General features: G+C 36.7%; 4 protein-coding genes across 4 annotated transcripts; 1 reads left to right on the plus strand and 3 right to left on the minus strand.

The window, feature by feature from the left end:
- Positions 1-9,100: 9,100 nt before the first annotated feature.
- LOC114268796 (phytosulfokines 5) lies at positions 9,101-9,645 on the plus strand. The gene is made up of 2 exons (XM_028210032.2): positions 9,101-9,292; positions 9,396-9,645. Exons 1-2 carry the CDS (start codon positions 9,188-9,190, stop codon positions 9,522-9,524), a joined length of 234 nt encoding a protein of 77 aa, XP_028065833.1. The 5' UTR covers positions 9,101-9,187; the 3' UTR covers positions 9,525-9,645.
- Positions 9,646-15,193: 5,548 nt separating this feature from the next.
- On the minus strand, positions 15,194-16,801 carry LOC114268795 (protein PHLOEM PROTEIN 2-LIKE A10). Its single transcript, XM_028210023.2, has one exon. The coding sequence runs from the start codon at positions 16,543-16,545 to the stop codon at positions 15,262-15,264; it is 1,284 nt and encodes a 427-aa protein (XP_028065824.2). The 5' UTR covers positions 16,546-16,801; the 3' UTR covers positions 15,194-15,261.
- A 2,840-nt stretch (positions 16,802-19,641) lies between these two features.
- LOC114268794 (uncharacterized) lies at positions 19,642-25,177 on the minus strand. The gene is made up of 3 exons (XM_028210021.2): positions 24,478-25,177; positions 21,517-21,704; positions 19,642-20,654 (listed from the first exon to the last, which is right to left on the minus strand). Exons 1-3 carry the CDS (start codon positions 25,061-25,063, stop codon positions 20,124-20,126), a joined length of 1,305 nt encoding a protein of 434 aa, XP_028065822.2. The 5' UTR covers positions 25,064-25,177; the 3' UTR covers positions 19,642-20,123.
- Positions 25,178-33,724: 8,547 nt separating this feature from the next.
- LOC114268793 (U-box domain-containing protein 30) lies at positions 33,725-36,330 on the minus strand. The gene has a single exon (XM_028210020.2). The coding sequence runs from the start codon at positions 35,602-35,604 to the stop codon at positions 34,291-34,293; it is 1,314 nt and encodes a 437-aa protein (XP_028065821.2). The 5' UTR covers positions 35,605-36,330; the 3' UTR covers positions 33,725-34,290.
- Between the last annotated feature and the right edge of the window lie 35,759 nt (positions 36,331-72,089).

Genomic DNA, 72,089 nt, shown 5'->3' on the forward strand with positions numbered 1-72,089 from the left:
AATGAAAAATGACCTTGTGTAAAACTAGAAAGATCAAAATGAAATTTAAAACAAATTACAAAGATATCGGTGTAATATATTCATTAAATAGGTAATTTTTATAATTTATTTTAAATTTAACTTTGATTCCCCTACTTTTATACGTGATTTTTTTTTTTTTAGTTTAAAATCTTAATAATGCATGATAAAAGGGTCACCTTAAAATAAAATTGAAAATATAAAAATTAAATTATTTATATTAAAATTATAAAGACTAAAATAAAATTTTGCAGACGTAATTTACCCCTTTTTTTTTAATAGGGATATTTTCTTTTATATATATATATATATATATATATTTTTTTTTTTTTTGTTACAGGGAAATCATTCCTACTCTCTCGCAGGTCCAAGGCAGCGCCTCTTTGTAGAGATCACCAAGGTGTCCTGTTAGCCGTTTCGAGCGAGGAAACTATAAGTTGGAAACTTGCCCCGACCTCCCAAGACAAGCTCCGCTTAAATCAAGACTCGCACAGCGGGGAGCATTGAATCCACACTAAGTGCTGGTTAAATAACTTGAAATCCAATTTCCTAACTAACTGTGCTACACCTAAAAAATTGACTCAAAAAAAATTTAAACTCATAACTTAAGAACTTAATCCCCATATTCTTACCACAAGGCGACCCGCCCCCGCGTTATTTTCTTCCTCTTATATATTGTGGCAGCCTATGTGCAAGTCCCGTGAACAAATACAACTGGATGTTTGGTGACGACAGCATTACAAAAACGCGTCCAAGGCTGACGTTGAATAGTGCATCACTGGAGTGAGATCAACACGTTTGTCTAATTTTTTATTTTTTTATTTAATTTAAAAACGCTTTTTTTTTTTTTTTTTTTTACTTTGAACAGCATATAAATATTAGTATGTTGCTAGAGGACTACATTATTAATTTGAAGTAATTTATCAAAAATTTTAAAAAATATTAAAAGTCAAGCCTTCTCTTCTAAATTACAACGTCTAATATGTATATTAAAAAAAAATACTGAGAGGGAGATTTATGAACTGAATTGGGCCGTGGTAATGGCCGGACAAATTGTGGGCCGAGCACAATTGGGCCGTGATAGCTTGGGCCTGTTCGGAAGGATTTTGCTTGGTTAAGGCACAGGGCATGTGGGACCGAGCTACTTGGCTTGTTGGTGCGGAAGCCGGTCTACTGGGAGTTTGGCTGAGATGTTTACCTATCTCCACAGGTTCCACGGTTCACGCGTTAGCTCGGCAGGAAGACCGACGACTAACCGGCTCGACCTACCTCGAGCTTGATTTGCCGGAATGCAGCCGAGTTCGGTTGTACAGGAGCTCGGCGAATGGTTCATTAAGGTATGCCGCGCAGCGCGGTCAGGAGAAACCTAGGAGGTTCCACCGGTCTGCCGAGCTCCGCCGAGGTATCCTAACAGTTTGGTTAGGTGGTGGTTGCTGGATTTGTACTGACAGATGGGATAGCAGCACCACGTGTCGAGAGACTAATGAGAGTAGATTTGGGGCGCAGAAGGTATATAAGCGAGTCTGCACCCCCTCATACCTGGACAGATGAACATTTGGTGAGATTTACACTAAACACTCAATCCTCTCTCTCTCTCTCTCTCTCTTTCTCTCTATCCCTGTGTGTGTCTAACTTGATCGTTGGAGGGGTATTTCGGCCACACACCGCCGGGTAGCTCACCGCCATTGTGCTCGCAGGTTGATCGGACAGGCAGGAGCTTGAAAGAAAGGAGTACGAGCTTGCCGGAATATTTGCTCCCCGTACAATTGGCGCCGTCTGTGGGAACTTTGAAAGACAAAACCTTGTCTTCTAGGCTCATCTAATCGCTGTCCATGGCGAACAACGACGAGATTCCGTTGTCTACCATCGACGGAGTTACCCCGGAGTCAGGCAGACGGAGAGAAGGACATCCCGCTATTCCTCCTATAGCGGACTTGGAAACTTCTCCAGAAGGACATTCAAGAGACGCGCAGGATAAGCGCGAAAGAAGCTTTGGACATTTACGGAGTCCAGACGGTCACCGGCGGCAGAGAGAATCGCATGCCCGGCGACTGGAACACAAGCTAAGGGACCAAGACGCCGTCATCCGGAGAATGACGGCGGAAATGGAGGATCTCAAGCGACATGTCAAAGGGAAGGGTGTAGCTGGAGTGGGAGACCACAGTGAGCGCACCCAACCCCGCCGTTCATGCAGTCAGAGCCAGCGACGTACTTCGTCTATCTTAATCACCAGAAGTTACAAGGTTGGAGATTCCGACGTGCAAGTAGAGAAGTCCAGCGCACAAGATAGCACCTATCAACCCTCATGTCCGGCAACGACGTCGAGGTATTCTTATTCTGCTCGTTCAGAGGATTTACGGGTAATCTTGAAGGAACGGGCTTGCCGGCGGGAGGCTTAGAGGGTGCCGGCGTTCCAGCGGCTATCCTATGGGGTTCACGCAAGTGAAGAGGTTGCAATGCCTCCACATCGCCTAGTTGCGCCTCTCCTTCTAGACACAGACTTGGCAAGGCTGAGCGCCACCCCTTTCTCCGTGGAGATAGAAACAACACCGCTTCCCACGGGCTTCCACCAGCCTAAGTTCACGCTCTACGACGGAAAAACCGATCCCTATATACATGTAAGCCACTTCCGACAGGTCATGGCTGAACATAGGCGGAATGACGCTCTTATGTGCCTTATCTTCCCGTCAAGTTTGGGCGAGCTGGGCTTGAAATGGTTTGAGAGGCTGCCGGAGGGGAGCATAGAAAGGTGGCAGCAGTTGGCCGAAGCCTTTGTGACGCACTTCAAAACCAACACCAAAACGCCAAAGGAAGTTGACCACCTTCTCAGTGTCAAGATGGAGCCGAACGACACACTGAAGGCATACAACTCCAGATATTGGGAAACCTTCAACGAGATCTTGGATTGCCCGGTCAACCTGGCAATCACCCAATACAAGCGCGGTCTCCCGGTCAGACATAGGCTGAGGGACTCGCTTACAATGAACCAGCCGCCATCTGTGGGACAACTAATGCAGCGCATTAATGAGCACGTCCGAGTAGAAGATGATGCAGCGGCGCCCACCGCGAAGACAACCTCGGTGGCAACAGACAAAAAGGCCTTACAAGATAACTGGTCTGGCGGGTAAGGGGGCATACCACTTAGAAGATTTGGATGGCAAAGGCGTACCCCCGCTATGGAATGCGGCTAACCTCAAACTATTATATTCTTATCGTTTTTAAGTAATTTTTTGAGGAAGAACTTATTTCCCCTACACTTCTGTGATACTCTCTTGGTCAATGTAATAGAAGTGAATTACTTGCTGAAGAACTTTTCTGATTCAGCCGAGATGATGTACTCTGGCCAAATGAGTTGATGATTTGATCAACTCTGAAGTTTCAGCCGAGATGATGTACTCCGGCCAAATGAGTTGATGATTTGCTCAACTCTCAGCCGAGATGATGCACTCTGGCCAAATGAGTTGATGATTTGCTCAACTCTTAAGTTTCAGTCGAGATGATTTATTCCGGTCAAATGAGTTGATGATTTGCTCAACTCTGAAGTTTCAGCCGAGATGATTTACTCCGGCCAAATGAGTAGATGATTTGCTCAACTCTGGAGTTTCAACCGAGATGATTTACTCCGGCCAAATGAGTTGATGATTTGTTCAACTCTGAAGTTTCAGCCGAGATGATTTAGTCCGGCCAAATGAGTTGATGATTTGCTCAACTCTGAAGTTTCAGCCGAGATGGTTTACTCCGACAAAAAGAGTTGATGTTTTGCTCAACTCAAGGCTCTAGCCGAGATGCTTTATCCCGGCGGGAAGCTCAGAGGATGGCGGTGCGAACAACCGTGGAAGAGATCTAGGGAGTTTGGTTTTGAAAGACGCCAGTTAGAAGGTCGAGGAAAATGGGCAATTGACAATCATTTTGGTGGAAAGACCAGAGTTCCTTGCTGAGCTGATCTTGCTTGCCAAGCAGGAAGTTGCGGATTGCCGAGCTGATGTTGCTCGCTAAGAAGGAAGTCGCGGAGCGGACCTTGCTCGCTTTCTTTGGAGTTCCTTGCCGAGCTGATGTTTCTCGCCAAGAAGGAAGTCGCGGAGCAGACCTTGCTCGCCTTCTTTGAAGTTCCTTGCCGAGCTGATATTGCTCGCCAAGAAGAAAGTCGCGGAGCGGACCTTGCTCGCCTTCTTTGTAGTTCCTTGCCGAGCTAACCTTGCTCGCCAAGAAGGAAGTCGCGGAGTGGACCTTGCTCTCCTTCTTTGGAGTTCTTTGCCGAGTTGATTTTGCCCACCAGGAAGGCAAGTTGAGACTTTAGCCAAGCAAGCCAAGAAACTGAGCAAGAGGAATAGCGCGGTTGATGTCTTGCAAACTAATGACCGAAGAAGAGTCTACCCCAGTCAGATCATGTAATCCCAGTCACGCTTGCGCGGACGAAATTAAGGGGCAATTGAGAGGGAGATTTATAAGCTGAATTGGGCCGTGGTAATGGCTGGGAAAATTGTGGGCCGAGCACAATTGGGCCGTGGTAGTTTGGGCCTGTCCGGAAGGGTTTTGCTTGGTTAAGGCACAGGGCATGTGGGACCGAGCTACTTGGCTTATTGGTGCGGAAGCCGGTCTACTGGGAGTTCAGCCGAGATGTCTGTCTATCTCCACGAGTTCCACGGTTTATGCGTTAGCTCGGCAGGAAGACCGACGGCTAACCGGCTCGACCTACCTCGAGTTTGGCTTGCCAGAATGTAGCCGAGTTCGGTTGTACAGGAGCTCAGCGAATGGTTCATTAAGGTATGCCGCGCAGCGGGGTCAGGAGAAACCGAGGAGGTTCCGCCGGTCTGCCGAGCTCCGCCGAGATATCCTAACAGTTTGGTTAGGTGGTGGTTGCTGGATTTGTGCTGACAGATAGGATAGCAGCACCACGTGTCGAGAGACTAATGGGAGTAGATTTGGGGCGCAGAAGGTATATAAGCGAGTCTGCACCCCCCATGCCTGGACAGATGAACATTTGGTGAGATTTACACTAAACACTCAATCCTCTCTCTCTCTCTCTCTATCCCTGTGTGTGTCTAACTTGATCGTTGAAGGGGTATTCCGGCCACACACCGCCGAGTAGCTCACCGCCGTTGTGCTCGCAAGTTGATCGGACAGGCAGGAGCTTGGAAGAAAGGAGTACGGGCTTGCCGGAATATTTGCTCCCCGTACAAATACTAACAATTATAACATACAATTATATTTATCCATAATTTTTTTTTAAAATCTCTTGAGTAAATTACACTGATATTCTATGAGATTTGATTCAATTACATTTCATCTCCTGACATTTTGATAGTTAATAGTCTCATTTCACAACCCATTACTTATATAAAAGGTAACAATTCCTAGTAGAACATCAGAACAAATTATATTTAAAAAAAAAAGTAAAACAAGGGAAAAAAAGAAAGAAAAAAAAGAAGGAAGAAAGTAAAGCAAGAAAAGAGAGAGTACATGAGTTCAATATTTTTATCCCGTATAAATAATTACAATAATTTTTTTAAAATCAAGGAATGATATGTGTTAAATTCATATCTCATGAGATGTAAGTATAATTTATCTAAATTTCTTTCATTCAACACTTTTTATTAACAATTTTATTAATGCATTTACAAATATTAATGAGACCATCATCACTTAAGTTATTGTATGTCTACGCAGCAAAGAGCGTTGTGTTGTTTGATAAGGTTCATTCTGGATTCACTCTCTAATATGAACCAAGTCATTCTATAAGATTTAATAGAAAAATTATTTGCAAAAAAATTAATTTGATTGAAAATTAATATCCATATAATGGGATTGTCGGCCCCCATTTTAAAGCTCATAATGTGAAAAATGAATATGGCAACATTTCATTTAGAAATTAGATTTTGTCTAGTTGTGGATTGAACCATATTGTTTGAATTTGTGAGATTTATCACAAGTTTCACCTCAATAATTTAAATTGTTCATTTTTAAATCACAACATGTAAATAATCTATGAAAAAATTAAATAAATCTAGTAACTATAATTATGTTAGTTTATTGTATTTATCTTCTAAAAAATAAATAGTCTAACTTTCAAATAATAATTATCATATATTTTTTTTGAAAAAAAAATGATAAGCTAACATTTTTTTTTGATCGGCACAAAAAAAAAAAAAAAAAAAAAAAAAAAAACTTACCTACAAATGTTACGTTGATATAATTTTTCATATAAATAATTTATATATTATTATTTAAAAAATAAATGATTCGAATAATTAAAAAGAAAATGTTTGGGACCTCCTTTTGGAGAGACTCCCACCACCTCCACAGTGATGTGGACCAATGATGTGTTTATTTTTTATTTATTTTTTTATTTTTTTTGGTCTTTCTCTTTCTTATATGGACCAATCACAAATGAGTGGGGATTGTAGAAGTGATATTTTGTGGAGGTCTGAATTATGGGTAATGTTAGAGATACTAAATTTTCTACCAAATAAATGACCAAATGTCTCATATGGGTGTGGATCCGCAATTTTGTGGACCCCTGTGAGACATTTGGTCATTTATTTGGCAGAAAATTTGGGACCTCTAGCATTTTCCTTTTTGGATAATGTTAGGGATACTAAATTTTCTACCAAATAAATGACCAAATGTCTCACATGGGTGTGGGTCCGCAATTTTGTGGACACCACACCCATGTGAGACATTTGGTCATTTATTTGGTAGAAAATTTGGGACCTCTAGCATTTTCCTTTTTGGGTAATGTTAGGGATACTAAAAGATGGACAGCTGTCATGTCTGAACCCGCGAGTACATAATGGAGTGTAAAACTGAACTAGAATCTGGAGAAGTTACTGTTAATCTTAGAGCACAATTAGGTGGTGTTTCAACGATATTGTAATTAATAAAAGAAGGATTAATGATTCAGGCCTTGAATTTGAGGCTCGAATTTGCCTCGAAATCTTTTTTTTTTTTTTCTTCGCAGAACCAGAGGGGAGGGGAAAAAGAGAGAGAGGAAGGGGAGGGGAGGGGAGGGGGTCCGGATTCGCCGAAGACTCACCGTCGCAGCTTGTCGAGCTCGCCAGCCGTCCGATCGTCGCCCGATCCAGCTCGTCACAGCAGCTGCACCGCCGTCGCCTCCGCCTCCGCCTCCAGCCCGCCTCCGCCTCCTCCTCCTCCTCCTCCTCCCCCGGTGATTATGGTCCCCTCCAGTCCGGCCCACCGGCGGCTCCCTCTTCTTCTCCCTTCCTCTCTCTCTTCTTCCCCTCCCCTCCCCTCTGGTTCTGTTCGAACGAGGAAGAAGAAAAGAAAAAAAAATCAAAAAAATCAAAAAAACCCCAAAACGATGTCGTTTTGGGGGCTGCTGGGATTCGAGCCAAATTCAAGGCCTCGAATTCGAGACCTCTATCATGACTCTAAAAGAAGTGAGGCTTATGATTTAAAATTACGTGATTAGAAAATGTGAGAAAATATAAAAACTTCTAATGGGTGAAAACTACAATTACATGACATTCTAGAACCAACTAATAATATTTCTAGAATCAGAGCATTCATGAAGATAATATTTATATATACGTATTTATTATGTACAGTAATAATTCAAGGAAAATGTTAGAGGTTCCAAATTTTCTACCAAATAAATGACTAAATGTCTCATATGGGTGAGGGGTCCACAAAATTGCGGACCCACACCTATGTGAGACATTTGATCATTTATTTGGTAGAAAATTTAGTATCCCTAACATTACCCTTTAAAAAATCAAAAATCTGTGAGACTACTAAAAAGAAGAACATTAATTTTAAAGTGGTGTGGGTCCCGGGATGTTTTGCTCTTGTTTTTTTTTTTCTTTTTTTCTTTTGAATTTTTACCTCATTAATGGTTAATTAGTACTCCTAAATTAGTGGAATGAATTATTGTTGTTAAAAAAAATTTATAGACAAAGAAGCAGAAAATACACATGTCAAAGATATAGTGGCCCAAATCAGTAACAAGACAAAAGAGAGAAAAATTAGAGACATCATCTGTTTGGTTTTTTTTTTTTTAAAAAAATTGAATAATATTTTGGCTTCGTTTGAAAGAATGGGTTGGGATGGGTTTGAAGCTATTTTAGCTATAAAAAAATAAAATAGATTTTTTAATTTAATAAAATAAAATATCACATTTAATTCATAATTATTATATTTTTTCTTTCATAAAAAGTCAAAAAAGTCAAAAAGTTCTTTGCAAACGAAATTTTTTAACTCCAAATTAAAATAGTCAAAAAGTCAAGAAGTTAACCCCCTCTCCAAACAAACCGTTTAAAACATAAGTTATTGAAAAGAGTTTGAAAATTAAAAAAAAAATTGGTTATGAATTTTGAAATAATTTGTAATTTATATATATTTTATAATTGAATAAATGGATAGGAGAGAAAATTTGATTGATTGATGTGTTAAATGTGTGATAACGAGAGAGGAGAGGAGGAAAAAAAAATAATTGATTGATTTATTAATAAATAAAAAAAGAGAGAGGAGAAAAAAAATCAAAAATTTATTAACCAAACATATTTTTTAATTTTTTGATCCAATTGTTAATTTAAAAACTAAACCAAACAATATAGATTTTTTTTTTTGGAAGATATGCTTCTTTATTCGTCCCTAAAAATTTAAAATGATGTATGTATAAGGAATGCATTTCATAATATTACAAAATTTTGTAATAAAAATTATAAAATGATATAACTTTCCTTATAATTATAATACACATTAAATAAGTCAAACTTTATTTGTCCACTACTTAACAAAAATAAATCCTAATATATCATCAGAATTTTTTTTTATTACATAAATAATTTAAAATATCACGTAAATAGTGTACATGATATTTCGATGAGTAATGATAGATATCAAGAAAAATATGTCATGAAAATGATCATGAAAGATTCTCCATCGTTAGATTACACGTATAAAAAAATACCATAGACTAATCAAATGATAAAAAAATATCATAAAATATTTTATGATATTTTTTTCATGATCCATAGTATTATTCTATTCCGATACTACTCAACAATTAGCCCTTGGGCCTCCACCCTTGCCACTACTATAAATTCACCCACCATGCCTTCATTCTGTGTCTCTCTTAATTTTCCAGTGAACCAAACAAGGAGAACAATCTGGTGAAGAAACACCCCTATATAAATATATATATCAAACAATGTCAAAATTCACCACCCTCCTCCTCATGATAGCCCTCCTTCTCTCCCCCATGCTAACCTATGCATCTGCTGCTCGTCCAGAGCCTGTGAAAACCCAACACATGGTAGGTTGATCATTTAATTAATTACTTGTTATATAACTATTTTCTTGATCAAATCTTTTAGTCTTTCTTATGGGTTTTTCTTTTTTGCTTTCAATAAATATAGGGTTCTTCAGAGATGGTTGATAATGAAGAAACTAATTGTGAAGGAGTGAAGGAGGAAGAGTGCTTGATGAGGAGGACACTGGTTGCTCATATTGATTATATATATACCCAGAAGCAGCACAAGCCCTGAATGAATCTCTCTCTCTTTGTTTGTCTCTTAATTAGAATCACTGGCTAGGATTCTAATATTTGTGTTTATATATCAGTTAGTATAGCATAATAATAAAGAATAAAACATGTTTCCTGTGTTTTCTTTGTTTTTGTTGTTGTTGTTGTTGTTGTGGGTATTTTAGTTCATTTGTTACTGTTTTTGATTGAATATCTTTAGATTTTTCTCAAATTTCTAAAAGATGTAACCTCAGATCAAATATTGGGTTTCTTGAAAAACAACCAGTAAAATCTTTAACTGAAATTGGATAGATGGATAATATTTTTCAAAAGTCAATTTGACTAACAAATCAGGTAAATTATTTATATATATTTTGTGATTGATTTATGTGTTATCTCTAGACCTATTAAGGTGCGGTAAGAAAAAAAAAAAAAAAATTTGAATGCTAACCAAGTGTTTGACAAATTGATGCTGTGAAATCCACTATGAAGATGGTAGATTGTCTTGCGGTTACTAAAATAACAGCATGAAGATTTGTCAACACAATTTTCCTTCAAATAGGGATACCACTATCATTTCTCTCATTTCTATCATTTCCTTGTATTCCAAGTGCATCGTCCATTATTACAGAAAAAAAAAAAAATTATTAGATTGAATGAATTTTTTTTATGAATAGTATATATTACATCTCTCATAAAATAAACGATTCGAATTATTGAAACAAGATCCATGCTAGGCCTCATGATTCTCTCAAAGTTTTTTCAAATTCACATTGAAATGTAAACTTAATGTAATCTTAAGAAAAACCAATCCTATATAATATATGAATCCCCTCTCTTTCTCTGTCGGGTTGGTGAGAGTGCTTTGGGGTTGGTGGCAAGAGATGCCTATTTTTATACCTTTTCAGCTTACAAGATTTACTAAAACAATTATTTACATAAATAATCAAGTTAATCAAATATTGACAGAAACGTTACACCATTTAAAGAGTATACATTATATGTATCTTATAATTAAAATGAAAAATGATATAATTTTAATTTTCTGAGTTATAATTAAAAAAAAAAAAAGGTTATAACTAAACACAAGATGGATATAATTAAAGCACTCAAAAATCATAACTACAATAATGTTACAATTAAAGAAGAAAATTGATCATAACTAAAGAAAAAAATGAGATAACTAAGAATGCATATAGTATACCTTTTTTAAAGGGGTGTATATTAAAATTTCCCGACATTGATAATCAAATTATCGAATCATTTTTTTATTAAAAAAACAAAAAGAAAGTAATTTTCTAGAATGAATTGTTAATTTTTTAAAAACCAATGTGATCTATTCATTCATATGGTTATAGATATTAAATTAATTAATTTTTTACATCAATTCAGCGCACTGTACAAAAACAATTCATATCATGAAAATGAATCACGACAAAGATATCATCAGAAATTTCAACAAACCAAGGCCTAATCCGTAAGAAAATTCTTCTATTTGTATATAAACCAATCACATAACCAAACACTGTTACTACACATTTTTTGAAAGAAAATGTATGACTCTCATCAAAAGTTTAAAAAAAAAAAAAAAAAGAAAGTGAAGTAGTCATAGTCAATTTCCAATCAAAGTTCAATTAAGTGGAGGAAACTACAGATGCCTCACTTTGGACGGGTTAGGGCCGCTGATGGTGAAGTTTTACATCCTGAAACTGAAAATATGGAAATCAGTATATATATACAGATACAGATATTCAAAGTTGATTGTAACTACTAAAAAACACACCATAATTTCCCTGTCAGCCAATCACATCACCACCTTGGTCCACCCCTTACCATTCACTTTTCTCCGAAAGAATATCCATTTACTGCACAGAAGAAAAAAAAGAGTCAAACACGGCTTTTGGTAATTTGTCATATAGTGTAACATACAAGTGTTAGCCTTATCAATGAGCTATTGAATAAAGATGGTGTTAATGTCATGAGAATAGACTCTGCTAGAAAATATTTGACATTGTGACCAGAAAATAAAAAAAAAAAACAACAACTCTCCAGTTGCCAAAATCTGCTGGATTTACAGTCGACGATCCAACAGCACGAACATATGATCCTGTGCACTGAGAATAGAATCCATATCGCGATCCAACTGCACAAGCACAAAATCTTGAACACGGACAGTACAATCTATACCGAATGAACAATGCAGCCCCCGTTAGCACTATCAACAGTAACAAGACAAAAGCGATATCACTAGCCCTACCTTCTTCGTGGGGTATTCAACCCGTAATCAACAAGGCATAGTGCAGAAAATCTTATAGTGGAAAGTTGACTGGGAAAATATAAATTAAATAAATAAAAGTCTTTTACGGTGACTCCTCCAATCCAATCACGAGTTCCACATCTGGACTGCACAATGAAAGTCATGATTACTTATTAGACGAGTCACCTTCTCTTCCTTGGCAGTCATGCAACCAACTACTTTTTCATTCCAGCAATGATGCAGATTGAAGCTCTGTACTTCTTAAGCAGCACCTGAATGTGGATGATCACAATATTAGTGGGATATGTTTGGTTTACATCCAACAAAAAAATTCCGTACTGTCATTATAACAATTACCAATGTTTTATTAGGCTCCAAAAGAGGAGTTTCTTATTACTTCTAATTATAGTCTAATCACCTACCTAGATATAGTAAATCAGTATGCATATTATCCTTCTAAGCACAGCTGTTATTCAATCAATTTTCACCATTATTATATAATAAATCACAGTGAAATTAATATTTAATGATGGAACGATGGGAGTAGAGAAGTGGCCTTCCTGTCTTATCTAATTGTTTTTGTTGTAATTGATGTCATCTGTCAAAGTTAGCAAAAAATCTACAGGAGGAGTTTTTTAGCCTGTTAAATAACATCAATCATACCTTGCTTCACAATTCACCTGTTCTCAATTGGAAAATCTCCCATGTAGGAATCGAGTTGCTTTCTGTCAGGATGATGAACTGTGATGTGATCATATCACTGGATTCCACTAAGTCATCCATAAATAACAAAAACGAATGTAAAGGAATATATGATATACTCTAAACTTCTCACTTTTAGATACCATGCTACAATCTTTACCATGTGTAACAGCAGCTCTGGCAAAGGAAACAGAAAAAAAAATTGATAAGAAAGAGGAACTATCTTCTGTAACATAAAAACAAACTTCAAGGCGAATTATATTTTATAAGCATTCATTAAAACCATAGGCAACAAACAACTCGTTACTTTGCCTAGTTTTCCTATAACTCTTTGGACACATTCCAATGCATTTTCCTGTGAAGGAATTATGACACAACAATGAGAAGATGTTTGTCTATATAACTTGATGCTACTTCCAGCGAGCGCCATTATCTTCAATCAATTACATAAATTACCTTGTGATAGGATCTAAGGTGCCGCATAACCAGCATTGCTTAACTCCGGGAATCCAGAAGGTCAAACCTCCCAAACTTGAATCTAATCAATATTCTAAACAACTTGATTGAAAACATTTTAATACTGTAGTCCATTTCAAACTGAACAAACAAAAGCTCAAGAAATACTTGTTTCTTGACCCCAAGGGCTCACTATCCAAAAGCAGGCTGTCAAATAGTTTGAGTAGAGAACCTTCCCAGAACATCCTAAAATCTTGAACAGAACAGGTCACATTATACAAAGTAGTGAAAGCACACACCGTGATTGTCATCCCCTTCAGTAACAGCACAGGTAGTCATCTCACTGAAATGAATTCATAGAATCATTAGTGCAGGCAACATTTAACTTTAAAAGACACTACTACTATCTTCTTTGATCAACATCAATCTTATAGAATAGAACAGCTAGTAAAAAGTACATAACGCCCTGAATGATTAAATTCTGGTCTATAAAAGCAGCATTTTTGAAATTAACTGGTTAATCAAACTACATCAGGTCTTTCCCAGCATGGATCCACCTACAACCAATATGTCTAACCAAATGATTCAAATCACTTCAAAACAAAAATTTTAATTTAAAAAAATAACTAGAAAATGCCATGTGATGATGACTACCCATCCTCGTATCACTCACTCCTATGAAAAGATGGTAAGGTTTGCAATCTAGCATAGAGTCCCAATTCAACTATAAAAATTAAATAATAATAAATAAATACATGAATAAGAAACTAGCTAGAAAGATCACTTTGATATATTGTGAGGACAAAAATACAATTTCATTGCGAACGACATAGCATTGTATGAATCTTCAATTTAGCATGATGGACATGATATAGATTAATTTAAATTTTAAAGAAAAAAATGCACTTGAAAATTCCCAACTTTTTAGTGTTAATGAGGCACTAGCACAGATATTCAGAAGTTTCTTAAGCGAATTATACTATTTAAGAATAGCATGAGTTGAAAAACATGTAGCATACGTTATCATGTCTTGGCAACGAGTGACAGTGCTGAGCATAGCCATACACTTCTGATCCAAAATCTTCAGGACTAGAAATCGAAAGACACAAGAAATCATGAAACAGGGTTATACTTAAAGATTCTTATGAGAATATCATATGTGATATTCAACAAAAGACAAAAAGGGATAAGAGAAAAACTTCACATATTTTGCAAGAACAATCCAAAAGTCAGCCGTAGAGCAATAGAAACTACAGCCTCAAAGGAGACCAAAAGTAAACAGTCACTCTCAGCTTCAAGGCTGCCAAAATGAGCTGTGTGCTGCAAGAATTTGTCTTAAAAGCGTAAAGCTTTATAATTTGCACGCTCTATCTAAGATAATATCTGAGAAATTCAAAATAAATGGAGAAAATAACCGGTAAACTAATATGGTCTAAGGCTCTAACAATTGAGACATCAAATACAGCTTTCCAAAAGCTTCCAGAAAGTAATTCATTTAGGCCACAAAGGTGAATCCCATACATAAATGAAAGACAAAACACACCCCAAATTATGTTCTGGTTATATACACTTTTACAACACTGGAAAAATGACAACTAACATTCATGACTGTGATCTAAGTAAAGGCAGCCAACAAAATTTCCCTGCTTACATCCCTTATTGTGCAATTCGAAAAACAGAGAATTTCATCCTTCCCCAACGCCCAAAAAGAAAATAAAAGAAGGCTCCAAAGAACTCACTCCCATTCCAATCCAGAACTGAGTGGATCATTTCTGTTGTGCAACTGAGACCACATATGCTTTGCTTAGAACATTTTGGACAAAATCATTACTGCTCCAGGAGGCTAGATGTTGTTTGTTGCTTCTTTTTCACAGTGAACATTTTCCACTTCATCTTCTCAATGAAGGCCAATAAATCGGGGCATACCATAATTCCCATTTGCAGAAGATTTTCAGGTTCAAATGATTCCTTAAATGTCCACTAAGGTTTGAAAGTCATCTTTAAGCATCTTTTTCATACTTCCCGTGAAACTAAAGGGATGCATTTCCATATTTCACACCAAGCAAACAAAATTTGCTCTTTCCTTCTCAATAAAGTTTTTCATATTAAATGCCATGAACATTACAAACTGAAAACTGTCAATTTAACGCATTAAACAGATGAGGAAGCTGAGTATTTCCAGAACCTAAAACTTTTGTCATTCAAAATACAAGTAAATGTCACAATATTCCATGCTCATAAGATAAAGATATAAATAAGCATCTTTACACTAAAAATGGTGTCAATAAGATTTCTTTATACCATCATCTATGAATATTTTTTTGCATGGAAGCCAACAATGAATTTAAGCAGGCAACAAAGCCCTAGTACCACCGTGGATATGTAAATACAAAGCAAGACATATGGTAACAATAACAGAAGACTTAGCACCAACATATCTGATGACTTGTAGCCCCCTTTCCACCACCTCTTCATGACTTCTTTTCAACACATCTGAGAGCTTCCAAAAGAAAAACTCCAAGAGAGATCTAATTGTTTCAAATGTCACCCTCCCAGTCACATCAAGCACAAACCTCCTATTGCTTGGGACCGCCAATGTGGATGAAACACTACTCACCCAACCACTATTCTGAATCCCATTGGCAGAACTTTTCTCTTTCAGTTTCGTGGAAGACGATACGTGCTGAGGAAACTCCTCACTTATTCTACTTGGATTAGTGCTATGATCAACAATGGAGTGTGGATTGGATTTTGGGGTGGTCAACACTTGGTGAGATGTTTTCACAAGTGTCTCCACTGCACCACTGCAAATAGAAACAAGAAAGTCTTTCACTTTGGTTTCGTGCTTAGGATTGGTCAACCCAGAGAACAATTCATCATAGACATCAATATCCATTGTTTTGTCCAGATAAACAGCAACGGCCGTGCTCACAAACGTCTGGATGCAATCAGCTATGAGATCTTTACACTTGTCGCCCGAAACAACATTTAACCACATGGGAAAGGATTCAGAATTGGACCCAGCATTGGATGCAAGAACTACTCCGTCCCCATTCGATCCTTCACGGGATTGATTGTTAGAGTAAAAACCCAAAACCAAATTGCGCGCGAAGCTACCAACAACAACAGAAACAAATCCAGTCCCAGCTGTAGAAATAAGTTTATCCAAAACCCGATCAGAAAACCCCAAATTCGAATTCAAATTCGAATTCGAATTCGAATTCGACCCTTGTTCAATCTCATTCTTCGACTCAAACTGATACCCACGCAAAACCCCAACTGTCAAAGCCTCAGTAACCCTAACCACAGACTTGGAAAACTCCTCCGACCTTGCAATTTTGGACAATTGCTTCAAACTATTGGGAATCTGATCGGAATCAGTCTGAAGAAAGTCCTTCAAGTCCTTGGAGACAACAGCGACTGTCTCAGCAGAATCGGAAACCATTTCGGCCACAGAAATCAAAGCTCCGAAGAGCTTAGAAAGCCTCTTTCTCTTCCTAGCCAGAGAGGGCAGGTGATAGACCTGGTAAGCACCATAACTCGAAACACCAAACAGAGCAAGAGCGATAAGCCACTTCTTCTTTCTACGAGAGAAATTCAAACCCTTTGTTACCAGCTGAAGATCCATACACGTAATATAAAGTTCGAATTGCGAGGACTCCAACTTTGGGGAAAATTTGGGAGCGAGAGAGAAAGATGGAGAGCGATTAGGGATTCCGAACGACAATGAATGGCGAGATTGAGAAGTCCAAATCAAAGATTGAGAAATTAAACGCGTGAGAATTGAATGCTCTGCGAGGGACGAACCTGTGTGAATATGATGACGATTATCATATACAGAGAGAGAGAGAGAGAGAGAGTCGCCCCTGCAAGTTCTGAAGTTGTTTGAGTTTTCTGGTTAAATTTTTTGAAAATTAATTTTTTTTTATTTTCGTAATTTTTTATTTTTAATGAATATTTTTTAAATTTTAAATATTTTTTTTATTTTTTTAGATGCACCTTACTTAGATGTATTTAAAAAATAAAAATTTTATAAAAAAATATTTTAAAAAATTAATAAATACATAAAAATATAAAAAAATGTATTGAATTCTTGTATTTTTTTTGTATTTTTGGTATTTAGTGAATTTTTAAAAGATTTTTTTACTTTTTAGGTGTATTTATGTTAGGTGTGTCTAAAAAGTAAAAAAATTGCTTAAAATATAAAAAAATCAGTAAAAATAAAAAAATACAGAAAATAAAAAAATAAAATTTTCTAAAAAGTATTTTTTGAAAAGTGGAAACATGCAATGTGATTAGTTATGGTCTTGTTTTGTTTGCTTGTTTGTTTGTTAGGTTTTTTTTTTTTTTTTTTGGAGATATCGTAGACTCGTAGAGCATGTTTGTTTTGAGGGATAAGGATATGAGATTGGACTATTAGTCTCACCGGACTAATAGTCCATTGTTTGTTTGAAAAATTTTATTTCGGACTATTAGTCCCACAAACATGGGACTATCCTATTCTATGGGGGGATAGGGGAGCTTCTATTTACACACACAATATACGCTTTCTACACATCCCCTCACTACACTTTTTACACACTCCCTTCATTAAGTATGTGTATAAAGGGGGTTTAGTGTGTGTAAATAGAAGCTCCCGTGGGATAAAAACTATGGAATTGGTATCCCATAGGATTATTTTATGAAATATCTATTTTACCCTCCATGCTATTACTTAGTAAACAATTAGAAAAGGTAAAATAGTCTTTTGAATATTTATAAATTATTTTTTTAGTGTTGTTAATTTAAAATTATATATTAAATAAAAAATTTAAATTATAAATTATAAATTTAATTTAATTAAAAATAATAAATTATAAATTATGGCCTTATAAATTAAATTTTTTTAGTGTTGTTGAAAATTTAATTTATTTATTAAATAAAATTATTTTTTTATTGTCGTTAATTTAAAATTATATATTAAATAAAAAATATAAATTATAAATTTAATTTAATTGAAAATAATAAATTAAAAAATATGGCCTTATAAATTAAATTTTTTTAGTGTTGTTAAATTATAGATTACAAATTTAAAATTATATATTAAATAAAAATTATAAATTACAATGATAAAATAATCTTTTAAATATTTATCATTCTCCATAATATCTCAAACAAACATGGGATTCAATAAAATAGTCCAATCCAGACCTTTAATCCCATGACTAAACAAACATAGGATACAAATTTAGTCCAAGCAAATAGTCCCGGGACAATGTATCCCAAGACTAATAGTCCGATGGATTACAATCTCCCCTTATCCAGTCCGTCCAAACAAACGCACCCGTAGTTATTTGGTTTTGTTGGTTCGTTTATTACTGTCCAGAGAAAAAACAAAAAAAAAAACAAAAAAAAAAAAACAAAAAAATTAAGAATAATGATACATATATTAATTAGTATATTAATTGATGATATAATATAATTTTAAAAAAATTTAGTATTTATAATTTGTATAATAAGTGAGATCAATAATAATATCATAACTAGTGTTGGTACACTAGTTAGTAAACTAATTGGTGCATGTAGCACCACCGCAAAAATAAAAAGAATAATGTTATATCCATTAATTAGTATACTAACTAGTGTACCAATTGATGATGTGACATAATTTAAGAGATTTTTAGTATGTGTGATATGATTAATGAGTTGGGTCAATAATGTCATAATTAGTGTTGGTATACTTGTTAGTATATTAATTGATGCATGTAACACCACCGAAAATAAAAATTAAGTGTTTAATTTGATTGGTGGATATGTGTTGGGAGTTGGTCCTCATTAAGCACGTGCTAATCCATAACAATAATACTATATGCATTAATTAGTATATCAATTGATGAAGTGACATAATTTAAGATATTTTTTATATTTATAATTTGTATAATAAGGGATGTCAATAATAAAAAAAAATGTTATGAACTCCAAATAATCTACTCCCAAATTTTTTACCAAATCTCTCATATGGATGTAGGATTCACAAACCCACATGTGCGTGAATTCCACACCCATGTGAGAGGTTTGGTAAAACATTTAGTAAATTATTTGAAGTCCCTAACATTACTCCAATAATAATTTCATAACTAATGTTAATACACTATTTAGTACTTATAACACCATTGAATAAAAAAATCTTTTTTTAAAACCCCCTCCATTCAAAACAATTTTTTTTATTATTAAGAATTGATTTTTTTTTATTTTTTATAAAAAAAAATGTAATAGTTAATTTTATAATAATTTTATAATTTTTAAGTTAAAATAGTTAATTGTCAAAATAAGCCTCCAATCCGAACACAACACTCACTTTGAAATAAATGATTAAATGTCTCACATAGATATGAGACTCCCACCTATCTGACACATTTGGTCATTTATTTAGACATTACCCAAAATCTTCAGTATGGGAATGCGAAACGAGTGAGTCAATGAATTAAATATAAAAATGATTCTTGATTACTTAAGTACCTAAGGATGTGTTTGGATAAGAAATTTGAAAAAAAAAAAATAGAAAAAGGAAAACAAAAAAAAAAAATTGTAAAACTAAATAAAATATAAATATATTTTATTTACATTTTACTTATTTTTTTTATTTATTTTTTAATTTATAAATCTCTTCCTAAACTCCTGCTGACAAAAAGTCAATTTCTAAACAAATCTTAAAATTCACGTAATCCCAACTTTACACATGATATAAACAATCTGAGAAAGGAGCCAAGCAAAATATACCCCCCTAACCCTTTGGATTATCAAATCGTTTGTGATCGATAAAGCACAATCCTCACTATAGAGAATATTCATTCATTTCACTAAAAACAATTGAAGTAAAAATAAAAAATAAAAAATAAAAAATCAATATATCAATCTTCTACTAATTATACTCCTGACTTCTAGGAAACTTTCACACTCTTTACAATAAAGGTTTCCTGAATGACCCAAGTCATGAAGTGCTCTATCTCCACAATGAAGTCACAACAATACCTTGCAAAACCAATCAAGACAATATTGTTCAGTGGAAACTTGACTGCCGATCCATCACGAAACAGAGCTCGTGACCACGCAAGGTTGGTAGGCAAGCATTTGAACCCTTGGTCCGAATATTGTCTTTCAGACGATCAAGTTGAACCATCCTTGGATAAATAATGGTGCGTGCTTATGGTCACCTCAAGCTATTCCTCATGAGGTTTCAGTTGTCGTGACTATCTTGGATTTTATAGGCATTGTACAATCATCATCATCTTCAAGATCACTGAATGACACATCATCATTGTTTCCAAAAAAAATGGCAGTTCCATTGCACCCGATTAATTCTGAATCATCTTTAAGCCAATCATCATCATCGTCGTCTTCATCATAATTCTGAACTGGCACTTTAAACGATGGACCAGCCACAAAATCCTTATCCTTCGTCTTCATCACCGGCTCCTCTTCAATAACAGACTTGTCAACAATTTGCATATCTGTACTTACAACAGGATGCTTCAGAGTCTCAAATTCTGTGGTCACAGAGTAAGCTGTTGCAGGTTCAAAAGCTAATGTTCGGGGCGACATGTTTCCAGGAGCATCATCGGATGGCACATGATCAAAAGACTCCTGCCATGTATTAGCACTCTCTCTAACATATGAAGTGCCTCTTCCAAACCAATCTGTTTCTGCCTTTGTTCGCTTTTGTAGCTCTTTCATCCACATAGCTCTTGCTTCCACAATCTGCAACGAAAATAGGTAGTTGGATCCATAATCACGCAAAGGTTCAAAATATATATCACAGTTTACACGTGCCTTCAAAAACGATCACTCACCACCATACTAAAATGTCTATCAACCATATGTAATATTTTTCCATTTGACTGCTATACTATGCAGCCCAGTAATGTGAGGAAAAAGTAAAACATAACCGGGGACATGACATGGGTGCACATATTATTTTTAGACAAAATTTCTGGACCATTCCAAATAGTTAAATTTGTACATTAATTTAAATTTAAAACTTAAAGGTTCACCATAGAAGAAGTGTTCCAGCCCTTCCTTTTATATGCAAAACACAGTGGTGCTAAAGTAATCTCAGATAAGGCACAGCATCCACAAAGCATTGGCTATATGGATAACTTCTTAAAGAGATTTATGGAGTTCAACAACTTAATTCCAGTATAGCAACAGCCAAAACCTACCAAGACAAATTTCAAGTGACATTTACAAACAGGATTTTGATATCCAACTAAAAGAGGGAGATTGAAACAGTTCCTAAAGCCCTAAGACGACGGCCTCTGGGCAGTACGAATTTGTAATTTTCAATCTTGAACTTCAACCTCTTGAGGGTGTTGTACAAGATAAGCTTCACATTCAGGGTTACACAATGAACCCAACTTTGCTTTACATAGTACAGAATAAATTTTGGCAGACATCTTGCGATAAACTCATGCATTGAATGAAATTGAACACCGACTTGGGGAAAGAGGAAAAAAATGATATCGACATCGAAATCAATAAACTAATGGAGTGTTAAAATTTTCAAATTATCTTTATAATACCAGAAGGAGAAACACAGTGACACCAAATGAGATTAACTTACCTGGGTTGTAGACAAAAGTTTAGCATCACGTGTATTGAGCCTGGAATGCAAAAGAACAAAATAGACCTTCCAAAAGTAACCCTCACTCATGTGGGCTGGGCAAAGTTCAATTCTGAGAGCAGCTAACCTATGTGCTAGACGTTGAATTGCCAATACATGCTCCACTTGAGCATTAGACATATCAAAATCTGCAAAAAAAGGATTGTGACATGAATCATACATGCAGGCACCCTGGACAGACCACTTAAGAATATTTAAAGAAAGCAACTAAGGTGTCTACAGAAAGTCAGGCCATAAATACTGACTCGCATCATAGCAAGTACAGTGCCATGCATTGTTAAAGGTATCATCATGTAAACAAAAGATGTTTTATGGATATTTAGCTATGCAACTTGCTAATACAACATTTTCATTAGAAAAAATAAAACAAATGGAGAGTTAACCACTGTTTCATGTAAATTGGAGTCAACCGTGCCATTTTGTTATGACCTTCAAGAACCACATATATGCCAGTTACAGGTTAAGACAAAACATAGATGCAGGGGTCCAGGTTTTTCTGAGTTCAAATAGGGCAAAGGGATTTTCCACAAGTTGACACAATATTCCATTGATGATTGCAGAAAATGATAACATAAAAAGTGCAATCACAAAGGATGAGTGATGGCTTGAGTCCTTTTTTTCCATGGTAATATTTTCAAATCAAAAGGCATGATATGAGGAATAACATGTAACTACTAATATAGAAAACAAAAGAAGGTTGGCATCTACCTGAAGGTGAATAGTCACGCCTAGAATGTTCTGGGGACAAAACAATGTTCAGGCCTCAATGATGACACTTGAAAAAAAAGTACTGGAGTAAAGGATTTGAGAAGAAATCAAGGGACAAATACATAAAAGAGTTAAGGTCTAAAGAGATCACATACGCAAGGGTGGGCTGTGATCTACGAAATTCTAGATTAAAATATGTAGAGGCTGAGTTGCACATCGCACAAAATAGCCATCAATCTTTGATCACCTTCAGCATCCTCCAATCAAAGCAATACATGGCTATACACATATTATCATGGCTAGCAACCTCTACTCAGAAGCTTTCATGGTCATGACTAGGGCTACAAATAAACCGAGCTATTCATGAACAAGCTCGGCTCGGCTCGGTTCATTTAGTAAACGAGCCGAACTCGAGCTTGATTATTAGGCTTGTTTAGTAAACGAGCCGAGCTCGCGTCAGCTCAGCTCGTTTATCTTTATTTAAATTATCTAATAAATATATTATTTATATATTAAATAATATAAATAATAATTTTTATTTAAATATTTTTAAATAAATAATATTAAAAAAAATTATCGAGCCGAGCTCGAACTTCATTAATGTTAACGAGCCGAGCCGAGCTCGAGCCTAGTTTCTTATCGAGCTAAGCTCGAGCTCAAAAAACGAGCTCAATAAGCAAACGAGCTGAACTCGAGCTCAGCAAAACTCAGCTCGACTCGGTTCGTTTGCAGCCCTAGTTATGACATCTATGTCAGAGTTGCTCTCTTCAACAGATCTTTAGACGTGTGGAAAAAACAAAGGATGGAATTGCTAGCTGATTCAATTCAGTTATGAACAAAATATACAACAGCAGAGCAGAGGCTAGGGCATGCATGCTTCACAGAACAATTCCAGTTCTAGAACTCTGCAACTTTTTCCAAATGATAGATCCGACAAAGGGATTGCACGAACAAAAACTCATCTACCATATGGCTGACCATATCCGCTATAAACATACTACAAGTTACAGCAAACTCATATTTAAAATTTACAGCACCCTCATTAATGATAAGATAAAAATCAAAACAAGTACTCCACAAGTGAAGTGGATTAAAAATAAAATAAAATCCAAAGCTGGAACAAAACTGTACTGCAGAGAATTGAAAATCATGAGATAATATTCCATGACTTCACTGGTGATCCATTCATTGCAGAAATAAATCAAATCTGAAAAGCATCACTTTCTTTTATCAGAGAGTTATCAGACTGGTAAAGGTTTCATAATCAACATTTTTTCCCCAAGCAAAGCACTTGGTTTATCATTTCTTAAATGAAAATGAACACTTAAACCAGCAATTTTCTAGGATAAAAACTCTGATTAAAAAAAATTAGTAGCATGGTAAAGTTACTACAACTCAGAAAGAACAGTTAAGAGTTATTCTTTCCATCAACTAAAGATAACAATTTTCTAGTATGTAAAAATATTGTGATCTCTACAATAAAGAAAAAAATATAAGCTCATTTACTAGGGAATAGTGATAACAGGGCCAAAATTTAATCACAGCTTGAAAAGAAAAAAAAAAGAAGGGCAAAACCTTCAAAGAAGACGTGGAGAACACTAAAAACAACGTCCCAATTGGATTCTATGAAGTAATCCCACCAGTTTCTAAAATTTTCCTCGTGTAAGTTTGCTATTTCTTGAATTTCCCTTGAAGTGCACATTTCATAATTGGTAGTGAAGGAAATAACTTCAATAATTTTGCAAGGAACCAAATGCCTTGGTGACAGAGTTTGATAGGTTAGACTATCTTCAATGCTATGTTGTCCTCCATATCAAAATTAAAATTTGGCAATAACTCTTTAAAATTTATCTCCATGTGGATGCTATCTTTTATGCCAAATTATACCGGTGGCAAAATGCCTATATTGACCTTTTGTTAATAGAATAACGACAATTTCATCGTTGGAGCAACCTTACCAAACTATGACATTTTAACACTGTAACATGTCAAATTTGGGTTTTGGCATTGTCATTTTGACACCAAACATTGCAGAGGCTCTTATTAACAAGAATGCTTGAATAAAAACAGATGATTTGAAGTGTTCAATATAACTTAAATATGCAGAACTGCTTTTCGATCATTGAAACAAACCCCAAAAGCTTTACTAGACACCAAAGTTTTCAGCAATTGAAATACAAGCAGGACACATACCATCAACGTCGTCTTCTTCCTCCAAAGGAAAATCCAACCACGTCTCCGGATGATGCGCGATATTCATCGCGAAAGCCAACACCTCCTCAGTAATACCAACGGCGTCCCCAATTGGATCCTCCTGCTCATACGCCACAAAATTCGAATCCATCTTCCAAATCTCCGATTCCACTCGATTCCTCGACCGATCAGGTAATCCATTGATAAATTCATCGTGACTTCCCGAAATTCCAACCGAACCTGTGCCTTCCTCATCGGAATCGTCGCCGGAACCAGAGTGGCAGGGCGGCTCCCACCGGTCCCGATCGGAGACTGATCGATCAATGCGGTGGAAATACGGCGGCGGAGGCGGAGGCGGAGGAGGAGGAGGAGCGAGAAAAGAGGCGACGCCCCACAATTGGCGAGTTAGGGTTTCTGTGAATTCGGAGAGGTCTTCTCTGACGCCACGAGCCGATCGATTTTCTTCATTTTCATCATCGTGTTCGGATTGAGGGGGTTTAGGGATTGGTGTGGCGCTGTTCTCTTCTTCTTCTTCGTCGTCGTCGATTCGGAGAGAGTTGGCAATGGAGCGAGCCAACCATGACATTTTTTTTAATTTTTAATTTTTTTTGTTTATTTTTTGGATTGGTTTGAAATTGAAGTACCGTAATACTAATAGAAAGTATACACCTATGGTATGATTGATTGGATCATTGCTCTGTTTTTGTCAGCTATTTTTTTTTAAATTAAATTTGTGCTTTGCCTACGTGTCATGCACCAATAAAATGAACTAATGTTAAGAATTTTAAATATTTTAATAATACATAAGAGCCAAATTATAAGACATGTTTGATTGATAAGATTAGACTATGAGATTGAGATTGTTAATTTGTGGACTTAATAATCTTTATGTTTGTTTTGAAATTTTGTTTTAAGATTATTAATCCAATAAATAATTAATTTAACAAATCTGTAAGATTATTAGTAATAGGATAGGAGTGAGATTATATATTTTAAGTTTGGAAATAAAATAAAAAGACATTTTTACCTACTAATTCAATGCAAATCAAATAATAGATAACGGGTTAATTTATTTTATAAATTTAATTAAATAATGAATAATATATTAATTTAATAAAATTATTAATACTTTTAATTGTAATCATGTGATTCAACCATGACCTATATATATAAAATTTGTACCATTTTTCAGTAAAATGTCGTTTGTATTGTAGTCTTTTTATGGGCTGCTTGGTCTGGTTTACTACAATGTTGTCTAGAACAATAACTCATAACTCGGCCCACTGCATATCAAAAGTCTACTATAAAATGTAAAGCCCAATGATAAAAAATATAGGAAAAATTATTAAGAAGTCTCATTTGAAAAATGTGTAATCTATTTAGTTCTAAATTTTTTTGTTTATACCCAAAAGTTTAATAACGTTATTCTTTTTCTCTGCCTTTCTTCTTCTCTTTATGATTTCCAGCGATCGTTGACGGGTAACCATATCTTGTTTTTTCTCTTTCTCTTTCTCTTTCTGATATATAGTCACCGGCGACCAACGACTACCATCGATTAGGATTCGCCGACAACCACCGACCGTCGACTCCTTACCTCACCGACGGTAAAAAAGATATGTTTCCGACGAAAAATATGAAGAAAATAAGTAGATCTACTTAGATCTGGAGTAGATCTACATCAAATCCAACTAGATCTAAACAAAAAATAGTTGTCGGAGTACAATCATCTCTCTATATTTGCCTCTCTCCTTCGATTTCTTATTTTTTTTACATTTTCTCTGCTATACACTTCTCTTTTTCTGTTCTAATGGAGAAAATTTTCAAATTCTGAACAAGTAGTTTCTGAGTTTTAGTTACAGGCGGTGAAAACTGTAAAATTTTACAGTTTCAAATTTTTTTGATGCTGGGATGAATCATGGTATAAAACTGTAAAATTTTACAGTTTCATAACATTCTTTAGAACTGCAATTTTACAATTTCATAGTATGTGTTTTCAGTTTGATTAATAAGGATAAATGCTTAATAAATTTTTGCTTTGAAACTGTAATATTTTACAGTTTCAAAACTTATTTTTCAGTTTGATTAATATTGGAGATTATTTGCTTAAACTTTATAAAAATTGAAAAATAGCATATGTTTTTTCCATTGTTGCTGTTTTTTGTCGTTTCATTTTTTTTCCTTTTAGTTTATCAATATTTAGCACATTTTACTATGTTTTTTCGCTGTAATTTCTCCATTTATTCTTTTTTTTTCCCGGCAATATTCTAGACATTCCGGTGAATCTCCAATGATGTTCTTAACGTCCAGTGAACGTTATGAACATTCCGGCGACTTCCATTAACGTTCTTAACACTCTGGTGAACTTCCGGTGAAACTTCAGCGACTTCCCGGTGTTGTTGAACATTCTGACGAATCTCCGGCGACTGTTTGACGGAAGTCTGACGGTAGTAAGATGTAACAGTGTCTGTAAATTTTTAAAAAAAAAATAGAATTTTTTGGGAACAATTAAAAATGTATAGGACTAATTGGTATAAGTGTTTTGTTTGAGAATTAGTTGGGTCTTGAACTTTGTACATGAGACTTATCAGTAAGTTTTCTAAAAATATAAAACAAAGAAAGTATTCAACTATTTTTTTTTTTTTTTTAAGGAAGGTTGAAATAATATATTATAAAAGCAACTCGGTATCAGCCACAATCAAAGGAACCAGCTTTTGGTGGAACATACTCCATCCAAATATGTGGTCCAACACTCTCAAAAGCCAACCTGCTCAAAATTTCCCTCACGAAAGACATGACTAAGCGTAGTAGATCGAAGTTCTCCTAGCAATTCATGTGCAGCAAGTGCAAGATATCCAAAATTAGACAAAGCCTCCTCTATAGGTTTCTGATAGCTTTGATGACATATAAAGAGTCTCCTTCGAGATGAATGTCATCCAAGCACAACTCTTTCACAAATTGTGAAGTGCGCAAGGCAGCCAAGGCTTCCACATAAGAAATATTAGTCCATAGAGGAATAGCTTTAGACATAGCACCAAGATCTTGACCTTTAAAATCACGAACCATAATCCCAATACTTGCCGATTGAATCCGTTGCATCACCGACCCAACTAATTTAATTGAAACTCAATTCAAATGTATTTGAAAGCTAAGTAAGTTAAATTTAGGCTCCGTTTGAGAAGATAACTTGTGGGCTTTTTTGGTTATTTTAGTCATAAAAGACAAAATAGACTATTTTAGTCACAACAAACAAAACATCACATCCAATCCATAATCATTACACTCTTCTCTCACAAAAAAAAAAATCAAAAAAGCCAAAAAGCCCTCCCAAACCAAACTTTTTTAGCCCAGGCTAAAATAATCAAAAAAATCAAAAATTCAAAAAGCCAACCCACTTCCCACACCAACCCTTATATATTTCAAGTTCATTAAAATTTGCAATTCAACACTATGCTGCATCAACGTGTTTACAGCCTTATTATTGCTAATAGTATGGACACTGTTAAATAACTTTTCAAAATTCGTAAATTTTAAAAAAAATGAGAGAGAGAGAGAGGAATAGAGGTGGTGATGGTGGTAGTGAGTTGGTAGCATTGTTGCTAGCATGATGTCGGTTGTGGAGTAGTGACAATAGAGGTGGTGTAGTTGTGGCGGTGTCCATATTCACCAATTTAAACTTAATTTTAATTAAATTTATAAAATGCAACTTATTTAAATTTATGGTTCTAAACATGTTTTAAATGGATGTAATTTGATGTGTTCACATTTTCTGATTTAGTTGCCATCTCTGATTATTTGTAATTAGCTGGCATCTTATAATGGTAAGAAATTATAATAAAACTGACCTACCTCTTTTTTTTTAAAGACAAGACATGAGCACATAATCACTTAGCAAGACAAATATACTAGTAAATGACTTCATTATTGGTTCCATTTTTTTTATAGTGATAATTTTATACTTTTCATTTTAACTAAAAGTTTTTAAAAAATTAAAATAGATATCTTTTTTAAATCCATCTTCTCAATAAAATTGTTTTTTATTTAATGTAATTTTTTCAAATATGAACAAAATTTTAAAATTTATTGGTGGGAAAAGAGGAGTTTCGACAAGTAATTTTCAAATTATTTTTGGCTGGGAGACAAGTAGTGAAAGAAAGAGGCAGAACATGCCCCAGGCAAAGCATTAATAACACAAAACTCTTTTCTTTTTAATTTTTTTTCTTTTTTATTTTTTTTTCATTTAATGACCTGTGTACCTTTTATTAATATAGAGTAGTTTACAAATTCAAACAGGCAGCCATTAAACCCTCATTAAACTCCCTTGAATTCAATTTGTCGTTCAATGAGCCCTGCCAAGTCCCAACTTGGAGGGCAAACTCTTATTCAATGGTTGGAGCAACAAATTTAGCCTCCGTCTAGAAAGTGGGTTGACTTTTTGACATTTTAGTTTTTTTAGCTATTTTAGTCTGGGCTAAAAAGCTTGGTTTAAGAAGAGCTTTTTGGCTTTTTAATTTTTTTTGTGAAAGAAGAGTGTAATGATTATGGGTTGGATGTGATGCTTTGTTTTTTGTGGCTAAAATAGCCAAAAAAGCCCGAAAAAATCCTTCCCAAACGGACCCTTAGGAATTAAATACAAAATAAGACATCAAAATATAAAGCTCTGGCTAACAAAATAGTCTTAAGAGTTGTCAATAAACATTATAAAATGTCAAATATTTATAATTTTAATATATTTTTTTTTATATTTTAAAATATTTTTACATATTTTAATACATTTTTTATACAATAATAGTAGTCCAAAGAATTATTTTTAATATTTTTCAAAAAAATAAATAGATTGATAGAATATTTGATAATTATATCTCACTAACAAATTTTATAAAATTTTATTTGTTGAAATATATTTTATGTGTGATATAACCATGTTTGAAAGTTTTGAAAGTTAGGTCTCTAAAATCATGTAAACTGTTTTTGCTGTTTTCACCATCTTTTTCTTTCTTTCAAGGTGTATATGTCAGTCAAAGATCCCAAATCGCGCCAATGCCAACAAAAACCTTGTGCCCCCCCTACTCTTCCTCCTTTTGAGGCAAAGGCATGGTTCATATTTTTTTTATTTTATTTTTATCATATATGCTTGTCTTTTCCTTGGACCAAGGGCGTGTGCTTATTTGTAAGGTTACGTAAAATATCATTTAATTTGTTAAAATTGTATTGGTCTATATTAATTTGTACTAATTTAATTATTAATTATGATTTAAATTTTAAATTTTATAATTTATCTTTTAAATCATTCCACTCTCCTATAATTAATATATATATATATATATATATTTTTTTTAATATCTAATGAAATTTATTACAAATTAATAGTTATATATATAAAACATATTATGTAAAATTATTTTGTATTATATATATTAAAAATATTATACAAATTAGTGTTATATATTATGTAAATGTATGATAATTAGTTAGAATATTTTTCAATCAGTCAATCCGTCTAAATCCCAATTTGTCAATCTGTTAACTCGCCATTCAATTTATAATTTTACTCTTAAATCGTCCGAACCGCACCGTACACTCCTCTATTTATTTGTGTTGTACAAAAGGGCAAGATACTACTTTCTTCCCAAAAATATGATTTTGTCAAATTGTTCTCAATGCATTTTATGTTATTAATGCATTTTAATTGTACAATTTTACTGTTCAATATTTTATCATATCGAGCAATTAAAAATGCAATGGAAACAAGAATTTACAGAAACCACCCTTTGTTAAGAGCCAAAAACCCATTTATCCATCCGGAGATTAATCATTCAAATAACCAATCCAATTGTTACTTTTAAGGATAAATTACAATTACATTCTTCAGGTTTCCTTCAAATATAAATGACGCAGTGGAATACACAGGGACTAGATATCATTTTAGTAGACGAAAGAGGCTCTCAAATTCACAAGAAAAATAGAACCTGAAATCCACAAGGAATAAAAAATATCTTAATATTATTGATTGAATGAATAAAAGTTGAATAAAAGTTGTCTTTACTATAAGACTTACATAGTTATTTATAATAAACTAAACCTAATACTTGTAAAAAAAGTAATTTTAAAATAAATTAAGAAACTTAAATCAATACAAATTAGGAAACCTAAGAGAATAAGAAACTAAAATTCTAAATTATTTAAAATGCTAGTCAAAATCTAATTCTAAAATAATAAAATTAAGAAACTTAAAATTTCTAAAACATTTATATTAAATTACAAGAATCCTAATAAAATAATATATCAAAAATATTAAAACTAAAAATATAAAAATTCTTAAAATCTTGTCCTACATCAGACTCCTTTTCTTTGAAAGAACTCGTCCTCGAGTTCATATTAAAGATTTGCCATCTTCCATGCCAAATAAAGAGATATTTTGAATGTTTCAGTTACTTACCCCTCTTCCAAAAGTTATATATAGAAAAGTTTTCTTTTTAAAGTTCTTCCCTACTTTACTTTGTGTAGAACTTGAATGCTCTCTTGATGTTGCATCATCTTAGATTCAATTGATCCTTTAATTATCAACCTTGGAATATCAAGTGTAGCATCAACCAATTTCTTTGTTCACACGGCGGTTGTATTATCTCTTCTTCTATTTTCTCTTTGTTACTGGGCTCAATCAGATCTCCTCCTTCTTCAATATTTTTATGACTTGTTTGTAAAACTTTCTTCCCAATATTCAAATAAACATGTGTTGATGTTATCAACACTCGAAAAAGACTTTGTATCTTCTTCATTAATTTTACAAACAATCTCACCACAAATAATATTTGGATTTGAATTCTTTTCTTTCGCAACTACAATTTCATTGTAAATTTTTACCGACTCCATGGAAGTATCTTGATTTGTATATGACAATATATCTTCATAATCATGAAAGTAAAATTTTGATGCTAAAAACTTTTTCATTGTTAACCATAAATGAATTTTGTCTTTACCTTTGCAAACTCGATAATCTTGTAATCCATTCCACCACTTCAATGCAATTTTATCAAATTTGTAGGATGCGAATATAACCTTCTTTTCATGAGAAATCTTCATGAATTCAAAAAAAATTTCAAGATCAAGTAACCAATCAAGAAAATCTTCTTTTTGAAACTTACTTGAACCGTTAAAATATGAAATTTCTGCAAAATAACGTAAACTAACAGGTTGGCCTCAGGTGAATCCTCCAGCGCAATTACTGTCAACTGTTGGTTGCCTCTGGTTGACGATTAGTCTCAAATCAGCAAGTAAATTACAAATCTCATTGCGAAGTTCGTGCACCTCTAGCCGATATTCCTCAATTGCATCCCATATGGCTTCCACCCTATGATCAACGTCAATAGGGATTGTGTGTTCTCCATTGTCTTGTGTCATTGAGCTAGGCGAATCCATGCTCTAATACTACTTGACGCAGCGGAATACATAGGGATTAGATATCGTTCTAGTAGACGAAAGGGCTTTCGAATCCACGAGAAAAATAGAACATTGAATCCACAATGAATAAAAAATATCTTAATATTATTGATTGAATGAATAAAAGTTGAATAAAAGTTGTCTTTACTATGAGACTTACATAGCTATTTATAATAAACTAAATCTAATACTTGTACGAAAAGTAATTCTAAAATAAATTAAGAAACTTAAATCAACACAAATTAGGAAACTTATGAGAATAGAAAACTAAAATTCTAAATTATTTAAAATCCTAGTCAAAATCTAATTATAAAATAATAAAATTAAGAAACCTAATAATTCTAAAATATTTATACTAAATTACAAGAATCCTAATAAAATAATATATCAAAAATATTAAAATTAAAAATATAAAAATTCTTAAAATCTTGTCCTACATCAATAAATTACTTTATATGGTTCTGAAAATTACACTACACCCCCTGAGGTTTCAAATTTCAAAACAAATAGCCCCTTTTATCAATTAATTATCAAGTCGATTAACAGTTTTTAATAATGTTAAACATTTATTTTAATTAATAATTCAAGTAATTTTATTATTGTATAGGAGAACTGTTAAAATTTAATTTTTTAATTAATTCTATTAAATAAAAAATTATAACAAAAGAATATTTATAATTTTTCAAATCACAAGAAGTAATACGTATTTTAAACAAATATTAAGGAGTATATTTATAATTGGGTTCAGCTTGTCTCAAGTTGAGATCAAGACTGGACCTGTCTAGTTCGGCCCATAGGAGCCATTTTTGGCCCGTTTTGATAATCCGAACCGTTCAATGTGTAGAACTCGTCGAGTATTACATGTCTGTAAAAAATCACGTTGATCTGATATCAATAGCTATGTGATCAAATCAGTTTTGTATAAAAAAAATGGACGGTGAAACAATTAACGGTTAATAAAAAACTGTTTTGTTCACATACCTATCGCTATCCGATCAACATAATTTTTTACAGGGATATAGCACTCGACAAATTCTACACATTGAACGATTCGAATTATCAAAACGGGACCCGTTGTGGGCCCCTACGGGCCCAATAATATGGTCCAGTCCGAACTTAGACTGGACCAAAGCCACTGCCTTTATAATTTATCCTACTTCTTAAAATTATTTCTATGTTTGAAACATTTTCAAAATGTAAAAACAAACATTCATTAGCGGGAAGAGTAGTGAGTAGTATAGTCCAATGGTGAGTCTTAGGATTGATCTTCTATAGCTTTGAGAGAAATTATTCATTGCAGCATTGTTTCACACAGTTCATATTTGGACAAATATCCAACTATCTTCTCAAAGGAGACAAACAAGTAATAAAACTCACTGTTTTAACCAATAATACTCAAGTTGGGACACTAACTAAATTCGCCATGGGGCAATGAATAATTTCTCATAGCTTTGGACTTACAGCCATTATTACCCACGTCATGACTCAATAGGGCGATTTTAAATGGTTATCAGAAGAGAAAGCTCCTCATTCAACTTCCTTCTTTTGCCTTTCCATTCATATGCTAAGAACCATGAGGAGATCACAGAGGCTCCTGTTGTCAACTCTTTCCACAAAATGAAATGTAAATAATACGTATTCATATCGTTTCCGTGAAATTTCACTTTTTAAGTTTCTATAATTTTATTTTGATCAATTATATTATAATAACCCTACACTTTTAGTTTGCCTCAAAATACATCAGAAATGCAACATTGTGGCTTCTACAGCAAACGGAAAGACAAATTGTGAAATTGAAATAGATATGAAGTAGAATGAAAAAACAAAATTGCATATTCATTGTACATGTTGATAGACCAAAAACATACAAACTCTACAATGGTGAACAATGAACAAAAATGAATTATGAACTCCCCACAGAACCTTCAAAACAAGGATTTGGAGGTAAATTAGGGATAAAGCTTAATAAAATTAACTATAATTACAAGTGCTAACACTGGCTTGCTAATTCTCTCTCCCATATCTGTTCATATCTCCATCGCCAGAGCATGATTTACAGCTCTCGCTTGCAGGTTCGAAACAACCATTCAAAAAGTCGCGAATTGGTATAAACAAATAGAGGATCAATTTGGAACACAAACTTGTATAGGCTTATTGGAAAACTTTGGCGATAAGTAGGCTGTGAAATTTCACATTATGATCCTTCCACAGCGAAACCAATTGATCGAAATTGAAATCCTTTAGCATATACAGGAGAGTGAAGAAAAGGTACATCAAGAACCCCATTTCACTTTCTTTTTCACCATCTTCGAACCCAAAAGCTCTTCATTCCCATCATCCGCAAAGGGTACCAAGTTTTCATTGTACTTTTCACTTTCATTGAAGTGTTCTTATAAGTTTGCACTTGGAAATGAAGATGGTAGCAGTGTAGTGTAGACTACACAGCTTCAAGAGCTCAGCTGCCCGCTGCTTCAACACTGCGTTGCAACCGCTCTGAATCACAAGAAGGAGCTTCGCAGCCACGCCTGCATCGACTGCAATTGGCGCATATTCTTCAGGGGCGAGCGCACAGATCGCCCACAAGATCGACAACGCCAATTGAGTGCAATTCTCCGAAACCTTCATTAACAATTTCACCATATTAGCAATGGTTTTGGGACAATCCTTCAAAGCCAATCTTCCCTCTGGAAGATTTGACAGAGCTTCAAGAATGTAAAGTGCTAATTCTAAACACTCTGCATTCAAATTGGGCAAGAGCTCAACAAGCTGAGGAACTCCCCCAATGCTCACAATCGAATTCGCCACGCCTTCGTGTGAAACGACCATCTTGAGCAATCTAAGTCCAGCCAAAACTCCATTGACGTGCCTCTTATCCTTCACCAATCTCAACAACCCCACCAAAAGGCTCAAACTCGACACAATTTCCGATTCGAAATCCTTCCCCACCATCAACATTTCGATCAATTTCGTGCAATTGATCTTCGTCTCAATTGACCCTTCATTCAACATGTCCACCATTAACGATACCTTCGCAGGTTGCATCAAATTGGTTATCGATTCCGAATTGAGATCGAAATTCACAAGAATCCCAATAGCCTCCGACCCAACAGCATGAGTTGTGAAACGACCCAACAATGAAGAAACTAGGCAAAACCCATTGTTCTCAGCCAGTGTTTTCTTGGCCGAATCGTGAGCAGAGACGATTTGCCTGAGCTCCTGGAGAGCTTGAACTCTAGCTTGACCTTTCACCTTCTTCAATGTCTCCAAAAGCTCCAAAGCTCTCCCCTGCACATCCCCTGATCTCTTCTTCATCGCCAAGTACTTTTGAGAGAACCAACTGTGAATTAGATGGTGAAGAGTCTTGTTTGGAGTCACTGAATCGTCCCAAAGATCTTGCATCGTTGTGGGGCAAATGAAGTGGCCTAAAGAGAACCATTTGAGAATGTTGGATCTCTCGTAGGTCTGCCCTGTGCAGAGAGTCACAGGATCTAGCATTGGCTCCAAAGAAATAGGGCAAATGAAGACCGATGGAACTTCGACTGAATCAAGCTCTTCAATCATCTTCTTCAGATCCAATTTCTCTCCGGCGGTGGCTCCGCCGCCCAAAATCCCATCTTTCACGGCGGCTTCCAGATCCAAAACAAGCCCACCACTGTCCCTCCTCCGACTACAAGGCTGATACATCGGCATTTTCACACACCCTTATTAGAGAGACTTGTCAAGAACTCTAAAAAAGAGAGAATTTAAAGATTACTCAGAACCAACCCAGAAACAAAAACTGGTCTTCTTCAAGACCCATCACATCCATGGGACAGGACACGAAGCGTGTGGTTGAAAAAAGAGAAGAAACAGTTTTTTCTCACTCTCTCTCATTGACTATTACAATCAAGAATGCACATCAAAGGGGACAACTTTTCTTCATGGACTCTGTTTTTGCTTTATTTTATCTCTTTTTTTGTGGTCAAAAGAGTCGTATTGTTCATTTTTATCATCATCACTCACTATCCGACACATGAAATCTTCTTCTCTAATACCAAAGCCCTCTCTCTCTCTCTCTCTCTCTCTCTCACTTCATCTTGAAGCTCAAAAGGAGTGAAATCATTCATTCACACACACGGATCAGGATAAATCGAAAAGAAAAGTGAGTTATAACCAAAAAGTGAGAGAAAGAAGAAATCATCACGATCCAACCCTCAAAGATGAACAGTGCAACCCCCAACGAAACAAATTTATGGAGAAGATTTCATGGAATTGTGATAAAAACCAAAAGATTCTAATAATTAAAGTACATGAAAGAATGGAGAAAGACTGGAAACCCAGAACCAACACCAGGAGAGAGAGAGAGAAGAAAAGCTATCCCCACTGTTGATGGACTCCTCCCTCTCCTTGCTTTGAAGCAGGTGCTGAAAAGAATATGCTACGAATTTACTCTTGTTTTGAAAAGTTGATTAATAATTAATTTTTTTATTTTTTAAAATCTTTTTAAAAAAATATGAGAGCTGACAGTTATTTAAAATAGATTAAAAAGTTAGAAAATAATTTTTAATTATTTTTGTAAAATAACCCTAAATGTATTTATATATACTTAGAGGTTGAGCCACTGTTTGGGAAGAGACTTTTTGAATTTTTTTTGTTAAAATAGTCACAAAAGATAAAATAAGTTAATTTAGTTACAACAAACAAAATATCACATTCAACTCATAATCATTATACTCTTCTCTCACAAAAAAGTCAAAAAAACTAAAAAGTTAAAAAGTCATTCCCAAACTAAGCCTTTTAGCCCAGGTTAAAATAGTAAAAAAAACTAAAAAGTCAAAAAACCAACCAACTTTCCAAACGAAGCTTGAATTGATAAAATATGGGATCTATATATAAAATCGACAATGCTACGTACCTCAAATTTTGTGGCTCAAATGGCCAAAACGACGTCGTTTTGAGTACAGAACAACATAAAAATGACCAAAATGACGTCGTTTTGGCCATTTGAGCCACTTTTGAGCCACAAAATTTGAGTTACGAGATATTTTCCATATAAAATAAATTTTAATCATTAATTTTTTTGATAAATTTTGAAATGATAAAGTTGAGTTTGTAATGTTGTCAAGTCTTGAAAACGCTCTATGGTGGTGTTTGGCAAGTGGGTTGGGGCTAAAATAGCCACAAAAGACAAAACAGGCTATTTTAGCCACAACAAACAAAACATCACATCCAACCCATAATCATTACACTCTTCTCTCACAAAAAAAAGCCAAAAAGCCAAAAAGCCAAAAAGCCCTTCCCAAACCAAGCTTTTTAGCCCAGGCTAAAATAGCCAAAAAAGCCAAAAAGCCAAAAAGCCAACCCACTTCCCAAACGGAGGCATAATCAAAGTGTTTGGTTTTAATTTTTTTAATTTAATTTTTAAAAATTTAATTTTTAATTTTTTATATTTTTTTGTTTTTAGTTAATATTTTAAAAATTTTATGTAATTTTTTTTTATTTTTTTAGATACACCTTACTTAAATGTATCTAAAAAGTAAAATATTTAAAAAAATTAAATAATACACAAAAATATAAAAATATATACTAAATTTTCATTTTTTATATTTTTGGTATTTAGTGAATTTTAAAAAAAAAATCACAAAAAATATATATTTTTAAGTATATTTATATAGGTGTGTTTAAAAATTAAAAAAAATTTACTTAAAATAATTAAAAAATTCAATAAAAACACAAAAAATAGGGAAAATAAAAAAAACTTTAATTTTTTGAAAAGTGAATTCTAAAACCAAAACTAAGTAGCTTGTTTTCATTTTTCAGAAAACACTTTTCAGAAAATTCTACTTTTTTATTTTTCGTATTTTTTTTTGTTTTTATTGAATTTTTTTAATATTTTAAGTAATTTTTTTTACTTTTTAGACACACCTAAGATAAATACACCTAAAAAGTAAAAAAATTGTAAAAAAATCTTTTAAAAATTCACTAAATACCAAAAATACAAAAAAAAATACAAGAATTTAGTATATTTTTTTAATATTTTTTCATAATTTTTTTACTTTTTACATACATCTAACTAAGGTGCATCTAAAAAAGTAAAAAAAAAAAGTTTAAAATTTAAAAAATATTCACTAAAAACAAAAGAATACGAAAACTAAAAAACTTAGTTTTCAAAAAACTTAATCTAGAAAACTCTAACCAAACACACTGATTCAGTATTTTGTTTTTTTTTGTTTTCAAAATAAGTTCAAAACAATAAAAAGAAAAATTATAAAAAAAAACAGATTTTACCTAACAAAATAAATTTTTAATTTTATCAAAATAAAATTTATATTTCTTTTTAATCTATACTATCCACCTCTTTTCTTTTACTACCAATAAAAAAAATATTATAATAGACATTTTATGTCAAGTTAATGAGTAATATATATATATATAATTTTACTTAACAGAAATATGTCAATAGTTTATATTGAAATTAAATTAAAAATTAAGATTTAAATTGATAAAATTAAAAATTTTAAGATGTATTTTGTTACAAGTTAAATTCTATGGTTTTTTTTGTAGATTTATTTTCTATAAAAAAATATTTAACTGGAGCTACGGGCTACATCTAGGGATGGCAATTTGAACTCGGCCCGACGGGGGCCCGACCCCCCGTCCCCGATACGAGCGGTTTTTTCCCGAAAAATACTCCCGACGGACCGGGGAAGATATTTAAAATGAATCCCCGATCAGTTTCGGGCCGGGGACGAGGATAGCTATCACAGCCTTGAACCCGGCCCGCCTCCATCGCCGGTTCTCCCCGAAATGAAATTACCATCATACCCCTTTATTCATTCACATATATATCTCCTCTCCTATGTTTCTTCTCCGATCTGTCCCTCTCTCACTCACTTCTCTCCCCAGTGGCGACGGCGAGTGCAATCTCCTCTCCTTAGTGGCGACGGTGTCATCTCCTCCTCCGCGGCAGTACGCACACCCTCGCCTCATTCTCCTCCTCCTCCTCCGTCCCCTCTTTCTCCTCCTCCTCCGTCCCCTCTTTCTCCTCCTCCTCCTCTATGCCACCGCCGAACCTTCATACTCCGGCTTCGGTTCCCACCACGACAGATCTGGGTAGATCTCATCTCCTCTGCACCGCCGCAGATCTTACATCTCACATGTATATAGATCAGATCCCATATTACATCTGAGTAGATCAGATCCCATATTATGTATATACATGTATGTAGATCTTATCTCCTCCGCGCCATTTATGTATATACATGAATGTGTGTGTGTCACTGTGTGTGTAATCTGTAATCTGTCTCCATATTATTATTAATTTTTTTTTTTTTTGGTTGATGATGTTGCCGTTGATGATGTTGTTGATGAAAATGACGTTGATGATTTGTTATTGAGAGAGAAAGCTAAACAGAGAAAGAGGGAGCTACGGGGATTTTTCGGGGTCGGGGAAACCCGATCCCCGTTGGGAGCGGGGGTAGAGGGCTGATGGGTTCCTCATCGGGGATCGGGGACGGGGAGTTTTGTAGCTTCGGGGATCGGGGATGGGGAGTGCGATCCCCGGCCCCTCCCCGCCCCACCCCGTCCCGTCCCGTCCCGTTCCGTCCCATCCTGTTGCCATTCTTAACTACATCCAATAAGGCCTCTTTTGAAAAGATAATTAAAAATCATCTACCAACTATTAACTTATTTTAGGTCAGTTGTCGTTCTATTTTTTTTTATATATGTTTTTAAAAAGTAAACTGTTAATCAATTCTTCAAAATAACCTAGACTACACCCTTGGTACGTGTGCGCCAAGCGTGCATTGATGTCCGAAAGTCATCGAGATATCCGGTTTTTTCTTATTAGAATATTCCTTTTTCTTTCTTTTTGCTTTTTCTCGATTTAATAAAATAAAAAAATTATAAATAAACGTAACAATCATAAAATAATTACATTACAAATAAGATTTTTTTAATATAAATTTGACACAAGAAGAATTACCCTAAGCACATAAATAAATATATGTCAGACACATAGGAGAGTTACATTGTGCCATTTTAAGAACATAGTAAAAAGTCACATTTTTAGATAAAATGTTTAAAAACGTAAGTGTCAAAAACGCTAAAAAATTGGTTTGGTAAGTGTTAAAAATGTAGGTATAAAATTATAAATTAGGACCTGTGAAAAAAAAAAAAAAAAAAAAAATTCTTATGTTAGGTAAGGATATTTTGATCATTTTAATTTGATTTGACACTATAAATAAATATTAAACTAAAAAGTAAAAGTTAACTTTTTACTAAATTCCCAAATCACTTTCTAAAAAATTAAAAAGCTTGGTAAAATAAAAAGCCAAAATCGAACTTTTTACATGGGAGAGGAGCCATCTAAGATCTAGAAGGGTCACGTGTCTCCCTAAACTTTCAATATTTATACTGTTATCCATATATATAAACATTATATATTATGTATCATTTATAAAACTATAATAGTGAACTCCTTAAATTATGTAAAACTTTTTGCTTTTTTAAAATTTTCTATTTTATTATTTTGATTATTCTTGTACACTTTTAATTGATACGACAAGGTAAGAATTGAATCAATTGATAATTCATTTCTTATTATAGGATTTGTTTAGTTGCTTATTTCTCCTCATTAAACACTTTTTTTTTGAGTTGATAGGATTGAATTTATTGATTATTTAATTAATGAAATTTAGTTATTTACTGTGAATCACCTTAATGTAAATATAAGGATAATTGTAATAAAAATAAAAACAAAAATGTATAAGTTTAATAATATCTCATTGTTACTTGTTATGGAGAAGAAAAAAAAGCTAATGTTGTGATCAATGTGTACTCCCTGGACATTGAATTTTTGACTCAGCCACTGGCTACATGCATCAATTAGTGTATCAACATATGTTATGATATTACTATTTCAAAACTATGACTTTACCTATTATATAAATTACTATAAATAATCAAAATTTCTAAAATTATATCACGTCATTTATTATTACATTAATTAATAAATCAATTGATACATATAAAATTATTCTTAAATATAAATCTTTTAATATTGTTACACTGAAATGCAATTTTTCCTAAAAGAAAATCAGTTTTTGTTTTTTTATTTTTAAGTAAGACTTGAAAGTCACAGATAATCTAAAGTCCAAGACGCAACGTCAGGGTTGGTCATCTGTCCAACAAAGACTTCACGGCGTCGTTTGACTGGATGCCACTTTATGCGTTGGCCTGCTTTCGTCCAAAACAAGAAATTAATCGCCCATTTAAAAAAAAATAGTTAAAATTAAAATAACTCGATAAAATAAATTTAAATAATTAATAAAAAAATTATCTCATCTACCTTATAATTATTTTATTTTATTTTTACAATTATAAAAATTAACTATCTTTCTAAATACAATTAAAATAGTTTAAAAAAAATCTAATAACTAACTAAAATAGTAAATTTTTCAAACAAAACCAATTTTAAGATAAATTACAAATATACTCCTGCGATTTATTTAAAATATAAATTGTCTTTTGTGATTTGAAAAAATTATAAATATCTCATTATCAAACTTTTTATTTAACATAATTAACTAAAAAAAATAAAATTTATAATTGCTCTCCCATATAATAATAAAGTTATTAATTAAAATATATTTGTAATATCATTGAAAATTCTTATTTGACTTTATAATTTATTAATAAAATTGACAATTTGTTATGAAATTAAAAATTTTAGGGAATGGAGTATAATTTCTAGAACCACAAGATGCCATTTGTATTTTAAACAAACTTAGGGGCTGTATTTGTAATTTATTCTTAATTTTATTATCACATTCATATCATTTAAATTAAATTTTCAAGAAAAATGCTATGAAACCCACTTACAAATCCCAAATGAGAATTGTGTGGTTGGATTGAATTTGTGTAGTGTGGTATCCATGTATACAGTAAATTTGAACTATAAGATGATAATTCTAAATAATTTTTAAGTAGTTAAACTTGAGCTTATACTGATTTTTCAAACTCAACAAATTTTAAATTTGTTTGTAAAATCCATATTATTTGTAAAATTATGTTTTGAGAACATAACTTTTTAGATATTGTTTTTAAAACACAATAATTTACTTGAAATCTTGTTTTGTAAACCTTATTTTAAAATACAACTTGAATTTGAAAAATAAGGTAGGCAAATACTAACAAGTACTCCATGAGTGTTATTTAATTTGAAAAATGTATAAAAAGTCTCTTAAACTATTTAAAAATCTCAAAAAATGTATTGATTTTATAAAAAAAATACATTAAATTTAGTGAAAAAATATATTTGTACTCAATGAATTTTTTATCTTTTACTTGTAACCTATGAGCAGCGAGAGCCTTTTCATATAATAAAAAAGTACATACTTGTATTTATAAATAAATCTACATGGAGTATATTTGTACTATACAAATTGGCATAGTAGTTTGATTTTCACACACTTAATTTAAATTCATGTGTCTCAATTGGTAATTTAACCTTATTTATATGATTTTTTTTTTCAATCTGTTTTCAGTTTTTAATTTTTTTAAAAGATAAACACTTTCAAGTTCAAAATCACTTATCGCTCTCTTATGTTTGAAAATATTTTTTGAAATTTAGAAAACAACTTTTTTCAATTTTTCAACAAAGTGAGATATTTTTTGAAAATATTTATAAATAAAAAAAAGAAATAATTTGTTAAACAATTTTTTATATTTGCAAATTATAAACACACATGATTTAGAAGTGGGGAAAAAACGTAAGAGGGTGGGCAAAATCATTCATACATTTTAAGAAAGATAAACAAAAATGAAAAAGTCAAATGATAAACAGAAATTTATTCTGCATATCAACAGTGTATAATTTGGTTGAATCTCAATTTTTTACCATAATTTTTTACAAATTATTATATAATTTATTTTGTGGTGATTACGATTACTAGAAATTTCTTCACACCTCCCTTTTGGCAACAACAAAATAAGCAGTTTATTAATTTATTTGAGTCACACTATTTCTCTATTTTTTAAAATATTTTTTCATAATAAACAAAAGGAGAATTTTATTATACATATCTCATATCATATACCTTCTTAGTTACGTTATTTTCTTCTTTAGTTATGACTAATTTTTTTTAAGTTATGACATTATTTGAGATATTTAATTATGACATTTTTGTGCTTGGTTATGATTTTTTTTTTTTTTAGTTATGACTCATAAAATATTATGTCATTTTTTCTATAGTTATAAGGTGTATATGGTATATATTATTTGAAAAGGTATATGATAATTTTTTCCTAAAAAAAAAAAATCAAAAAAAAATCATATTTGAAGCGTATACATGGAGAAGAATTGGGAGTACACAGTTGGAATTAGGCCCCTCACGTGGAATCCATTTTTTGGCGTATAAATACGGAAGAAAAATTAAAATGTTATAAAAATATTAATAAACACGGTACAAATATCACATATAATGATAAGATTTGAAAATTAAAGATCTTTAAAGTTAAATGTGTTAGACCATCTCCAACGGTGAACCAACCCAGCATCAGATTTAAATTTTGATGAAAAACCCAGGCTCCGTTTGGTGGAGTTTTCAAAATCTAGTTCCACACTCACTTTTGAGTATGGTGTTTGTTTAGGATTTTCAAATCATAATTCTACACTCATTTTTCAAAACTCAATTCAAAACATAATCATTACTTTTCAAAACTCATAACCAAACACATAATTCAAAACTCCATTCAAATCAATATTTTAAAAATATTTTAATTTTGTTAAGATTTTAAATATTTTAATATTTAAATATGTTACGATTTTTTTAATTTTTTAATTTTTTTAATTTTTTTAATTTTTTTAATTTTTTGAATATTTTTAAATATTTTAATTTTTAAATATTACGATTTTAATTTTTTAAATTTTAAAATATTTTATAAAAATAAATTCAAACTCTATTTTATAAAAATATTTTTAAATATTTTAATTTTTTTGTTATGTATTTGGTTACGATTTGAGTGTAGAGTTGTGAAAGTAGCATAGAGTTTCGAGTTATGTGTTTGGTTACGAGTTTTAAAAATAATTTTTTAATTGAGTTTTGTTTTATGTGTTTGGTTGCGATTTGAGTGTAGAGTTGTTTTTAAATTTAAAATATTAAAATTTTAAATTATTTTAATTTTTTGAATATTTAAATTATTTAAATTTTTACGATTTAAAATTTTTGAATATTTATTTTAATTTTTTACTTATTAAATTTTTTAGATTATTTAAATTATTTAAATATTTATGATTTAAATTTTTTGAATATTTATTTTGAAAAAAAATTATTTCCTTCGTAGTATTTTCAATTAAAAAATTGATTAATGTTATTTTTTGTTAATAATAAATTTTTTTAATTGAATTTTAAAAAGAGTTTGGTTATGAGTGTTGATCAAAATTTTCAATAATGTGAAAGTAATGTGTTTTGTTATGAGTTATAGCAATTTGAATTAAGTTTTGAAAACTCTTTTCAAAACTCATAACCAAACAAATTTTCTTACTTCACATGTCAAATCAAACTTTCAAAACTCAATTCTACACTCAATTCAAAACTTTATTCAAAAACCATAACCAAACAAATTTTCTACACTCAAATCATAATTCTAAAACACACAAACTCAAAATACAACTCATATTCTCAAATCATAGTTACAAAGCTCTACCAAACGGAGCCCCACTTTTTCACGCTCCAACGGTTGCACCAAAGTCATACCAAAATGAGAATTCAGCAAACAAGACATCAAACTGAGATCAAGACACAGATTTTACCAAATCACTGTTACTGACCGTTGAAAATGGTACACCGGTCGACCAACCGGTTGCCCGGCCGGTTGACCAACCGGTCAACCAGTAAAAGATTCAAACAGTTCAGGAAAAAAAGTTCAAACCGTTAAAAAAAAAAAAATTTTTTTTTTTTGCCTAACCGGTCAACCGGCCGGTCGACCACCCCGGTTGTCCCGAAAAAAGTTCAGAAAGTTCAAAAAAAGTTCAGACAATTCGCAAAAAAAAAAAAAAAAAATTTTTTGGCCTAACCGGTCAACCGGCCGGTCGACCACCCGGTTGTCCCGGGATAGATTTGGTGAAGGTGAACCGTTGGAGCCTGAAGTATCAAATTTAGGAAATAGTCATTTTTTAACTCAGATTTGGTGAAATTTTTGATTCACCGTTGGAGATGCTCTTATTGTATTTGATTTGGATGAAAATTTTATCAAAATAAATAAATAAAAGAGAGAAAAAATAATTTAAGAGAGAAGGAAGTTGGAAGGCCGTGGGGATGGGATGGGACGGGACGAAGACCAACAGAGAGAGCGTGCCTTTCATAAAGTGCCAGCTGGTCTTTTTGACTGTCCCTTCTTTCTTTTTTTTCTTTTTTTTTTAAATTTTTGTTTTAATTTTTTTTTTATTGCCATTTATTGGGTGGGTGTGCATTGGTTTTGAAGATTGGATGTGGCATTTGCCTTTGAGCTTTGACTCTTTTTTCACCCGGTTGGAGGATGGACAATTACTGGTAAATCTCATAGCGCATGTGTTTGGTAAGGTGCTGTTTGGGAAGCCAGGTTGAGGCTAAATTAGCCAAGTGAGTTTTTATATAAGATTTTTTAGTTGTAAGATATTATTAGAGAATTTTTTTTTGTATTTTGGAAAATAGTTAAAATTTTTTGTGATTGAATGTGATGTTTATAAGAAAAAAAGTGAAATGATTATAGAATTGGATATGATATTTTATTTGGATTTTTTTTCTTTATTTTGTAAAAACTTTGTCTTTTAGTGAAAAAAATAAAAAATAAAAAATCCAAAAAAAATTCTTGCCAAACACAGCTAGTATGTGATTTGGAGACACTCGTATAATTCGTATGTAAATTATTTAAATTTTTATAAATTTATATAAATGATTTAATAAAAATACATAAAGTGAATATAAATTTGTATATATTTGTGAAAATTTATATGATTATGTAAATTTATGTTTAACATTCGTATTTTTGTAAGATCACGATATGCATTGTATAATTTTGATATACAATTTTTTCACTATAAATAATTAATTCTATTTGCTTATTTGTTTTAATTTGTCAAATCTTTAAAAAAAAAATCAAAAATTCATTAAGTGAATTTCAAACCCACTATAACGGCGATATCATGTCACATGCAGGTATAGTATCACCAATCAATTATAATCTAACATAAGTTGAGTGAATCTTGCTTTTTAAAATCACTCTGCATTTTCATAACCAACAATGTTAGGTAACTCAAAATTTTATGGCTCAAATGGCTCAAATCCCTAAAAGCGACGTCGTTTTGAGTGTAAATGAGTGTAAAACGACGTCGTTTTGAGGGATTTGAGCCATTTAAGCCACAAAATTTTGAGTTACCAAACATTTTCCTTTCATAACTAACCTTACTTTTTAAATCTATACATATACATACGGAAACGTTTAGGTGTGCAACCTCTCAAGTGTTACACACTAACTTGTGTAAATTTTTATAAATATACGTAAGTATTTTTATAAAATTGTGTAACTTAAATATAAATTCATGTAAATAAATTTATAAAAATTTGAAAAATCATAATTTAACATAAATTCTCACAAACATATATAACTCACCTTATAAAATCGTACAATTTAATATAAATTCGTATACGTTAACTCATAAAATGTGTCATAAGTTTTTACAAAAGCGTGTAATTTAAATAACAAAAATACATAAATAAATGACATATTGTATGCCTTGCATACTCTAATGATTTTTCTATACATCATGGGTAAATAATAAGATTTTTTTGATTAGTGACATTACATACAAACTTCATATATGGGTTTCGTTTGGAAAGTTGAGTTATTTTTTGATATTTTGATTATTTTAGTCTTAATTATAAAGTTTTTGAATTGATTTTTTATTTTTGTGAAAAAAACTAAAATAATTATAATTTAAATATAATATTTTATTTTATTAATTTTTTAACTTGTTTTATGTTTTTATAATTAATTTAACTAAAAAAATCAAAAAAGTTCACATCCCAGACGACCTAATAAGGTTGTATTTTCTCGGATGGAGTACTCCTCATGCAAATGCTCTGCCCGAAACCCACACGTGGCGGTGGGAATCGTGCGGTCTTCTGACCGACCTCAGTCTACCCCTGCGATTAATTTGATAGTGATTTGTTAGAAGTAGAGATTTGACTAAGCTTTATCACGTTTTTTTGAAAAGTTGATAAGAAATTAATTTTTTTATAATTTATAAAAAAATTTAATATAAAAAAGTAAAATAATAATTTAATTTAAAAAAATTAAAAAGTTAAAATGTTAACTTTTTTTGTGCTTGTCAAAATGCCCCACAGTTAAGAGGTGGAGAGAAGTTAGGCTAGGTTTGGCATCCCCTAAAAAAATCAAAAAATCACTATTCTATTTGAGTCACATCATCTTTTTTAAATTACATCACTTCAAACTCAACTTATATTTCATAAAAATTTTAAAAATACACTTATTTAGAACATTTCAAGCAACTCTTTAGTGGCTGGTCCTCATAGTGTAAGAGATGTCCCAACAGCATCAGCTTGTTTGTTTTCATTTTTTAGAAAACACTTTTCAGAAAATTTTATATTCTTATTTTTCGTGTTTTTTTGTTTTTATTGAATTTTTTTAATATTTTAAGCAATTTTTTTACTTTTTAGACACACCTAACATAAATACACCCAAAAAGTAAAAAAATTGTAAAAAAAATCTTTTAAAAATTTCCTAAATACCAAAAATATAAAAAAAATATAAGAATTCAGTACATTTTTTTATATTTTTATGTATTTATTAATTTTTTAAAATATTTTTCACAATTTTTTTACTTTTTAGATACATCTAACTAGCGTGCATCTAAAAAAGTAAAAAAATGTTTAAAATTTAAAAAATATTCACTAAAAATAAAAGAATACAAAAACCAAAAAATTCAATTTTCAAAAATCTTAATCCAGAAAATTCAAACCAAACACACTGATTATGATTATTGAAAGAAATATTATTCATAATTTTGGAGTGATTGGAGAAATTGATTAAAAATTAATTCTTTAGTTTTTTTTTATTATTTTTTCAATTTTTATATATATAAAAAATATAAAAGGTGATATAATTTAAAATAAATTAAAAACTAAATATCAACCGTGCTGGGGACCCCAGTGGGGGTGACCCCAGCACCCCCAGTCCACATGGGGCATTGTGATTGGCAGATAGGAAAAAAAAAAAAAAAAAAAAAATTTCCAGCCAATAAGAAAACACTGGGGTTATGGGGGTTTGAAAAATTGGGGGTCCAAATCATTTTTTGTTAAGCATAATATAAAAGAGTGGGTTGGTGGCATGCCGGTTTGTTTGACCAAGGGAGACCCATGATCATTGACCATGACTTTAGGTACTGAAATGAGTATAGAATGAATGGTAATTTCATTGATGTATTGATTGAATCAATAGAAAATAATTTAAATTAAAAAAAATATATATTATTTATTAATTTAATAGAATAGTTATTCTACTAAAAAGCTAAAAGAATAATCATAATATTCTAATTTAAAATAATTTCAATGAGTTAAACACTAGTTATTAAAAAGTAGAGACGCATGTATTACTGGCTGTGTTGGCAAATCTAATCCTATATAGCCTATGTTTGGAAAGAAGGTTTTACGGTTTTTTTGGTTAAAATAGACACAAAAAATAAAATAAATTTTTTAGTTTAATAAGATAAAATATCACATCTAACTTATAATCGTTACATTCTTTTTGTCATAAAAAAATCAAAAAAGTCAAAAGCGCGACTTTTTAGCCCCAGGTTAAAATAGTTAAAAAAGTCAAAAAGTCAAACAGTCAACCCACTTCCCAAACGAAGCCATAATAACACAAGATTTACTAATTTAAGTCTTATCTAGTTGAAGTTTAAAAAAAAAAAAACTTGACATAAAATACAAAATAATGTTAATAATTAATAAGTTAGATCTTTTTTCACAAGCGTAAGATTTTTTTTTAGCGTGGTTAGGCCCACAAAGGTCATAGTCCACTATGAACAACCCAAACCCATCACTTAGAGCCCAACACATAACCCAACTGATGAGATCCTGAACAGCTGGAAGCCAACATGGCATGAAGAACCAATGATATTCAGATATGTGGCAAGCAAAGGACAAGCCACATCAGCAGACAAAGATCAAAGTTATTGCCACTGCACATCGCCATTAATGCAGTCCATCACAGCATTTATTACGACAACACCTCTCCGTCGGAACAGCACCCCCTCACCCTGAACAAGGTAAACTACAGCATAGACTTTCAGCCAAGGTAGCAGGTCGGAAGGGACAGCGAAATGATTACCAAAGGATATAAGCAGACGTTGAAGACAGGAAGAAGGTTAAGTTTTCTATCTCCAATTCATATCTCTACATTTCATTTCTCTCTCTCTCTCTCTCTAACTTGCTCGTCGGAGGGTTCGCTGGGGGACTCCCCATTCCCCGTTGAACTCTTGTGCAGGTTCTCAGGTGAGCTTGGCCATTCAGATATCGGTTGGAGAAGCATGGACCAGTCCGACCCATTTCCTCTAGAACCCGTTGTATCGTAACTGTATTATCAGTTGGCGCCGTCTGTGGGAACGCTTTGCTCCTCGCGCCAGTTGTGTTCACTGTCGCCGGAGACCCTGTTCCAATAACCCTTTCTCGCTATCCATCGAAGTGTATGGTCACGACTAGATCCATGGTTTCTCACCAAAATGCTGCCGACCACCAAGCCGACCCCCCCAATCCAAACAACCCACCACAATATTTCATCGAGCTTACCAACAGCATTAACCGTATGGTCGAGCAAAACCAAGCCCTGATCAATGCCCTACTCCAAAGAAACCTTCCTATGCCCCCTCCACCACCTCCCGATATTCCTCCCAACTACGAACAAGCCCCGAGCCATACTATCCCGCAACCTAATCTGCCAAACAGAGAAGGCTTGCAACCCCATCCCCCAAGTATAAACCTGCCACCCCGGGGCCCACAACCATCGATCCCAGCACCAATCCTTGAAGGAAAGGCCAGCAGCGTCTAGCCCCCGTTGCTCTCCGGAGGTGACCACATCCCTCTCTGGGACGCGAAACTCCGAGCCATGAAGCTCCAACTCCAAGGGGTCATGCAGAACATCCAGCATAAACCCTCTACCACAGCAAACTCACCATTTGTCACCTCCATCCGCGACAAACCTCTACCCCCCAAGTTCAAGATGCCCACCATCGACTCTTTTGACGGTACGACGAACCCAGTCGACCGTCTGGAGACCTACAGAACCCTCATGATCCTCCACGCATTCCCTGACAAGATCATGTGTCGAGCTTTCCCCGTGACACTAAAGGGGTCAGCTCGGCTGTGGTTTAGCCAGTTACCAGCAGATTTCGTCTCCACTTTCCAGCATCTCAGTGACTCATTCTTCAGCCATTTTATTGGAGCCTAGGGCCAGCGATGCCCGGCAACCCAACTCCTCAACATTCGACAGACCGAGGGGGAGTCGCTACGCAGTTTTGTTACCCGCTTCAAAATCGAGGCCCTACAAGTAGAGGAAAATGATGACAAGGTCATCCTCACTACTTTCATAGCCGGTCTGCGGTCGTCCGACTTCCTGTTCTCCCTCTCTAAAAACCCCCCGACTTCCATGGCAGCTCTACTCTCCAAAGCCAAAAAATACACGAATGCTAAGGATTCCCTAGCCGCCCGGCAAGATCCAATAACCAAAAACCCGACCCCCAGAGAAAAGAAAAAAGATTCAGAACCAAGAAACACCCAGTATAATAGCCAAACACCACACTATACCGATCGACCCCCTCGAGCTGACCGGTCGACACCAGCCCGACAGCCCGATCGGTTCGAGCGGTACACACCCCTTAATTTTCCCATGGAACAAGTCCTCAATCAGATCCAGCAGGACTACCCCCTTAAATGGCCCCAACCTTCATGAACCCCTTCCAATCGGAAAGACCAGTCCAAATATTGCCGCTTTCACCAGGACCATGACCATAACACCGATGAGTGTGTTAACCTCAAAGATCAGGTCGAGACCCTCATACGCCATGGACGTCTTAGCCGGTTCACAGACACTCGCCCTCAGCAGAGGCAGAAAACTGAACCCCTCAGAAACAACCGCCGGCGCACCCCCCCGGCAGCCAGCCCAACCTAACCAAGGCCATGATCGCCCTCCACAGCAACCTCGGCCGCCAGGCAACCCCCCCACCTATTGGAGAAATCAGAGTCATTTCAAGCGACCTTGCTTGTGGGGGACCATCCCGCTCGGCTAAGAGGGCAGAACTCAAGAAGATAAGGTAGGGCTCAGACAAAGCAGTTGCCACGGTCGATCGACCCTCCAAACAGCCCAAGCAGTGGACCAAGTCTATCACCTTCACGGACGCCGACTGTACAGGCATCCGCCACCCTCATGATGACCTTCTCGTCATTTCTGCCCTCCTCTCCAACTACAAGGTCAGACGAGTTCTCATCGACAACGGCAGTTCTTCAGACATCATCTTTCTCAACTACTTTTGCCAGCTCAAAATTGGGGAGGAAAGTTTGTCTCCTCTCCAAACCCCTTTGGTCGGTTTCACTGGCGATTGGGTCACCTCCATCGGCTCTATCAATCTTCCCATCATAATCGGCGAGTATCCACGGCAGACTACAAAGTTGCTCACCTTCCTTGTTGTCGACTACCCATCCGCCTATAACATTATCCTTGGCCGCACTGCCCTAAATGCCTTCCAAGCTATCACATCAACTTATCACCTTGCCGTTAACTTTTTCACCGATTTGGGGGTCGGGACTGTAAGGGGAGAGCAGACCGTGGCCAGGGAATGCTATGTTGCCTCACTAAAAGAAGTCAAGCTGAAGGAAGCCATGATCATTGAAGGACTTGAAGTCCGAGATGAGGACGAACTGGTCAGAGGGGAGCCTGTGGAGGAGCTCGTTGAGGTTCCCATTGACCCCACCAACCCGGCGAAAATCGCCAAAATTGGCAACCAACTGTCCTCCTAAGCAAAGGCCGACCTTACTTCCCTCATGATTGAGCACAACGATGTATTCGCCTGGACCCACTCAGACATGCCGGGCATTGACCCCTCATTCATAACCCATCGCCTCAGCATTGAACCCCATTTCTGACCTTACCGCCAGAAGCAACGCATTTTCCATCCGGAGCGCAATACACTCATTGCCGCAAGAGGTTGACAAGCTCCTTGAGGCACAATTCATCAAAAACGTGGACTGCCCTAGATGGTTGTCAAACGTGGTCCTGGTCCGCAAGAACAATGGTAAATGGCGACTCTGTGTCGACTACTCAGACCTCAACCGAGCTTGCCCCAAAGACAGTTATCATCTTCCCCGCATAGATCTGTTGGTCGACGCCACGGCCGGTCACCAAATGCTCAGCTTCATGGATGCCTTCTCTGGGTATAACCAAATTCTGATGCACCCATTTGATCGGGAACACACCTTCTTCATTACCGACCGAGGCACCTACCATTACCAAGTGATGCCATTTGGACTGAAAAATGCTGGGGCTACCTACCAACGGTTGGTCAACGCCGTTTTCCATCACCAGATCGGTTGAAACATGGAAGTATATGTCGATGACATGCTAGTCAAGAGCAAACTCTCCGCTGACCATCTGACCGACCTACGAGAGACCTTCGCCACCCTATGGAAGTACCAAATGAAGCTCAACCCGGAGAAGTGCGCCTTCGGCGTAGGATCTGGGAAGTTCTTGGGTTTCATGGTTAGTTAGCAGGGCATTGAAGCTAACCCTGAAAAGATCAAGGCCTTGATCGAAATACAGTCACCCAGAACGGTTAAGGAAGTTCAGAGACTTACTGGTCGAGTTGCCGCCCTCAACCGCTTTATTTCCCGCGCAACGGATAAGTGCCTCCCCTTCTTCAAAGTTCTTCGGCAAACTTTTGAATGGACGACCGAGTCCGAAAAGGCCTTTCAGCAGTTGAAGCAGTGCATAGCCAACCCCCCCTCCTTTCTCAAGCAATCACTGGCGAACCCCTCTTCCTCTACTTAGTCGTTTCAAGCACCGCAGTCAGTGCAGCTCTTATCAGGGAAGACGACTCTGTTCAACGGCCGGTCTACTACATCAGTCGGGCCCTCAGGGGCGCCGAGCAAAATTACCCACTGTTAGAAAAATTGTCCTTGGCCTTGGTCACCGCCTTCAGACGACTCCGTTCTTACTTCCAAGCCCATTCCATAGTGGTCCTCACCGACTAACCTTTGAAGAAGGTAATGCAGCAACCAGAGCTCTCTGGCAGACTCATGCAATGGTTGGTGGAACTCAACCAGTTTGACATCTCTTACCGACCTCGAACAGCAATTAAAGGGCAGGCTGTCGCGCGATTTCATCCTAGAGTTCACTAATCCTACCCCAACCACGGCCACTCCACCCCCACCAACCCCTACCGAGCCAGAGGACCCTCATTCTTGGACTCTTAATATCGGCGGATCATCCTGCAGAGAAGGCAGTGGGGCTGGCCTCATCCTCACCGCCTCTGAGGGTGGTTATTTCAAATGTGCTCTCCGTTTCTTGTTCGATGCCAGTAACAATGAGGCTGAATATGAGGCATTGATAGCAGGGCTCCGCCTAGCCAGGGACATTGGTTTCAGCCACATCCGGGTGTTCAGCGACTCCCAGCTCATTGTCGGACAAATTATGGGGGAATTCGATGCAAAGGAGGACACAATGCAGGCTTACAGGGATATTGCCCTTCCTCTTGTTCGCCTCTTTAATACCTTCCACATCCAGCACATTCCTCGGGCGAAAAACTTAAAGGCAGACAAGATGGCTCAGTTGGCTTCTGCAGACCAGTCTGACCTCAGTCATGGTGTCTGTCTCGAGTACCTAGCCCACCCTGCCATTTCTCCTGATCAGCAAGAAGTGCAGTTCCTCCAGAATGAGCCCATCCCTTAGGCGTCGGACATCTTTCTATTTTTGACAACGGGGGAACTTCCAGATGACCAACAGTAAGCCGCAAAAGTTAAGGCCCGGTCGTCCAATTACATCCTCGTCAATGGTGTCTTGTACAAACGTGGTTTTTCACACCTGTATCTGCAATGCCTCAGTCCAGCTCAAGCAACCTATGTGATGCGAAAAATCCATGAGGGTATCTGCAGTAATCATTCAGGCGGCCGGTCCCTAGCCCACAAAATACTTCGCACTGGATATTTCTGGCCTACCCTCAACCAAGATGCGATCGACTTCGTGCTCAAATGTGATAAATGTCAACGCTTTGCCAACATCTCCCATGCTCCTGCCACCGAGTTGATCACACTTTGCAATCCTTATCCGTTCGCCAAATGGGGGATCAATTTAGTTGGTCTACTTCCCACCGGCCGAGGCCAGACCAAGTTCGCGATTATTGCCATTGATTACTTCACCAAGTGGGTAGAAGCAGAACCCCTTGCCACCATTACCGAACGGAACACAACTAAATTCTTCTGGCAGTCGATCGTATGCAGGTTTGGCATCCCTCAAGCCATCGTCTCCGACAACGGCAAACAATTCGACAACGCCAAGTACAGGAAGTTCTGTGCAGACCTCCAGATCCAACCCTGTTTCTCCTCCCCAGGTCATCCCCAAGCCAATGGCCAAGTCGAGGTCACCAACCGTTCTCTTCGGAAGATCATCAAAACTAAGCTAGAAGCTGCTAAAGGACTTTGGGCTGAGAAATTACCGAATGTACTCTAGGCTTACCGTATTACCGCTCGGACTCCCACTAGGGAGACCCCCTTTCGCTTAACATACGGCGCTGAGGCGGTCATCCCAGTGGAAGTCGGCCTACCTACCCCAAGGGTTTTACACCCGAATCCAGAACTGGCCGAAGAGCTCTGTCGGGCAGACCTTGACCTAATTGAAGAACTCAGAGAAACTACTGCTGTCAAACTGGCCTCCTACCAACAAAAAATGAGAACACACTACAACCGCAGAGTCCGACCAAGGGAGTTCGCCGCAGGGGACCTTGTCTTACACGAAGCAACCCTCGCCACCAAGAATCCGGCTGAGGGCAAGCTGGCAGCCAAATGGGAAGGACCTTACGTTGTTAAAGCCAGACCTCGCCCAGGCACTTACCGACTTCAGGACATGGAAGGTCAAGACCTCCCCCATCCTTGGAATGCTGAGCATTTGAAGCGCTATTTTCAATAAAACTTGTATTTCTTGTATTGTCCAATTGATTTATGTTCTTTCTGGCAATCTGCATACCTGAATGTTCTCATTTTCTCTACATATGGTGTAAATTTATGATCTAATGGGCTACACTTTGTATAACATCAAGCTTATATCTCAACTACCTGTGGTATTCCAATAACGCTTTGATTGCAGCCTCAGCCAGACTGAGCACAAAAAGCCTCAACCAGACTGAGTATGAAGAGCTCGGCCAGACCGAGTCACAAAAAGCCTCAGCCAGATTGAGCACAAAAAGCCTCAGCCAGACTGAGCATGAAGAGCTCGGCCAGACCGAGTCACAAAAAGCCTCAGTTAGACTGAGCACAAAAAGCCTCAGCCAGACTGAGCATAACAAGCCTCGGCTAGACTGAGCATGAAGAGCTCGGCCAGACTTAGTCACTTAAAGCCTCAGCCAGCCCTCAGCCACCATTGCGACTTCATGATCATAAGCACAGTGGCCATGTTTTCTCACTTTCACTCTGCGTTGAATTTTTCTTACAAGTTAAAATTCACTCTGCTTTGAGTTTTCTCATTTTCACTCTGCGTTGAATTTTTCTTACAAGTTAAAATTCACTCTGCTTTGAGTTTTCTCACTTTCACTCTGCGTTGAATTTTTCTTACAAGTTAAAATTCACTCTGCTTTGAGTTTTCTCACTTTCACTCTGCATTGAATTTTTCTTACAAGTTAAAATTCACTCTGCATCGAGTTTTTCTCACTTTCACTCTGCGTTGATTTTTTCTTACAAGTTAAAATTCACTTTACATTGAGTTTTCCTTACATTTTACACTTCACAATAATTTATGCATTTCAGATGCACAAGCAAAAGTAATGGACTGAAAACACAGCCCAAATTTTATTCACAAACTTGTACATACGTTCTTTACAGCAATCCAAAAAAAAAAAAAAACAAACAAACAAACAAACAAACACAAACACACAAACACAACTCTGTACAAATTTTGTTCACTTCAAATTATTCCTCCTCACTGGAAGCGAGGTCTTCTTCTTCAATACCCTCATCCAGGGGGGTCTGGGCCACATCGTCTTCGTCAATTTTTACACTACTGAGGTCTAAGCCTGGGAACAACTCTTTAGCTTTACGCTTGAACATTTTCCAGCCATTGTCCCAGAACTCAGCCATTTCGTGCTTATAGAAGTCTGACCGCTGGAAGCTCTCAATAACTTCCGCCTCAGTCCTGCCCCCAGCGGTCGTTCTTGAGGAGCCCGCCCCCCCAGAAACCTCCCTCGCCACGCTGTTGGCGACCGCGGCATCGATCGTCATCTGAAATTAAGCTGACCCTTTGAATTGTTCTATTGCTGCGACATACAGATCGGGGTATGCTGCCCTTTCAGAGGCTGCCTTGGCCCTCTCTTCCTCCAACTCCTTCTGCAGGCTCGCCTTTTCAGAGGCCGTCTTGGCCCTCTCTTCCTCCAACTCCTTCTGCAGGCTCGCCTTCTCCTCCATTGCCTTTGCACGCTCGTCTTCCAGCTCTTTCTGCAGCCTAACAATCTTCATGTCTACTTCATCATTTTCTTTGATTTGCTGGGCGCGTAGTTCTTCATTGCTGGTCATAGCCTCTTCATGCCACTCAATGGCGACCGCACAGGCCCTTTGAGCCTCCTCCAGCTTCTTCTGCTTGCCAGCCAGCTGGAACTTGAGCGACACAACCTGGAGGCGTTCGTCTTCTAGCTCCAACTTGACTGCGATCAGCTCAGCTTGGGCTCGGTCAGCAACATTGTGGTGAACAATGGCCAACACTTGCATCTTTTTAGCTTTTTCAACTTCCTGCCAACCTCTGAAGCACGCGCTGCGCACAGCCTTCTTCCACCCTGCACTCTCCCTTTTGAAGTTTGTAAGTTGAGCCTTGGCCTCATTCGACTTGACCTTTGCAGTCGCCGCCTTTCTCAGCAGAGCCCCAACTAAGGTAGTTACCTCCATTTGCACAGAGCATAACCCCCTTAGCAGCTCAGCCTCATTGAACCTGGCCGCCAAGCAGACGGCTGTATCATCCACTATCCCCACAAGGCGATCTGCAGCTGCCCTGGCTGGGCCTTCTTCTCCCTCAAGCCGCCCAGACACCGCGCGGGCGTGGTAGATAGCAGTCGTCAGCCTAACCCCCCCTCCTTGGGGCGCAGGACCCCTCTGGGGCTGTTCCTCTACCCTTGGCTCAGGGCCAGTTGCCCTACCCTCTACTTGAACTTCTTGGGCAATCCCCACCACTACTAGAACGACCTCCACGACCTCTGAGGCGACATTCACCATTCCTGAGGCAACCACCCTTCCTGGGGCCTCCCCCACTCCCTACTCCTCTGCCTCCTGGGCCATGGGGGTCTCCTCTACCGTCATCTCCTTCCTCCTCTTCAAGGCAGGCTCCCCCTCACTCCCCTTCACCTTTCTTTTCTTCTTCCCACACTGCCCATCTCCTTGGCCCTCTGTTTCAAAGGGTCAATCGGGGGCGGTCGTGGCTCAGATTCATCCAAGTCTTTTTCCCCCAGCGATTTTGGGCACGGTCGGATCCTTTCCCGCGCGATCGGCTTATGCGGTCGGTTTTCCTGCGCCTCCTTGAACTTATTGGCTTTGGCAAGGATGGCCATATCCTCAGCCTCTTACGCTTTCCTCCTCGCCTCTAGTTCAGCCTGTCCCAGATCTCCAACGCTCGGCTGAGGGCCCAATCCCGCTGCAAACAAGACTGAAGGTTGAACGAGTTCGTCCTACCTAACTCCCTCATTCTCCCTCCATGCCTTCACCTTTTTTATCCCCTCCTCTGCTGCCGCCCCCAGTTTTGGCTCTACAGATTTGTTGGGCACTCTCTACACCGTACGCACCCCAACCCTTCCATTCGCGGACACGTAAAACCACCGCGGCCTCCAACCCTTAATGGATGACGGCAGCCCCGTCACTAGACCCCTCCCTGCCGCCGCCTGCAATGTCACCTAAGTCTCTTGCTGTCCTGAGGCCTTATAACACGCGAAAAATTCGTCCACCGTCATAGCCGCCCCTTCAGTCGCCTTCGGCCACGCGCTTGCACATGCTAACACAATCTTCCACGCGTTGGACATTAGTTGCCCCGGCGCTACCTCCAACCGGTTTAGGACATCAACCACCACCTGCGGAAGCGGCAGCCTCAGTCCTCCTTTCAATGCTTTCTCGTACAGGGCAAACTCCCCCGGTCAAGGATCGGATGGCCTCTCCGTTGACGACGGCAACAGTAACTCTATTTCAGCGGGAACCTGGTATTTTTCACGCATAACCTTCAAGTCCGCCGCAGTAACCGTTGATTTGTCAGCCTTCGTATACCAGTGATCTGGTTCCGCCTGGCTGATTGGCTTCGGAGCCGCTATCATGGTGGAAGAATGGGATTGTACCACTGGTTCCTCTACCCTCTCCACTTGTCTCTCCGTCCGGTACTGCTCCACCAGCTCCACTGCGTCGTCATCCCCAAACGGATCAACCCTGGCGGTTCCAGCTTCTTCTTGAGCCATCTTTGTGGTGTGCCTACGAATAGCTTCGGAAGCGGGTGTAAGAAAATTCAAGAATTGTTGCAGAGGTGTATCGTCAGCAACAAAGGAGTTAACACTTGGATTGTTTTGATTTTTTGCAAAGAAGTAGGTAAATCAAATAATACCAAAAGCCCAAGGCTTGCCCGTATTTCAAGGGTTACAATTAATTTTCGCCAGTTTGAAATCTTTTCAAAACATTCGCCAAAACTGTCTTTTCAACACCCATCATGACCTATCGTTTCATTTCTGGCCCAACGCCTAATCTCCTTTCCCAAGAGATGCTGCCACGTGTATGATCACGATTCACTGCCACTCTTACCCTGTCTTTTCCACTTCAAGTCATCACGTGACACGCTGCCTCTTGAGCCCCGTGCCCCCCACCTCAACCTTCGCGGTCGGTCCTCCTCATGGTCGGCCCTCCCACTCGGCCACCCTTCGCGGTCGGTCTTCCTCATTGTCGGCCCATCCACTCGGCCACCCTTCGCGGTCGGTCCTCCTCATGGTCGGCCCATCCACTCGGCCACCCTTCGCAGTCGATCCTCTTCATGGTCGGTCCTTCTACTCGGCCACCCTTCGCGGTCGGTCCTCCTCATCTTCTCTATTAGTATTCCCTTCGTTGGGTTAAATCTACACTTGGGAATGAGGGACTATTGACGTGGTTAGGCCCACAAAGGTCATAGCCCACTATGAACAACCCAAGCCCATCACTTAGAGCTCAACACATAACCCAACTGATGAGATCCTGAACAGCTGGAGGCCAACATGGCACGAAGAACCAATGATATTCAGACATGTGGCAGGCAATGGACAAGACACATCAGCAGACAAAGATCTGCAAAGTTATTGCTACTGCACATCGCCATTAATGCAGTCCATCGCAGCATTTATTACGACAACACCTCTCCGCCGGAACAGCACCCCCTCACCTTGAATAAGGTAAGCTACAGCATAGACTTTCGGCCAAGGTGGTAGGTCGGAAGGGACGGCGAAATGATTACCAAAGGATATAAGCAGACGTTGAAGAAGGAAGAAGATTAAGTTTTCTATCTCCAATTCATATCTGTACATTTCACTTCTCTCTCTCTCTCTCTAACTTGCTCGTCAGAGGGTTCACTGGGGGACTCCCCGTTCCCCGTTGAACTCCTGTGCAGGTTCTCAGGTGGGCTTGGCCATTCAGATAACGGTTGGAGAAGCGTGGACCAGTCTGACCCATTCCCTCTGGAACCCGTTATATCGTAACTGTATTATCATTTTTTAATCTATTTAGCTTTCGTTTGACAAAATGGTTGTGATTAATTTAGGCCATTAAAAGATAAAATAGACTAAAAAGCTAATAAGACAAAATGTCATATCTAAACCATAATAATTTTACATTTTCTTTCAGAAAATTACAAAAATGTCAAAAATTCATTCCAAATGAAACTTTATTTACCCAAGCTAAAATAGTCAAAGCCAAGCTAAGAGGTTCTTTGGAGTGCACTTATTTATCTTTTATCTTTTTTGGATTACATTTCATCTTTATTTTTTTTTATATTTTTTTGTAAAAAGTCAAAAAATATACTTATTTAGATCATCTCAAATAACTCCTAAAAAAATTCTTACCAACTGAAGCCTTAGATGGGGTGAGGCTTAAGGATGGTGTTAGATTAACACTTATGAAACCTATATACAAAAAAGAAAAGAAAAAAATTAAAATTTAATGTTTTTAAGAAAAAAAATACTTCAAGGAAAAGTTACTTTTGTTCCCGAGCAGCTTAAAATCATGGAGCAATAACATTCTAATCCACTCAGTTAATTAGGAAATTTAGCTGGGTTGTTCTCGCAAATTATGACCTAAAAACTTCCGGCTCTGTTTGATAGAACTTTTGAAATTTAATTCTACCACTTAGTTTGAGTGTGTTATTTGGTTACAGTTTTAGAAAATTAATTACACACTTACTTTTCAAAACACTTTTTAAAACATCCACTTTTCAATATTATATATCACATCACTCAATTCAAATTCTTTTTAAAATTCATAACCAAACAAAATTTTTACACTCAAATCATAATTTCAAAACACACAAACTCAAAATATAACTCTATTCTCAAATCATAATTCTAAAACTTTACCAAACGTAAAGGGTATGTTTGGTTTGAGTTTTAGAGATAAATTTTAGAAAACAATTTTCAAAAAATTGTTTGGTCTGAGATTTTTCTCAAAAAATTTCCAAAATCACTTTCTCTCTCTTACACATCAATCAATCACTTTTTCTCTCACACACATCTACTCAATTACAACAAAATATCAAATCATCCCAAACTCTCAAACTCCAAAACTACTTTCAAAATATACAACCAAACAAACTAATTTTTTTTTTTAAAAATAACTCTCCTAAATTTTTTTCAAAAACAACTCCCCCAAGTTATTCTAGGAGTTTTTTAATCTGGGAAAAGTGGGGAAAAAGGGCCGAGAATAACAATTTATTGGCGAGAAAAAAAAAGAAGGTGAAATTACCTTAAATTTTTTTAAGTGTTCGGATGATATAAGAGATGCCCCAAATCGCAAACCAACCAATACGGTCCAATAATGCAATCAACATCAAATAAATGTTTGACAATGGTGGTGTTTGGGAAGCAAGTTCCCAAATTTTTTTCTCATTTTTTTTACTAAAAGACAAAAGTTTTGCAAAACCAAAAAAAACACATCCAAACAAAATATCACATCCAACCCCATAATCATTTCACTTTTTCTCTCACAAACATCACATCCAACCACATAAAAACCCAACTATCTTCCCAAACACTAAAAATTTTTTATCTCATAAAAACCTACATCTAATAAAATCTACATAAAAACTCACTTCCCAAACACCATCAATATGATATGATAATGGCAATATGACAAGTCTTTGAGGCCGTGTTTGTTTACTGGCGTGAGGGATGGATTGGATTAGTACGACTGTGAGTCTCACTTATAATGGGATGAATCACCCCTCTTTATTTGGTGATAATTTGAAAAGAGGCTAATAATGTGATGGATTTAATAATCTCTCTTAGTAAAAGGATTAGTTTGGTTAGATTTTGAATGGAGTGAAGAAAATAGTAAACATGAATGAGTCTATTTTATATAAAAAAAATTATTTTTTTAATTATATTTTTTTTATCAAGTGTACTTGTTTGTTTTAATATTTTTTTTAATATAGGAATAATTATTTTATTTATTTTATATAAAAATAATTTAACAATTACATCACTAATCATTTTCCATCCTATCATCAAAATAAATATACTTTTACATAATTCTCTTACTAGTAATTCTCACATTAACAATCTCTTTATTAATTATCTTCTTACTAATAATCTCATTAAATTTAATCCGCCAAAATAACGTGACCCGAAAGCGATCCATCCACCCTAATATATTGATGCATATGAAATGAACATTTTCTTGGCATTTTCTCATACTGCCTTTCCCAACTCTTGCTTCTCCTCCACATGCATTTTTTCTCTGCCCTGTCACACCACCTTCATTAAAGAAAATTGGCTAAAAATAAATTGAATGGCTAATTACTATAGAGATGTCAAAAACAAGGGGAGGGCTAATTAAGGCCAAGTTTGACGTACTTCAAATAATTTATTTTTTTATTTATTTTTATCACATCACTTTTCTATTTTTCTGCACATCTTTTCGTAAAAAAATAAAAAATACACTTATTTAGGTCATTCCAAACAACTCCTAAATATACTGATGATGACAAAGAATTAATGACAAATTCCTTGCCCACCTAACTCGTTGATTTAGCCTTTGGTTGAGAGTATGTTGATTTTTTAGTTTTTTAATTTTTTTAATTACGGTTAAAAAGTCTTATTTAAGATGAATATTTTGACTTTTTAAATTTTTATAAAAGAAAAAATAAAATGATTATGATTTAAATATGATATTTTGTCTTGTTAATTTTTTAATATATTTTGTCTTTTTGAAGCTAAAATAGTAAAAAATTCTTATGGCAAACATGGTTAGAAATGGTTTTAGAAATTAGATTTTTCCTCAATTTTGCTCTATTTTTTAGGTGGGACCTGTGGGGATATATATTCTGAGTACCAACACGTGGCAAGGTGACGCCGATGTGTCAGCTGAGGTGCCACGTGTCCTGGTCATTATGCCGAGGTTATCTCGGAGTTGCCGAGGTTATCTTCGAAGATATCGGAATCTGAGATAAACGGATAAGGGACAAGAGTCCTAGAATGAAGAGGAGACTTAGTCAAGATGAAGATAAAGCTCTTAGGGAGTTTATCTTTATCTCTTGAGAAGTCTAAAGTAAGTACTGAATTGGAGTCCATAGAAGTCAGGCTTCTAGCAGGACTAGGATTGAGTAAACTATAAAAGAGAGGCACTTCCGTGGGTCTAAGGTACGCAATTTATGCTTTGAGCAGTGAGTTTAGAACTTGATTATCTTTGAGAGATATACTGACTTGATCGTCGGAGTGCCCCCGGGTGGACGAACCACCGCCGAAATCTTCTCTTTCTGTTGCAGGTCAGCCAGGTGCCATCTATTCTGCCGGTGCTCTTCAGCTGGTTACTGAGCGGGCAATGTGGTCAGAAAATCACCCACACAATTTGGCGCCGTCTGTGGGAAATTAGAAGAATAAATGGCCAGTAACGAACAGAAGGAAAAGATTGGGGACGACACTCCTGCTGGGAGTGGCAGACCAATTGACCTTGATATCGAATGAGACAACCACCATGCAGAATCTCGTGACCAGGGCCACGGAGAGAAAGACGTCGGCCAGGAGGGCGACACTTCGAAGAAGACAGACCAAAGCAAGTACTATAACGAAGATAACCTCCAGGTATGGAGGGATAGGTGTCTGCGGAGGGATGAAGAAGTAAAAGAATTGGAAAACAAGTTGGCAGACTTGCAGTCGGTCGTCAACTTCATGATGTAAAACAATGTCATGCAACCACCGTACCCGCTGCACGGCACGCCGATTCCAGCAACTAATACCCAGAAGGGAAGAAGAAAAACAATCCCCGAAGCCCTTCAGCACACCAGGAGCGGAAGGCACTCTCACCGACCTTCCAGGGAAGTCGGACGAGAGGAGTCCCGAAGGACGTGTCACACGAAGGACCCAGAGCCCAAAGAACATCGGCATGTTCAAGGGCAGGCGCTCTGCTTTGATACAACCCATGGAGAAAGATCAAAATGGGCCCACCACGAGGCCGAAAGTAGTTTGACGAAAAGATTGAAGTCCAAAGATAGCCGAGCTCCAGGGAGGAGTAAAGAAGACTTGAGAGATTACCTCAAGAGGAAGCAACAGAATGCTGAAGCCGAGGTAGCTTCCCCGATTAAGCCGAGGACACCATCTCGGTGGAACTGGACAAGTTTGAAGCACCAAAGAGATTCAATATGCCGAGGTTCCAAATATATGATGGTAAGTCAGATCCCAACATTCACGTTGGACTATACCTGAATTTAATGGCATTATATAGTGGGAACGAGCCGTTGTTCTGCAAAGTATTCCCCTCATCCTTCGGGGAGATTACATCAGATTGGTTCCATAAACTACCGAAGGGAAGCGTAAAGACTTGGGAAAGCCTAGCCGAGATGTTTGTGGCCAGGTTTGTGACGAACAAACTACAGCCCTTGAGGGTCGACGCACTGATGGCTTTAAAAATCACCAAGGATGAAGGCCTTAGGGCCTACGCAAAAAGGTACTATGAGGTGTTCAATCGAATACCCGAATGTAACCAAGAGGTGGCGGTCGTGTCTTTCAAGAACGGCCTGAAAGATGACTGCCCACTACGGAAGTCTTTGGCAAAGACATTGCCAAAAAGCATGGAAGAACTCATGGCGAGAATCGAGAAGTACGCCAAAGTTGAGGAGGATATGTCGGGAAACAAAGAGACAAAGCAGGAGAAAGGAAACGGCTCGCCGAAGCGAAGTCGAGGTAACAATGGATCGATCAAACAAGAAACGGAATTAAGGGCTAAACAGGCAGTGACGATTGTGTTTCGAATCCCGGTCCACAAAGTCCTGGATCAAATATGAAACCAACCCTATTTCAGAGCACCGATAAGAACACCAGGGGAATTTATGGAAAGAAACGTCGGTAGGCGTTATGCTTACCACAATGGAGAAGGGCACCCAACTCAGGGTTGCAGAGCCCTAAAAGCACACTTAGAAGACTTGGTGAGGCAAGGCCATCTGAGGGACCTTGTCGATGAGGCCAGGACAAGGGAAGAACAGGCAAGATTGCCTCAAGCACCAGTAGCTCCGCCTCCCCCAGCACAGCAACCACAGGCAGGAGGACCACGGGTGGTTAATGTAATTCATTCAAAGGTGAACGAAAACGACATACGAGGGGAGACCCAAAAGGTAAAACACCTACAGTACGTGAACCAGGTCGGACATAAAAGACCTCAGCCTGAAGAATGCCAGGGACCGACGATAACCTTTACTGAAGCCGGCCTAGAGATGGTCCAGCATCCACATAATGATGCCTTGGTAGTATCCCTCCAAGTTGGGGAGTGCCAAGTGAAACGCATCCTGATTGATCAAGGCAGCTCTTGGGATATCATGTATGTTAGATGTTACAAGGAGCTGGGCCTTCATCCTGATGACTTGGAGCAATCCAATGGCCCGATGGTCGGCTTCAATGGAATGCCGACGTGGCCACTGGGCGCAACAAGCTTGGAAGTACAAGCCGGTACTAAGAAGATCAAGACAAAATTCATGGTGATCGACACGCCCTCGCCATACAACATCATCTTGGGAAGGCCATGGTTGTATGCAATGGGGGCAGTTCCCTCAACGTTGCATCAACTACTACGGTTCCGAACAGAGCATGGGATTGAAGAAGTCAGAGGAGATCAACTGCAGGCAAAGAATTGCTCCATGGCAGCAATGAAATCCACCTGCAACATTCGAGAACCGGAGAAGGCAGAGATTGAAGACGAGGACATAAAGGTCCTAGAGGATGTCGGCAAGGAGCCAGCCACGAAGAGTGAAGAAGCACTGAAGAAAATTCTCATCTAAGAGGATGATGAAGAACGTTTCTTTCTAGTCGGCTCGGGCTTAGCCGAAGAAGAAGAAAGAGAACTGGAAACTTTTCTGAAAGCAAACATAGAGGTGTTCGCTTGGACGCCTTGTGAAATGTCTGGCATTGACCCCGACGTCACATGCCACAAATTGAACGTTGACAGGACAACCAAACCAGTAATACAACGAGCCAGAAGACCGACGTTGATGCACGTCGAAGCAGTGGAGGAGGAAGTAGACAAACTTCTGGAGGCCAGGGCCATCAGAGAAGTCAATTATCCAACATGGCTATCAAACACTGTGGTAGTAAAGAAAAAGAATGGTAAATGGAGGGTCTGCGTAGATTTTACAAAGCCTGAACAAAGCTTGTCCCAAAGACAGCTTTCCTCTACCCAAGATTGACCAGTTGGTAGACGCCACATCTGGACATGGAAGGATGAGCTTCCTGGATGCTAACAAGGGATACCACCAGATAGCCATGTACCCTCTAGACGAGGAGAAGACAGCGTTTATCACCCCGAAAGGGTTGTACTGTTACAAGGTAATGCCTTTTGGGTTGAAAAACGCAGGAGCAACTTACCAAAGGTTGGTAACCAAGATGTTCAAACACCTGATTGGCCAAACAGTAGAGGTCTACATCGATGACATGGTCGTGAAGACCAAGGAACCTAAGGGTCATCTTGCCGACCTAAAAGAGGTCTTTGATATACTCAAAACATACCGGTTCTGACTCAACGCATCGAAGTGCGTGTTTGGAGTTGGATCAGGTAAGTTTTTTGGGTACCTGGTAACAAGAAAGGGCATTGAGGCTAGCCCAGATCAAATCAAAGCCATGCTAGAGCTGAAAAGCCCGACGTCGGAAAAACAGGTTCAGATGCTTACTAGAAGGGCCGCGGCCCTAAACAGGTTCATAAGCCGAAGCTCAGACAAATGTAAACATTTCTTCAACCTAGTGAAGAAGGCCACGGACTTCCTATGGACTGAGGAATGTGAGGCCGCTTTGGCCGACCTAAAGAAATATCTGACCACGGCTCCAGTCCTCTCAACACCTGAACTTGGGGAAGAACTGTTTTTGTATTTAGCAGTTTCAGAACACGCAGTAAGTGCAGTGCTAATCCGAGAGGAAAAAGACGAGCAAAAGGCTGTTTATTATGTAAGCAAAACCTTGGCCGATGCAGAAACAAGGTACCTACCACTAGAGAAATTAATACTGGCCTTAGTAATGGCTTCAAAAAAGCTGAACCATTACTTTCAAGCGCACAAGATTATAGTGCTAACAGAGCACCCACTGAAGTCCTTGTTACAACAAGGAGACTTAACTGGAAGAATAGCAAGATGGGCAGTGGCCTTAGGCCAATACGACCTGGAGTTCAGGCCGAGAACAGCAATTAAGGGCCAAGTTTTGGCCAACTTCGTGGCCGAATTCACGCCAGAATCCATCAAACATCGGACTCCGTTGAGCAAAGATGAACGATGTCCAAGCAAACAAGGAGAAGCCCAGCCAAAAGTAAAAGAACAAAGAAAGGAAAAACTCAGACCCTGTAGCATTTACATCGGCGACTCCTTTCGTCTGTTTGTCGATGGGAGCTCAAACCGGCAAGGAACGAGGGCAGGAGTAGTGTTAATATCTCCTGATGGGGAGATATTGGAACAGTCCATTCGATTAGGGTTCAAGGCTTCAAACAATGAGGCAGAATACGAAGCATTGATTGCAGGACTAAAGCTAGCAGTGGCAGCAGAAGTAGATGAGGTAATAATTTTTTGTGATTCACAACTTATAGTGAATCAGACAATAGGAGAGTTTGCAACCCGAGATGAGAGAATGCCGGCATATGCAAAGGAAGTCATCAGGTTGGCAGCTTTGTTTCGTAACTGCCGACTTCTTCAAGTTAGCCGAGATGATTACAGCCACGCCGACGCATTGGCCAACTTGGCAAGTTCAATACAAACTGGAAAAACAAGGACAATAATGATTGGCTATTTGTCAGGCCCGAGCATAGAACCACCGATCACAGAACAAGAAGCAATGTGTGTGGACTTGAGACCAAGCTGGATGGATGCAATTGTTGCATTCCTAAAAGAGGAAAAGCTGCCAGAAGACCATAAGGAAGCACACGAGGTCAGATTGAAGTCGGCAAGATTCAATCTGACAGCGGACGGACATCTCTACAGAAGGTTCTTCACTGGACCCCTTTTAAGGTGCGTACACCCTTTGCAGGTTGAAGATTTTCTATATGAAATTCATGAAGGGATTTGTGGAAGCCACACTGGGGGCAGATCACTAGCTCACAGGGCCATTACCCAGGGGTATTGGTGGCCCTACATGCAAAAAGATACAGAAGCCTACGTGAAGAAGTGTGAACAATGCCAAAGGTTCGCACCTTTAATACACCAGCCAGCTGCTGACCTGAACCCTGTATTCAGTCCATGGCCATTTGCCCAATGGGGCATGGATCTCGTTGGGCAGTTGTCCCAAGCAACAGGGCAAAGGAAGTACTTGCTGGTAGCAACAGATTACTTCACGAAGTGGATAGAAGCAGAACCTCTTGCCAAAATCCGAGATGTGGACGTCAAGAACTTCATATGGAGAAACATCATCACCAGATTTGGCATTCCAAGAGCAATAGTTGCCGACAACGGAACACAGTTTGACAACAAACTCATCAAGAACTTCTGTGCGAAATTCAAGATAAAGAATTACTTTTCAACACAAAGTTTTCTCCAAAGCAATGGGCAATCAGAAGCATCCAACAAAGTAATTTTGGATGGGATAAAGAAGAGGCTGCTGGCAGCAAAAGGATAGTGGGTAGACGAGTTGCCCAATGTACTCTGGGCATATCGGACTATGCCGAGATGATCAACAGGGGAAACCCCCTTTGCCATGGCTTACGGCACAGAAGCAGTCATCCCACTGGAGATCGGCATCCTAGGGATCAAAACCCAGGGAGTAGAGAATGAGACTAATGATATACTTCTAGCCCGAGATCTGGATCTCTTAGAAGAAAGAAGGGAGAAAGCTGCAATTCAGCTCGCAGCATACCAGCAGCAGCTTGCTAGAGCTTACAATAAGAAGGTCAATCCAAGGGATTTTCAGGTCGGCGACGTAGTCCTAAGAAAAGTTGTTGGCAACAAGAAGGATCCCAGAGAGGGCAAGCTTGGCCCAAACTGGGAAGGACCCTATAGAATTACTTCGGTATTGGGCAATAGAGCATACCGGCTTGAAGATAATGAGGGCAAAACATTGCCAAGACCCTGGAACACTTGTAATTTGAAAATTTTCTATCATTAGATGTTCCTTGTTATTTTTTGCCGACGTCATCAATAAAATCTTAGCAGAATTCTCCTAGACTTGTGAATTGATATAAGATGCATAATGCTATTTCTGAATAATGAGAACCCAAGTGGAACTTAGGTTCACATCGGGGGTAGAGAGAAGACAAAAATGCTTAACGCTTGTTGAAATTTGTAACAATTTACAAGTTGAAATTAAGCCGAGATTATTGTTTATCTTCACTTGTTTAAATTTGTAGCAATTTACAAGTTGAAGTTAAACCGAAGTAATGCTTAACGCTTGTTGAAATTTGTAGCAATTTACAAGTTGAAGTTAAGCCGAGATTATTGTTTATCTTCACTTGTTGAAATTTGTAGCAATTTGCAAGTTGAAGTTAAATCGAAGTAATGCTTAACACTTGTTGAAATTTATAGCAATTTACAAGTTGAAGTTAAGCCGAGATTATTGTTTACCTTCACTCGTTGAAATTTGTAGCAATTTACAAGTTGAAGTTAAACCAAAGTAATGCTTAACGCTTGTTGAAATTTGTAGCAATTTACAAGTTGAAGTTAAGCCGAGATTATTGTTTATCTTCACTTGTTGAAATTTGTATCAATTTACAAGTTGAAGTTAAACCGAAGTAATGCTTAACGCTTGTTGAAATTTGTAGCAATTTACAAGTTGAAGTTAAGCCGAGATTATTGTTTATCTTCACTTGTTGAAATTTGTAGCAATTTACAAGTTGAAGTTAAACCGAAGTAATGCTTAACGCTTGTTGAAATTTGTAGCAATTTACAAGTTGAAGTTAAGCCGAGACTATTGTTTATCTTCACCTGTTGAAATTTGTAGCAATTTACAAGTTGAAGTTAAACCGAAGTAATGCTTAACGCTTGTTAAAATTTGTAGCAATTTACAAGTTTAAGTTAAGCCGAGATTATTGTTTATCTTCACTTGTTGAAATTTGTAGCAATTTACAAGTTGAAGTTAAACCGAAGTAATGCTTAACGCTTGTTGAAATTTGTAGCAATTTACAAGTTGAAGTTAAGCCGAGATTATTGTTTATCTTCACTTGTTGAAATTTGTAACAATTTACAAGTTGAAGTTAAACCGAAGTAATGCTTAACGCTTGTTGAAATTTGTAACAATTTACAAGTTGAAGTTAAGCCGAGATTATTGTTTATCTTCACTTGTTGAAATTTGTAGCAATTTACAAGTTGAAGCTAAACCAAAATCATTGTTTGGCACTTGTTATAAAGAAAAGTTTACAAAATAGAAATTAAAACAGTATATGTTAATCCTTATTGGAATTTGTAAGCAATTTACAGGACAAGTACTTGCCGAGGTAAATCGTCAGGTGGCATAACCGAGGTGTGTCACCCCGAGAAGATTGCACAAAGAAGGAAGAGTACATAAGACATGCAAAATATTCTAAGTATAAAATCATGCAGAAGTAATAAAGAGAAGACAAGAGTGCAAGCACTTAGAAAAAAAAAAAGTTGTATTAGCATTCACCAAGAAAAGGGCACATCGGCCTTACAAAGGCTTATATTGTTCCAAAAAGATAAAGAAGAAACAAAATACAAGTAAGCAAAAGAAAAACATGAAGCTAAGACTCCTCTTCACCAGTTGGTTGAATTTGAAGATCAGATGTTTGTTGAGAAGACATCTCAGCAGCCTTATTCGCCGCGACCTCGGCGTCAATTTCTGCAAGAGTGTCATCAAGGTTCTTATCAGCAAGGGTGACATCGGTTGATTCCTTCACATAAGCAGCGTCTTTGTTAACCTCATCGCCTTCTTCATCCTGAGTCAAGTCTAGGACTTGCTCATTCTGAAGAGGGGACTTGGCCCCATCCGCATCTTTAGAATTTCTTACCAAAGCCTCATCCTCTTCCTCATCACCATCTTCAGACTCAGATTCGCCGACATCTTGACTTAGAGGTTGAGCTGGAGGAAATGGAAGAGGAATGGCATCAACTTTCCTCAGTGGTGAGTCCTCTGGGACATTAAGTTTCTTTAGAAGAGACATCTAACCAAGGGTGAAACCCTTGTTGCATGCCTCCTTCACCTGTTGTTCGTAGGCATCTGTGACGTCGGCCATGCCTTGGGCATACGCCTTATCGTCAGCGTCTTTTATTTCAGTTTCTTTGGTGGCCAGTGCCTCCTGAAGCTCCTTTTCAGCTTGGACCAGTTTTTCCTCAGCTTCTCTCTTCTGAGACTCAGCCACTTTCCTGATGGCCTCAGCAGCCTCAGCCTTCTCTTCGGCATTGGTCTGAGCTTTGATTGCAGCCTTGGCTTGGTCTTCTAGTTTTTTCATCTTTGATTGAAGACCTTTGTTGGTCTTTTGGAGGGAAGAGAACTCCCTCTTCATCTCGACAAGCCTCTCCCGATTCTCAAAAAATTGCATTGAGAAAGAGTGGGCATGCTGGATGGCCTGAAAGAAAACAGAGGTATTAGAGAATATTCAAAGTACGAAATAAAGAGAAAGAAAGAAGAAAATTACCAAATAGAAAACATCTACCTGAACGGAGTGCTGAAGCATTAGAGCATAATTCTCATACTCACTGTACTGGGTGTTTCGCTCCAAATCGCCTAGTAACAGCAGAGCAGTGCTGAGCGCAACGTCGACATTAATATCCTCGGCACTGTCACTTGCCATAACAGGCTTGTCTTCCAGAGTAATTGAGGGGGCCCAGGGGGCATCAAGTTTTTTTGATCCTGAGGTTGTTGCAGAAGAAGACCTCGGCTTTTTTGGTTTTTGGGATTCTGGTGGTTGAGACTCAAAACGCCTCTTCCCAGCAGAAGGCTGAGATTTATCACTCTCAGCTAACTTTGAGATAGGCAAGGTGTCTTCAGATTCAACCTGAGCTATCTTAGCCTTTGGTTGAGCCTTCTTTATTCTTTTCGGTTTCGGTGGAGGTTGGGTTTGTGCTGGTTGATCGTCAATAGATGATGGAATGCTAGCTAGAAGATCTTTTGCAACTGGTTTTGGGCAGCCCATCTCGGCAGTAAGGACAAGTCGTCGCCGACGTTTTCGTTCGGATATTGGGACCAGGTATGGAGCCGAAGTTGATGGCTGATCAACTGGATCGGATGTTGATCCTTGATCTGTTCGTGATGTGGATGCAGTCAATGGAGTTGTAGTAGAGGG

Source organism: Camellia sinensis, chromosome 3 (assembly GCF_055761805.1).
Source record: "Camellia sinensis isolate YWXY chromosome 3, ASM5576180v1, whole genome shotgun sequence".
Classification (NCBI taxonomy): domain Eukaryota; kingdom Viridiplantae; phylum Streptophyta; class Magnoliopsida; order Ericales; family Theaceae; genus Camellia; species Camellia sinensis.

Coding starts and splice junctions, on each gene's coding strand:
- LOC114268793 (XM_028210020.2), bottom strand. CDS start 35,604: ATGCCGATGTATCAGCCTTGTAGTCGGAGGAGGGACAGTGGTGGGCTT.
- LOC114268796 (XM_028210032.2), top strand. CDS start 9,188: ATGTCAAAATTCACCACCCTCCTCCTCATGATAGCCCTCCTTCTCTCC. Junction 9,293..9,395: donor CTGTGAAAACCCAACACATG/GTAGGTTGATCA, acceptor CAATAAATATAG/GGTTCTTCAGAGATGGTTGA.
- LOC114268795 (XM_028210023.2), bottom strand. CDS start 16,545: ATGGATCTTCAGCTGGTAACAAAGGGTTTGAATTTCTCTCGTAGAAAG.
- LOC114268794 (XM_028210021.2), bottom strand. CDS start 25,063: ATGTCATGGTTGGCTCGCTCCATTGCCAACTCTCTCCGAATCGACGAC. Junction 21,705..24,477: donor GGAAGAAGACGACGTTGATG/GTATGTGTCCTG, acceptor CTTTTTTTGCAG/ATTTTGATATGTCTAATGCT. Junction 20,655..21,516: donor AACTTTTGTCTACAACCCAG/GTAAGTTAATCT, acceptor TTTTCGTTGCAG/ATTGTGGAAGCAAGAGCTAT.